Source organism: Schistocerca americana, chromosome 8 (assembly GCF_021461395.2).
Source record: "Schistocerca americana isolate TAMUIC-IGC-003095 chromosome 8, iqSchAmer2.1, whole genome shotgun sequence".
In the NCBI taxonomy this organism is placed as follows: domain Eukaryota; kingdom Metazoa; phylum Arthropoda; class Insecta; order Orthoptera; family Acrididae; genus Schistocerca; species Schistocerca americana.
The window spans coordinates 63,585,325-63,657,413 of NC_060126.1; positions in this window are offsets into that span (position 1 = coordinate 63,585,325).

Genomic DNA, 72,089 nt, shown 5'->3' on the forward strand with positions numbered 1-72,089 from the left:
TATTACAATCAGAATTTGTAAGAGCTTTGGAGGACTTAAGATCAAATAAGGCAGAGGGCATAGATAACATTCCATCAGAATTTCTAAAATCATTGGCGGAAGTGGCAACACAACGAATATTCACGTTGATGTGTAGAATGTGTGGGTCTGGCGACATACCATCTGACTTTCGGAAAAGCATCATCCACACAATTCCAGAGACAACAAGAACTGACAAGTGCAAGAATTACCGCACTATCAACAGCTCATACATCGAAGCTGCTTACAACAATAATATACAGAAGAATGGAAAAGAAAATTGAGGCTGCGGTAGATGACGATCAGTTTGGCTTTAGGAAGGGTAAAGGCACGAGAGAGGCAATTCGGACGTTGCGGTCAATAATGGAAGCAAGACTAAAAAATCAAGACACGTTCATAGGATTTGTCGACCTGGAAAAAGCGCTCGACAATGTAAAATGGTGCAAGATGTTCCAAATTCTGAAAAAAAGTAGGGGTGAGGTATAGGGAGATACGGGTCATATATAATATGTACAGCAGCCAAGAGGGAATAATGAAAGTGGACGACCAAGAACGAAGTGCTCCTTTTAAAAAGGGTGTAAGACAAGGATGTAGCCTTTCGTCCCTACTGCTCAACTGTACATCGAGGGAGCAATGATGGAAATAAATGAAGGTTCAGCAGCGGAATTAAAATTCAAGGTGAAAAGATGTCAAGATACGATTCGCTGATTACATTGCTATCCTGAGTGAAAGCAAAGAATTATTACATGATCTACTGAACTGAATGAACAGTTTAATGAGTACAGAGTATGGATTCAAAATAAATCGAAGAAAGACGTAGGCAATGAGAAGTAGTAGAAATGAGAACAGCGAGAAACTTAAGATCAGGATTGATGGTCACGAAGTATATGAATTTAAGGAATTCTGCTACCTAGGTAGTAAAACAACAAATGACGGACGGAGCAAGGAAGACATTAAAAGTAGACTAGCAATGGGAAAATGGGTATTCTACTAATATCAAACATCGACCTTCATCTGAGAAAGAAATTTCTGAAAATGTACCTCTGTAGTACAGCATTGTATGGTAGTGAAACACAGACTGTGGGAAAACCGCAACAGAAGAGAATCTAAGCATTTGAGATGCGGTGCTACAGACGAATGTTGAAATCTGGGTAGACTGATAAGGTAACCAATGAGGAGGTTGTGCGCAAATCGGAGAGGAAAGTAATATGTGGAAAACAGTGGTAAGGAGAAGGGACAGGATGATATTAAATCTGAGAAGACGTGAGGGAATGACTTCCATGGTACTAGAGGGAGCTGTAGAGAGCAAAACCTGTAGAGGAAGACAGAGATTGAAATACATCCAGCAAATAATTGAGGACGTAGGTTGCAAGTGCTACTCTGACATGAAAAGGTTACGACAGGAGAGCAATTCGTGGCGGGCCGCATCAAGCTAGTCAGAAGACTGATGAAAAGAAGAAAAAGAAACACTATGGTCCACGTTACTGTACGAGAGAACTGGTAAATGTGATGAACTGTCATCATTACAACATCGTGTGACATTTTCATGGAATTGCGCAGGTTCAGAAATCGGCTATATGGGCAAGGCATGTTCTAAGCCAAAAATCAGCGGGTGATCATCTACCTTCTCGTCATCAATTGGGTCGTGAACAGCATCGAGCGTTCTTTTATGTATCGTAACTGGTGACGAGAAAGGTTATCTTTATGCTGACATAGGAATAGAAGACAGTGGTTGAGCCGAGACAAAATAGCAACTTCCCGTTCAAAGACCTTCGCGCATCCACAAAAGATAATGCTTTGGATATGGTGGAACCGCGATGGTGTGGTGTACTACGAGTTGCTACGCCGAGTTGTAACCGTCACTGCTGACATTTGTTGTCAACAACTGAGGCGTCTTGCAGACGCAATCCAACAACAAAGACCAGGAAGACTGCGTGAGGTGATGCTACTCTATGACCCGAATCCTGCTAGTGTGGCAAAAAAAGAAAAAAACCTATACAAGATTTGGGTTGGGAAGTCATTCCGCACCCACCTCATTCACCTCATCGTGCGCTCTCAGATTTTCGCCTTCCCCCCCCCCCCCCCCCCCTCTGTCTAACAACCACTTCCCTTCCGGATGAAAATGTGCTCCGAAAATGGTTCGATGAGTTCTTTGCCTGAAAACCACGTGATTTTCTACAGTCGCGGAATCGAAAAGTTGTCCCAGCATTGGCAGACTGTGTAAATAATGGAGGAGAATGTATTATTGTTGACTCGATTCTCTGTTTTTTGTACCTGTTGTGTTTATTAAACTTACTTAAAAACTCTAAGAACTTACGCAACAACGTACTAATTTGGTCGGAGGAGTGTTGTTTCACACTGTATCCAACATCGCGCCCAGTATACGTCCCAAAGGTGAAACATGTCGAGGGTTCGATAATTTGGGTAATGATAGCGTGGCACTGCAGGGCCCCCACTGGCTGCTCTGCAGAGTCACATTACTACCATTTGTCTGAACAGGTCCATGCTAGGGTACAATCTTTCTTCCCCAGTGGTGGTGCAGTGTTCCAAGAGGACAGTGTCTGTCTCCACAGAAGTCGCATCGTCCAGGACTGGTTTTAAGGGCAAGAGAATGAACTGTCGCCTCTCCCCTGGCCACCACACTTGCCAGATCCCTATATCATTGAGCTTTTCTGGTCACTTTGGAGAGAAGAGTGCGAGATCGCTATTCACGTCCAACGTCGTTACCTCAATTTGCCACTACTTCGCAGAAAGAATGACACAATATTCCCTAGAAAACCATACAGGATCTGTATACAGTACGTCCATTCAGAGACGACTGGAAGCTGTTTTGAATTTCAGCGGTTTTCCTACGTCCTACTACGCATGGAGATGTGTTGAGTTTTGGAGTTCCGTATTTGTGACCACCTCTTCTAACTTGAACAGTCTCCTTTATAACTTGCATATTTTTAAATAATTTGGTACGTACTAATCGTTCTTTGTACTAGGAATAAAGGTAGTAAATACGAAGCAGAAATTTTTAATCTCCTGTGAGAATGATATTCTTGAAGAATTTGCATAACTGCGGGCGAACAAAAGCGTATTTTATTTTTCTTCGCCAAGAGATGCAAATTTCTTATGCATACACAAGTTGCTCAGTGTTATCCGCGACTTGTGCAGCGCAGTTTAATTAACTCTAGTTTTGCATGAAACCTCGGAAGGAAATTTTGCAAGATTTTGCAAGTGGCTCGTTAATTACATCGCGTGTCTCCCTGACTACCACGGGGCGGCAGTCAGCAACTGCGCTTCAGTGCGCCATCCGACACACCCACCGCTGGCAGCAAGCTGGACGCAGTCTGTGCTGCTGTATCGGTAGAAATCCATTGCAGGCGACGACGGTGCACCCGAGGAGTATCCAAGCGATTTGCTGGGGCAACTCCAGCAGACCGAGATTTTTTTCGTCATAAGGCTCCTGAGTGGGCCGATGCGGCCCGACACAAATTCCTTATTTATACTCCTGTGTCACCCCCCCCCACCACCCCCCTCACTCTCATTTGCACCCTACATCCTCAATCATTTGTTGTTTGTATACTTGTCTTTGTCTTCCTCTAGCATCTTAACCCCCTACAGCTCCCTCAATTACCATGGAAGTTATTTTTTCGTGTATTAACACAGGTCATAAAATCGTATCCTTCCTTTTTTTCAATGTTTGCCGCATGTCCTTAACCTCACCAGTTCTATAGAGAACCCGCTGATATGTCTTAACCAGCTACCCTATTTTGAACACTCCCAATAACAATACATCCCAAACTCTTTGATTCTCTTATTTTACGGTTTTCACACTCTCCAACGGGGTTCACCCTTAAAAAACGCAGTTCATCCAGCTTCGCACTGCCACCTTCTATCGCCGCAGTGTATCAGCGAGAAGTAAAAAAACAGAGTAGAAAATTTTAAGTTCTTATGTGTGAATACTGACGAAAACTTAAAGTGGAAACATCCTGCAATAGACGCAGTAGTACCTTAATGTTCGGCTACTTCTGCCACTACATTAATTGCCATCTTCGGTGACGTAGAAGTCATTAAGTTAACAGATTGTGTATATTTTCATTTATTGGTACTGTATCTCAGGGGATAATGTTCTGGGATAACTACTCACTTAGGCAAAAAGTATTTATCGTACAAAATAAAGTAATTAACATTATTTCAGTTCAAAAACAGTCTCGGCTGCGAAATTATTTAATGTCAATGACGCGATTTGCACTTTCGGACATCGTCAGATTGTGTAAAAGCATCTGGATACGTGACCCATCAGTCATACAACCACATAAATGTAAAGTAGTAAAAGTAGCTGGATTCGTGACCCATCAGTCGTAAAACCACATATTATGTAAAACAGACACCAATGTAACCGAGCACACAATCCTCCCGTATGAAACACCTCAACAACAAAGTGGACCTTGAACACAGCAGCCGGGTACGCCGTGGCAGTAATAGGGTCAGGCTTCATAACCGGGATGGCGCGCAAATAATCTGTTTTTGTTCTAAAACTTTTAAACAGGTTGCTGTAGCGCCCTGCCACGATAGAATGGGAAAAATTTTAATGAGTGTTATGCCTGCAGGTCGCACATGTACATCTTGAAGGTATAATTATCTTTAAGCATCTGGAAAAATGAATCCCTACCTCATAGTATTGTATTGTATTGTATGTTAACCGGGGATCTAGAAACCACGGAGAGGCCCCATCCCCGCCGCAGCCGCAGTGGTCCACAACCCCACGACGACTACCGCAGTCCACTTCACCCCTCCGCCGCCCCACACCGAACCCAGGGTCATTGTGCGGTTCGGCCCCCAGGGAACATCTCACACCAGACGAGTGAGCCTCGATGTTTGCGTGGTAGAGTTATGGTGGTGTACGCGTACGTGGAAAACTTGTTTGTGCAGCAATCACCGACATAGTGTAACTGAGGCGGAATAAGGGGAACGAGCCCGCATTCGCCGAGGCGGATGGAAAACCGCCTAAAAACCATACACAGACTGGCCGGTTCACCGGACCTCGACACAAATCCGCCGGGCGGATTCGTGCCGGGGACCAGGCGCTCCTTCCAAGTCAGGAAAGCCGTGCATTAGACTGCACGGCTAACCGGACGGGCACCTCATAGTACATTTACTCACCTATGTAATTTGTTACCAATAATGCACTTAAGAGCAAGAGAGGTATTCAGAAATCCAAGACCAGAAGGAAAAATGCTCTGTCTTACCCTTTAATTAATCTAGCTTCGGCACAGAAAAGGGATGACGTACGCATGCAGCTGTAAGGCTTTTTGACCATTTACATATAGAAACAAAATGTCTAATAGATGGGAAAAGTCCATCCATATGTATATTGGAGACGTTGTTCCTTAACAACTTCTAATCAGTGCGGAATTCTCGAGTAGAGATAATAAATGATTAAAAAGTAACCCTGTACATTGTCAGCACGTAGGCACTTTAATTTTATTTTCTATTATTTTTAGTCGCTGAAGAATGCCGGGGTCAGAGAGACAATTTTGTGCTTTTCCGATTCCTTCATTCTCCGCAGTGATCCGGTGGTTGAGGCATCCAGCTACCTGCCACGTGCGCGTGTGCGTGACGTCCAGCAATGGTGACGTCGCAGCGGTGACGTAGCGCCACTGCCTCGGCCAGCCATTTCCCCGGACTCGGCAGCTTAGGGCTCAAACAGCAGTATGGGGGCGCAGTCGGGCTTGCCGCACCCGGCGCCTCTCTGCTCTGCCCGCAGGGTCTGCCAGCCTGGCCGCAGTTCCCGCACCAGGGCGCCGAGCGACACCTGCCGCTCACCCCACCCAGTTTTAGGTGGGCATTACACGACGATTCGTCGCGAACGGTACTGGTCTACGGCGGCAGCCATCTAGCGGTAAAACGGGTGAAACTACGAAAATTAGCAGAATAGAGAGCAGTTCTAAACTGTCGTCAGTCCGCGCTAGCTGCTGATTTCGGGTTTTATGTTGGGGATTTTCCGAGTTCTTTTTCAGAAAGTAGGTTTCCATAAATGCAGAAAAAAAACTTTTTTCCCGTAGACTTTCTTTTATACCAGCTGTTTGTGAAAGCATTTTTTCTATTGATTACTTCGTATGAAAGGGACCAAAGAGGCGTTAAATGTCGTAATTCAGGCATCCAGCGAGGAAAGGTGTACGTGTGACTCGCCGTATGATAACACGATACATCGGCACCGTTTTTGTCTGAGTAATATGCGTATAACGCCACACGGTGATTTTACACTTGTATCGCAATGCCTTAGCTTAAGAAAGTTCACGTTTGTTTTGAATGCTTCTCTTGTTTATTTCAGCATGCCTGAAAAGAGAAACTGGCATGATAGGTGACAAAATCCGTGCAGTTTCGCCCAGTGCGATAGACGATGACTGAAAAACTCTCAGTAGCAATTATATATTCAAAACTTGGGAAAAATAACACAAGTACACCTTTAAGTATTGGTCCTTTCATTTGCTGCAGTACATACGTTCACAGCAAGTTTTGAAATGATGGGCTGTGCTATTCTGTGGCTAAAAGCCAGACTCTTAAAAGATTCTCCATTCGCCAGGAAACGTATTGTTACAACCAGCCAGCAACATAACAGAGCGTTTATCGGAATTTTATTAGTGATCTAGGCCGGTATGATAACAAAAAGTATAAACATATGATTTAATTCTTACTTTCGAGAATGTAAGATAGTCTCCTCATGACTGTGTCACACTTGCTGAATCCGTCTTCTGTCATAAACAGCAGCTTCTCTAAACAGGCCATGTCCATCCTCACGAAGATCCGAAACTCTTGCCGATCTTCGGGCCTCTGTTCTTTCATAACCAGTGAATATAATCCCCTACCTTCGTTCGTTCTTTTCAGCCAAGGTCGGACATAACGTCTGGCTTTTCGTCGTCGTTCTGCCCTAATAAGAATATTTACTGCCACTGCCAGGGCTACAGCCCCAAAAACAAGTGTGTCCTCCATGTGCAAACTAGAGTATAAATGTAAATTTATACATACATATAACTGTGTAACCAAGTGTCGTAATACAAAACGAACTGTTGAGTCTGTAATTCAGAACAGTATTAACTTACATAAGAAAATAACAATTACTTAATAAATAATGATAAAAAACAATTTCTTATTAAACGGGAGCCTTGAGGTCACATAAGTATTTTGAACGAATGACGTTTCATAGGTGCACGGTTAAGGGGCATCGTGTAATTGGGGCTTTATCCGCCAACGTGAGCGCTACGGATAGTTTTGACACCCAATCTTTAATCTACGAGATTTAGATAAGGTTAGCAACTTGGGACACTCCATCTCAGAAATATTCGAAACGGGAACTGGAAAAAAATGTGTTGGAAGTTACGAGGATCATAAATGAAGATCACGTCGAAGAATGAGCCACTCCACACTGCAATAACGTTGAGACTACTTACAATAACGCACTTTCTGGACTCTGGCTCGCTGGAGATCGTGAAAATTATCGATCCTCAATTTCCTCACAGCCTGTTTCTGATGCTACACTCCAACCACAAGAATTTTACAACACAGACAAGGCACATTTACTGTCCGCACTATGTAAGTTTACCTGCTTCCAGACCGAAATAGCACGGCTACATCTCCTGCTGCAGCAACTGATGCTCATGGGCCTGATACAGCAGACAAGCTACAATTATTTTAAGAAGAAAGACATTAAACAAAGGAGCCAGGTTTCAGACTTCACGCTTGGTGGTAGTGGCAAGTTCCTATGGGACGAAACCGGTGAGGTTAATCTAACTGAAACTAACTTACGCTAAGGACAACACAGACACCCAAACCTGAGGGAGGACTCGAACCATCGACGGGAAGAGCCGCGCGAACAGTGGCAAGACGCCTAAACCGAGCGGATACACCGCGCGACCGACTTCTCGTTTAAAGCATTTGTACACTTAATTTCAGTTTATTGTAACGTACTTTCCAAATAAAAACTGAAGAATACTTCCATGTATACTTTACAGTTACAAGTGGAACTGTAAATATCACTGCAGACAACAAATAATTAGCTACCGAATACGCAGGTGACGAAAATCTTTTCCTCCGGTGAGGTTATTTTGGTTAAAACAGTGACCTTTTTCGTCAAGTGAGGAGTATCACGCAACAAGGAGGCAGCTCCACTTTTTGGCTCTAGTGAGTTGTGTGGTGTCACCGCCAGACACCACACTTGCTAGGTGGTAGCCTTTAAATCGGCCGCTGTCCGTTAGTATACGTCGGACCCGCGTGTCACCACTATCAGTGATTGCAGACCGAGCGCCGCCACACGGCAGGTCTAGAGAGACTTCCTAGCACGCGCCCCAGTTGTACAGCCGACTTTGCTAGCGATGGTTCACTGACAAATTACGCTGTCATTTGCCGAGACGATAGTTAGCATAGCCTTCAGCTACGTCATTTGCTACGACCTAGCAAGGCGCCATTACCAGTTACTATTGATGCTGTAAAACATGTACCGTCAAGAGCGATGTTCACCATTTACGGATTAAAGTTAAGTATTCCAACAGCTACGTCCTTTTTTGCTAAAGTCTAACTTCCTTGTCCTGTTCCAGACCTCACGCAAGCCTGCGTGAGCTAAAACGCGTGCCTTTCGGCTTCCTCTCATAGTGGGTTGGCTCTCTTGCCAATCCACAACAAGTTGAACATTCTATCACGTACAAAAAAAAGCCTCTTCGTTTGGTGCAAGAAAGAGGCAGTTCCACCTACTAGTTTCAGAGAAAGCGAACAGTTGGAGCTGCCTGTACTCCGAGTTTGCATGAAAACAAAGGTAGCTGCGGGAGCTGCCTCGTCCTTCCCCCACACAATAGCAGGAAGAGGTTGTGTTACGTATTGTTCAGCAGACTGGTATAAAAATCGCTCGTTTCATGTCACTGAAGTGGACCAGAGATTTATTTTCCACTTTGTTGACACGCTGAAGAAATTTTTGTAAAGAACAAGAAAGAGGAAAATATTTAATCACTAAGTACAAAATATTCCTCTATGAACAGCCATACATCAATAAATGGATTATGAAATGCAGTGTGGCCGTAGGGATGACTGTCTGCGATAATGCGCAAATGTGCAACCAAGGACCTGCGAGTCTCATAACAATGGTCCACCTTCATCAAGCTTATGATTGCTCACGCTTAAAGGCCAAAAGTTTAAAGATGTCAAAGGGCTGGCCAGAAAGTATGTTGGGCCAAACGAAATGTGGTTTTACAACCAGTTGACGTCAGATGCTTCAAACGATCCTGAAGTGGCTGTAGGGGAGCTACAAGACTGAAGAAGAACTGAAGAATTAATGTATTACGCCAATAATGTTGTAATTTCTTTATTAATAAATGTTTTTTAAACTGAAATATGGTTAATTATGAAGAAATGGTCCTACAAAGAGTTTTTCATCCACTTTGGAGCAAAACGGAGGCAGCTCCAAAATTCAAAACTCTATTGCACGTACCTGACTGCATGCATTTCTATGTATTTCGTCAGTAGTATTGGATACCCCATAGCCTAAAAAAAAGTCTGACAACTTTTTCGTTTTGGTGAAAACTGAATTTTTAAAACCTTTTTTTTTAATTTGCCGCAGCTGGAAAAAGTGGAGCTGCCTCCTTCTTGCACCAAACCCCTGATTATTAATCTCGGGAGATCTCTACTGCCTCGTCAAATGAACAGAATGAGATTCTCAGGATACTGGAAAATTTAGCACTGTATATTCTTGTATCATTATAAAGCGAGTGAAATACCACGTTAACGTCGTGACCAGCAATGAAGGGATGCGCCTAGAACTCGTTTCTCTGCATTCCCTTTTTATTTCGAACTTGCACACAGGGCTTGTAGCTCTTCTACTGAGCGGAGCCTGAAGGCATTCCTCTGGCGTCTCGTACTGCCGGACCTTAGCGCTGCCAGCACGGTGGTGAGGTGGCGGCGGCCGAGTTGTGGTGGACGTATCCATCGCCGGTGGCGGTGGGTGACCCAGCGGCCGTGACCCGCCGCGGCGCCGCTGTGTCGCAACGGCTCAGCTCACCCCAGGGGGGGGGCGGCTGTGCTCCAAGTATCGTAGCCGTACGGTGGTACTGCTGGGATACTAACACGAGGTGATTCCAGTACAGAAGTACATTTACAGGATGTTTTTTTCCACCGTGTTCAAAGTCTAGGTACTGATCAATAAGAGGATGCGGAACAAAAAAGGTCTAATGAACTTATGTCCGCAAACACATGCTTCTCATGCTACAGACAATTTATTCAATCATACATTGTTACAGAGACTCCGGTCTACTTCGCGGTGTACCACACACTCACAGTTCCAGTATGCATGCTTTCTTTCTCATATTATTTACAGACGAATGGAAAAACTGATAGAAGCCGACCTCGGGGAAGATCAGTTTGGATTCCGTAGAAATGTTGGAACACGTGAGGCAATACTGACCCTACGACTTATCTTAGAAGCTAGATTAAGGAAAGGCAAACCTACGTTTCTAGCATTTGTAGACTTAGAGAAAGCTTTTGACAATGTTGACAGGAATACCCTCATTCAAATTCTGAAGGTGCCAGGGGTAAAATACACGGAGCGAAAGGCTATTTCCAATTTGTACAGAAAACAGATAGCAGTTATAACACTTGAGGGACATGGAAGCAATTTGTTGGGAAGGGAGTGAGACAGTGTTGCAGCCTCTCCACGATGTTATTCAATCTGTATATTGAGCAAGCAGTAAAGGAAACAAAAGAAAAATTCGCAGTAGGTATTAAAATCCATGGAGAAGAAATAAAAACCTTGAGGTTTGCCGATTCTGTCAGAGATAGCAAAGGACTTGAAAGAGGAGTTGAACGGAATGAACAGTGTCTTGAAAGGAGGATATAAGATGAACATCAACAAAAGCAAAACGATAATAATGGGATGTGGTCGAATTAAGTCGGGTGATGCTGACGGAAATAGATTAGGAAATGAGACACCTAAAGCAGTAAAGGAGTTTTGCTATTTGGGGAGCAAAATAACTGATGATGGTCGAAGTAGAGAGGATATAAAATGTGCCCTGGCAATGGCAAGGAAAGCGTTTCTGAAGAAGAGATATTTGCTAACATTGAGTATAGATTTAAATGTCAGGAAGTCGTTTCTCAAAGTATTTGTGTGGAGTGTAGTCATGTATGGAAGTGAAACATGGACGATAAATAGTTTGCACAATGAGAGAATAGTAGCTTTCGAAATGTGGTGCTACAGAAGAATGCTGAAGATTAGATGGGTAGATCACATAACTAATGAGGAGGTATTGAACAGAATTAGGGAGAAGAGGAATTTATGGCACAACTTGACTAGAAGAAGGGATCGGTTGGTAGGACATGTTCTGAGGCATCAAGCGATCACGAATTTAGTATTGGAGGGCAGCGTGGAGGGTAAAAATAGTAGAGGGAGACCAAGAAACGAATACACTAAGCAGATTCAGAAGGATGTAGGTTGCAGTAGGTACTGGAAGATGAAGAGGTTTGCACAGGATAGAGTAGCACGGAGAGCTGCATCAAACCAGTCTCTGGACTCAAGACCCCAACAACAGGATGTCATGCCCTAACTCCGCCATAGTCACTGGTAATGATGCGTCCGATCCACTTCTCTTGGTGACTCACCTTGTAGTGGATGTGATTTAGCGTTGTACGCAATGGTTTCGTATTCGAATCGAGAGCTTGCCGACATGGTGTTTGCTTACGGTAAGGGAAATGGAAACGGGCGGCAGGCAACGAGGTCGTATCAGGAGACCTACCCCGCGGACAACCGCAGCATTCAATGTTTGCAACAGCGTATCGCCGTTTGTCCGAACAGGGTCGTTTCAGGAAGCAGGAAATCACGAAAGACGTACCCGAAATATTCGGACAAGAGGCTTGGAGGAAACTGTGTTTAACACTGCGGAAGGCGACCGCCGTCTCACTAGCAGGTAGTTGCGCCCGCCAGTACAGGGTAAGCCGGACGACCGTGTGGAACATTCCCCGTGAAATCTGTTACTGCTCTCATCACTTCCGGCGCGTGCAGACTTTCGACATCGGGAGCAGTTCTGTCACTGGTTTATTCGCGTGGCAACCGCGATTCTGGGATTTGTGTCATCCACCCTACTGACAGGTGAGGCCACCTGCAACAGTTGTCTGTGGGAGAGTAAGCACAACCCGCATGGTGTGGCAACACCGAGGCATCAGCGTCGGTGCAGCCGCAATGTGTGGGCCGGGATAGTTGGCGACTGTGTTTTGGGACCAGTCTGCCTTCCACGTTGCCTAATAGGCGTTTCTGGCGGGTGACTTTGCTTCTCCTGCTGGAAGAAGTGGCATTGATGACTCGAAGGGTTATGTGGCTGCTACATGACAGTGCTCCAGCCCACTTCGCCGTTGTCGTCCGGACGCATCTCGATCCTGTCTTCGCTGATCGATGTATAGGATGAGCTGCATGATCTGCAAGTTCACCGGATCTCAACCCCTGCGGTTTCTGGTTATGGGCCGATCTCAAAAGTATCGTCTATGGAGAGCCGATTCCAGATGTGGAGACACTGAAGCAGCCAGCGTATTCATGCTGCCTTTCACACTGTTCGGATGCAACTTGACCGATGTGAATATGTGAGACAGATGCAACCTGGTTGATGTGAACGTGTGAGACAGAGCAGGCTACGACGCTTACACGTGTGCATTGAAGCACTTGGAAACCATTTTCAACACATACTGTAACTGTATCAGGATGGTAGGGCAGGTATTAGACCCGAGTCTCTGTAGCACTGCATCATTGAATGAATTGTCTGTAGCATCCATTTCCGGAGATAGGTTCACTGGAGCTTTTTTGTTCCGTATCCTCTCATCAATCAATCCCTAGAGTTTGTACACGGTGGAAAAAATCACCCTGTTTATGCTCACAGGTTGCGCTTGTTTGGGCTTCGATCTGCCTTGCGGCACGTATAATACAGTTGCTGGTGTGGGAAGACCTTCTGTTTGGATGCTGCTGTATCAACCATTTCCACATCTCACCTGGCCAGCTCACCAAGGGACTTGAGATGGCTGCGTCGTGTTTTGTAAGACACAACATCCGCGATCACCTGCAGCTGGCGCTGCTACAATTCAATTTGGACATTGCGCGTTTCTCACCGAATATAGTTGGTTCGCTACATTGTACATATAAAAGTGTCCTGAGCTGACACATTCCACATCGTAACATTTATCGTGAATTTCATCTATGGAACAAGTAACCGCCATGCAGTTCTCTACTCCAAATGTTCATTCTCACAAGCGAAACTTCCCACCGCGTCCCCCCCTCAGGTTTAGTGGTAAGATGGCCCGGTGGGTAGCCCGTCAAAAACTGAGCACAGATCAAGCATGAAAACAGGAAGGAGGTGTACTGAACTGTGAAGAAAAGCAAAATAGAAACAGTGTACGGTACAAGCTGAACAGGTGCAATGTCGATCGGATTTGACTAGCCAGGCCGTCGTGGTTCCGTGGTCACGGTGTTGGACCGAGAAGGGAAAGACCCGCGCTCACGTCCACCTCGTGTACAAATTTTTTTTCCCCGCAAAATTATGACCTGTCCATCCGTATTTGGCGTGTCTGTTCGCTGTATTCAGATTTTTGTCTGTGTCGTGGTGAAATGTCCGTTTGCATTAGCGAGCTGTAACGAAGGGAACTCCAGAACGTACGTACCCCTCCTATTTGTTCTACACTAGTACCACATGTTATGACTCTTGCTCGCTGTTTTGGAAGTTTTGACTCTTGAATTCCTTTGTTGTAATATAGTTTCAATCGTTATCGTTTATTTGTTGCTTTCATTTCTATCAGAGGTATATGCAGCATCTCACATGCTCTCACTATTTATCACATTTAATTGTGACAGTAATATATTCCTACCATATGACTCATATTTACATTCTATATCCAACGTATAGTACGACAATTGCCAAGACTACTGAATGAGAACAGGCACGTCAATGACCTGAGGAAAAGAATATTTGGAAAAAAAAAGTGGGTGCGGGGGAGCACGAGCGACATTTGAACACGGATCTCCCGCTTTACAGTCCAACACCTTCAACACCGTGACCACACAAACACGACACTGTGGTGTTTGAAATTCACTCTACATTGCGCATTCGAGCCTGGCCCATTCACTGTTTCTAGTTTGATTCGTTTTTTCACAGATCACCTATGTCTTTTTTTCGTACTTGATTTGTGTTCAGTTTTCCACGGGCTATCCACCAGGCCATTTTACCACTAAATCTGAAGGGGTTGTGATGGGGAGTTCCCTTGTCAGATACTTGTTCTTCAAACTGATGTTGATATTTGATGCTTTTGCCCAGGAACGACCTGTTTTCCTGTGCTAGATTGCTCTGTATGTCCTCCTTGCTTCCTCTTTCATAAGCGACTTTGTATCCTAGTTATCAGAACTTCTTCACTTCGTCTGTTTGGTGTCAGGGAACAATAAATTGAAGAAAACACAGCCTTTCTATGTAGTAAGGCGCTGTTTATGACCTAATAATCCCTAGACAAACCGTGGCGTGGACCCTGACAAGGTAAATTATGTGGTCATCAACTCGCAAAAATACCATTTTAGTGCAATTTTCGTATCAAAAGCGTTTAATGCTGGGTTTGTTTCTTTTTTATTTAGTTTGTGACCAACTAAGCATTCTGTCAAGGTAACTGTCTCTCTTTTCCTTCATCCTTCTCCACATCACTTCCATTTTCTCTAAAAGAGCTCTTTTCTTCTCATCTCACCTAATACCCGCTATTGTTTTTGTTTGGTTTATCTTCCAGACAAACTTTCAGTTTCGTAACTTCTTGTCTGAATTTTTCTCTGTTTGGTGGGGGTTTCCTGTTCAATTTGTATTTCCTCTATGTCTCTTTTTACTTGTCCCCCCCACCCATTTTCTTTGTCTATTTTCCTGTTTTTGGAAGAATATGTGAAGCTTCTTGGTTAATCTGCCTTCCATCCTTCTCTATAGTTCTCCATACATTTTTGCACGCCTTTTTGTAATCGTGTCTGTTGCTTCACAGCATAACGAGTATATTCCTCCCATGGCCTCAAACCACAATTCCTATATTTGTTCTAGACTGGACCTCATATTTTTTACTACAGTCCTTCTTTTCAAATTCTTCTAACGCAATTTGCATCAAGGTTGCCCATAGAGGACTTCTGGTTTTACGACTGCATTTAATGCCTTATTATAACAGCTTTCGAAATACGTTTTTGTTGCACAGATTTCTCTCTTTCATGTCAGCTCTTTTCAAGTTTTCGGCTCTGATTTTAATTCTTTCTCTCTCACTTTTTGTTTATACGAGGACGTGCTGAAAAGCAACGCCTACGAAATTTTTATGCAAGACTCCTAAACATTTAAAAAAAACGCTATTAGTTAACTTTTCATAAATGGGATTCACAGTCATGTAAAATTTTTTGAAAGACATAGTGTTTTCTTCAGTGACTGTTAAGCTTTTTATTTCCACTATTGCAATTTCGACCTCAGACTATTATCAGGTGCAACTGAAATACAAAATGTTTATAAAATATTTTACAAAATTCGTTGCGTATTTCGACATCCGGCCGATTACACAATTTGAAAAAATGCACCTATGTAACCATGTTTATTCACATGTTTTGGCATTAAACCATGTCAACTTTATACACGCTGACACATTTATATGTCGTTTTTTTTTTTTTTTTTTTCTTTAGTGTAATTTGGACACCCCATACAAGGTGGGCTGGCAGCGGAACAGTGTACTCCGCTCTTCAGCCATAGGCAGTACAAGAAAAAAGAAAGGGAGACAGACAAGTAACAGAATGGCGGTTAAAAAAACAGGAGATACAATAGTTAAAAAACATGAAGCCGTTCACACTTGACGAAACAAACAAGAAAAACCGTCGGCACTGGGCACAAGCACTGACGAGGTAGATGACACACGTGAACGAAGGAGCGTGGACGGCGAAAAACACTGAGGCACAGACACGACGGCACAGACACTAATCCGAGGGCGATGATCTCCGGCGCGCGAAAGTTCACGATGCGTGTGCGAGTCCGGGGACCTGCCAAGAGAGGAGGAGGAGGAGGAGGAGGAGGAGGAGGAGGGGGAGAGGGAAAGCGAGAGGGGTGAGCAGGGACGCCACGGGCATGGGAAAGAGGGGGGAGGGAGGAAGGGGGAGGGGAAGCCCGGAAGAAGAGGGGTGGAGGGAGGGGATGGGGGAAAAGGAGAGAGAAGGGAAGGGAAGAGAAGGGAGGGAGGGTGCCGCAGGGAAAGGACACCAGGAGGGACGGGGGGCAGGGTCAAAGTTGATAGGAAGGGTAGATGGAGGGGACGAGGACATCATCAGGGAGAGGGAGCTGGCGGAAACCACCTTGGGAGAGGGTAAGGAGGGTGGAGAGATGGAGACCGGGTGGGACATGGGAGTACAGGCGCGGCAGCGGGCGGGGGTGGGAGAGGATCGGGGAGACGAGCGGGTGAGGAGGATCGAGTTTACGGGAGGTGTATAGGATGCGTAGCCTTTCGAGGAAGAGGAGGAGGTGGGGGAAGGGGATAAGGTCATACAGGATCCGCGTGGGGGAAGGGAGACGGATGCGATAGGCAAGGCGGAGAGCATGGCGTTCAAGGATTTGGAGGGATTTATAAAAGGAAGGGGGGGCGGAGATCCAGGCGGGATGGGCGTAACAGAGGATAGGGCGGATGAGGGACTTATAGGTGTGGAGGATGGTGGAGGGGTCCAGACCCCACGTGCGGCCGGAATTTTATATGTCGTCGTCATTTGTTGTTATATACATTCGTAACGCTGGTAAGTAGTGCGAGCACACATGTCTATATATCGTAAAACAGCACAGTCTGTACATACACATGTTTGTTCCACCATCACTAGTATCTTTTGCACTAAACAACAGCAGCGAACGACTGTTTACAGGCTACTGGTAGCCGTTTTGGCGCGTGAACAGATTACATGCATTATTCTTGTTCCGAGTACAGCGCCATTGCAGTCCAGCGTCTGTACTAGCAAGCATGGAGCTATGCACTCGTTTTACAGTTATGGAACATACTGTAATTTCTTACATAACCTACTCTTAATTTTAGAAGGGTGTAGGAACAAGATATTTATTTCGTTATAGATTAAAAAAAAGTAGTTTAAACACCTGAACGTTTTGCATCGTTTTACATAACTGTAGCTTTACGTATTTCAGTTACATAACTCTAGGTTTACATATTTTCAGCGCTCTGCCGTTAGAGACCTCTGAATTGTAGAGTGTAACATGGCGGTGTGTAACATAACTACATCGGTGGGTGAGAAACAGTGTGCTGTAATCGAATTTCGAATTCGAAGAGTCCGTCCACACACGGAGCACCCTGTCCTTCAGCATTACAGTGCCAGTCCACAATCGAGCGCTGCGACATCTGCAACTTTCCGACGCCTGTGGTTCACTATCCTCGATCATCCTCCATGCAGTCCCGACTTGCCCACGTGAAATTTTCATCTGCTTCCATAATTCCAAGAATCTCTCGAAAAATCAACTTTGATAGTGATGGAGCGGTGCAAACAGAGGCTCCGTCATTGAAGTCAACTATTCTACAGTGATGACATCGAAAAACTGGTCTCTCGTTACGTGACTGCGTTGAGGAATACATAAGTGGGCATGAAGAATAAAGACGTAGAATGTTAATAACGTTTGTTTTATTTACTACTTCTTTAAAAATAGCATGCTACAACGATAAACAAATACGTCTGTCAGGTAAATGTAAGATAGCAAAAGAAATGTCAGCCAAGAAAAATTTACCTTTATTTAACTCAAAAATATTACTTCCTCAAATAACCAACGATATAATGGGAGTTTAAAAAAAAAATCTCATTGGCTAACTGGTTTGCGCCTACACTTCATACAAATGAAACTACTAATAATGTTTTCTTAGCTCAATTGTCTTAACATATCTTTCAGTACTGAGCGCACCCACAAAGTTGAGCTAAGCTTTATTCTGATCAACTATAATTTTGATCATATATGATGCATACATACCTGGAGAGCCTTTGATGTTAGGAAAATAATTTTTGTCATTTAATGGATCCCGGTTTTGCTGAAACTAGCTATGGAGGAATAGGGTTTCATAAAATTAAACTCATTTCAAACTTGCAAAGTTACGTTAGTCATCTTAAGTGACTCAGTGCTAGTGAGAACCTGACATAATGAAGCGCGAGGTTGGTTATGTGGATGGCAATCAATCAGGCAATAGTTATCAGCCACTGAATGGATCTACAATGTAATAGGCTTTCTACCTTACACATAATTACAGACATACATAGTCACCAATATGCTTAATTAGAAACAGGCATAATTACAGACATTCAGTCACCCATTCTGAATTTCAATATACGTTCACGAACTATGCGTCAAAAAATTCTGTTATTTTATAGAACGGGTTTTCAGCTAACCAGCTATTCAAATCTGTCTGCTGAGCGTGGTAAGTTATTAAGGACTTTCACAGAGTTAACTCAGAGTGAGTGGAATACCGAATTTCACTTTGGCTCTAATATTTTGCGGGTGATTATCTCATCTTAATGAAATTCTTTTACATTAAAAAAAAAAAAAAAGAAGCCTGCAGTGATATCTGGAGCCAATCCTATACATTTCTCGTATAGCCTTCAATGGTCCACAATATGTCTTTGATATTTACAGATAACCATGTCTGTCAGGTTACGCGTTGGATGTATTTTCTTCGATATTCTTTTGCAAATATGATTGATTTGCTGTCGATACGGGCGATCTGTATACAATATGAAACCCTAAAAGCTGGAATCGGCTATTTTCTGTACAGTTAGATTGCAGTGATAGAAGGTGATGAGTCTTACGTGGGTTATAAAAATGTTTGGAAGAGAATAATTTCATTGCAGCACTCCAGTGACATCTGTTTTAATACTGATGTCTACCGATGGTTGGTAATTATCGTTGTCATGTTAGTAACATAGCACAGGGGGGCAAGATGTAGCAAATAATTGACCGCATTTATGCAAAGAATGGTGCAAGAATTTATCCCTTTGGTACCTGTCTCCACCACTTTTAAACAGAAAATGTCTGTTTCTCACAAAAACGCGTATCGTATTCTGTTAGTTAAATATGACGCAATTACTTTTATTGATGCACTAATTGTTCCAAGCCACGCATGCGGCTCAGTCTGCTTAAATGAAAAAGAAAATACAGAGAAAGCACACTGACCTAATATTCATGGGAACTGGATACGTCCCAGTGTCTTTCTCTACCCCCTTCTCTCCCCCCTTCTCTCTCCACCTCCTTTTCTTTATTCATCACCTCCTCCCCGCTTCTTTTTATCTCCATCTTCACCTGCCCCCCCCCTTCTCTCTCTCTCTCTCTCTCTCTCTCTCTCTCTCTCTCTCTCCCCCTCCCTCCATCCCACCACCCCTCTCTCTCTCCTCCTGCCCAACCTCACAGTCGACCTCGTCCTTTACGCGTTCTATATCCATTTCCTCCCATCTCTCTGTCCATTTCCTATTCCCACTCCTCTCTGACATTGAGTCTTGTTTGTTGTTATTGCAAATTCAAATTTTGTACTAGTGCTCTAATCGTAAGCTAAATAAATAAATGTCGTCTGACTACTGCCTCCCGTCGGATAGACCGTTCGCAGGGTGCAAGTCTATCGATTTGACGCCACTTCGGCGACTTGCGCGTAGATGGGGATGAAATGATGATGATTAGAACAACACAACATCCAGTCCCTGAGCGGAGAAAATCTCCGACCCATCCGGGAATCGAACCCGGGCCTTTAGGACTAACAAATGGTTCAAATGGCACTATGGGAGTTGACATCTGAGGTCATCAGTCCCCTAGAACTTAGAACTACTTAAACCTAACTAATCTAAGGACATCACACACAGCCATGCCCGAGGCAGGATTCGAACCTGCGACCGTAGTGGTCTCGCGTTTCCAGGCTGAAGCACCTACAACCGCTCGGCCATGGCGGCCAATCCTTAGGACTAACATTCTGCCGCGCTGACTACTCAGCTACCGAGGACGGAATCTTAAGCTGATACGCCATAACTATAGTTTTCCTGTCTGCTAACAACGTGTAAATATTTGAAGTAAATCGATCGAATATTTTTTGGAGCTTTGGTCACAATTCCCCCATAATGTATTGCATATATATATATATATATATATATATATATATATATATATATATATATATATATATATATATATATATATATATATATATGTAACCTACGTCTTACCAAATATTTATCGGAGCATTTTGAAAAACTGGAAGTAATTGGGTCAAGAGCTTTTCGAGATTTTTGGTAATAACGCTTCCCCTTTATGCATTATTTATTTATTTATGCAGGGGAATATTAATGAAACCGACAAACTGCAGGGACCGATTCCTGACTGGAAATGAGCAGCAAAATGGTCTGATATTCACGTCCGGAACAGGTCGAGATGGTGTTTGCATACGGTCATGGAAACGGTCGAGAGGCAGCACGGCTATACCAAAACAAGTACCCTCACAGACACCAAACACGTCAGACAACATTTCAAGGCCTTTTTGGGCGTTTGTGTGATCATGAATCCTTTCAGTCAGACGAACGTGCAGGGAAGCGGTGGACTGCAAGAACACCAGATTTACAGGATCTGGTTCTATAGGACATTTAGACGAACCCTAGTACAATCTCCCGGCAGGTGGCCCGCCAGCATGGTGCAAGCCAGAGTACAATTACGTGTCTTCTACTACATGACAACCGCTACTATCTCTATCACTTGCAATCCCGTGGAGACCACTTTGAACATGTTTTGTGACGTGGATGCGATGAAGCTCTGTACTGCATTCCGGGACGATTTGACGTCGTTGCAGACACACAGTCTATTTCCAGACACATGTCCACAGGACCTTTTTTCCTCCATTTCCAATCAGGAGTCCGTCCCTGCAGCTTGTCGATTTCATTAATTTTTATCCTGTATAATACGTACATTAAAATTTTGGCACTAGTAGGCACATAAAAAACGTTGTGTCAAAATTTCAAGGGATCGGTGAACTTTAGGAGACACACGATTATGAACAAACGAATATTCACATTTCTACTCACGTAGATCGTGTATCCCATAAAATTCAAGCTTTTCATCCAATATTTCATGAGAAATTTAAGTTTGGTCGCTTATATCAAGTGGTGCCATATTCGTACTTCGAAAAGCTGTAGTTACCTGGGCTACAGTGTCAAGAACTGCCGAAGTGATGTTTTTCCTCCGCCTGTACCTAAACTGAGAAGTCAATCAGTGTAGGTACAGGCGGAGGAAAAACATCACTTCGGCAGTTCTTTACACTTAACTCAGCCGAATAAAGAGATAAATTCTTCTACGTGTTTGTGACTATAATGGGGCGCGGAGTACAGAATTAAAACAAATACTTCGTTTTTTAAACTTTTTTTGATGTTATCTTGTAAGATGCAGTCTATTTGCCTGCGGAGTAAAAGCGACTCTGCTTCGCAGGGAACGCCGAAGCGAAGAGGCGTGACGGCTTAATTAATTATGACGCCGAAACACGGCAGCCGATTTGCGTCAGCAATGAACGTAAGATTAAAATAAAAAAAAAAAAGCGATTCCCCGACATAAATCACCGCTGCTAGCCTTCGGGCTGCCCTGTGCGAAAAGAGCGCCGGATAGAAAGAAGGCCTGAATTGTGCCGATTGTGCTGCGTTGGGATGGGGGAAGTGGTTGCGGAGGGGAGGTGATGATTCCAGAAGATCCACGGCCGCTAATTGGCTTCCGTGTGTCCGGCAAACAACTGGGCGGGGGGGGGGGGGGGGGGAGGAGAGGGAGTCTGTCGCCGCCGCTGGAGCCAGCCGGGGCCGCCTGGAACCTGGCTGGGGCTGCGACTGGAGCGGCTATCGATTTCCCTTCTGTGGCGGAGCCCGGGGGAGCGCGGCTGGTAGGGGGTGGGGGAGGGGAGGGGGTCCGCGTTAATACCCTGGCCTCACCCCGCGGGCGGCATCTCAATGAAGGGCGCTGATTTACGCGAGTGGGCCTTAATGTGTGTCGCTACCCTCCTCGGCGGTGATTAGCGGCGGCGGCGCGCGATCTGGCGGCGAGACAGCAGGTGGAGACCGTTGCACGCCCCCCCCCCCCCCCCCCCGCAATGCACGACTCAGCTGCCACCCGTCTGCCAAGAAACCTCCTGAATGTGTGGTCGCAAATGGCCAGTGATGATGACTACGGTATTCGACGCCCCACATATTGTCTGTTATGCAACCACAATATTAACTGCCGTAACTCCTAACGGCAACAGCTGGCGGGACTGGAGGTACCCAATGGTGAGCACAGCACGAGGTGGCGGGGCGTAGCTGAACTGCTTAGTCGACGAGTGACTCACGACAGTGCTACAGTGCCATTGGTGTTGTTGATTCGGAGCAGAGCAATGGCAACGATAATTAAACCAAACATTGCATTATATCTACAGCAACAGTTGCCGAAGTGGACCTTTCTTTAGAAATGAACCCAAGGAATTTCGCAGAGCGAGAAAGAAGTGGCAGATGAAATATTAGCGCCGGCCGAAGTGGCCGTGCGGTTAAAGGCGCTGCAGTCTGGAACTGCAAGACCGCTACGGTCGCAGGTTCGAATCCTGCCTCGGGCATGGATGTTTGTGATGTCCTTAGGTTAGTTAGGTTTAACTAGTTCTAAGTTCTAGGGGACTGATGACCTCAGCAGTTGAGTCCCATAGTGCTCAGAGCCATTTGAACCGTTTTTGAAATATTAGCGTTTGTGCAAGATGAATCAGTGGAACGTGTGGTGTCGAATACGCTCGACTGTGCGGACAATGTACATGACGAGTACAATCATAACTGCACGTGTTTAGCGAGAGTGATACTGAAACAGGTGTCGAGCCATGACGTTGATCATCCCTGTCGGACAGAGAGCCACAAATCCCGTCCACAATGATACGCGGGAAAGGATAATCGTTATCCTGGTAGCGGGTACTAGACATAATTGCATACACGGAAGATCATTCGCAACATAGTAAAAAAACAATTACGAACAGATTTCGAATAAGTATGCAGCAATAAATACAAGAAAAAATACGGATATTCACGTGAGGGCGAGGCGCAGTTGTTACAAAAACTGGTGTTTGCGCGTTTCAAGATGTTCGATACAATTTACAGTTTGTGCATGATAGTAACCAACTACGTTATGCACATCAAACTGCGCGCGACAGAGGTTACTGCGATTTCAAGGCAAGCAACTTATAACTTCAAACAATTCTACAAGTTACGAAAACATATGATAACGAAATTTCAGACAAAGGGTCAACTTCACGATTCACAAAAAACTGCGAAATAAGTCCGAAAATTTGTAGATGAAATAAACATACTTATTCTATCGTTCAGTAAGGAGTTTCGTTTCAACTCCGACCAATTGGGATTTGAGGAGAAAAGGCATATGAAAGCAACCCTGGAAATTCGAAGTACGAAGAGAGTTGCAAGATGACCACACGTAAGAAAATCGTAAGGAACAGAGCACTTCCAACTTCTCGTAGCACAGTAAAAAACTCTTCAGCAAATTTACCATCCAGATTAACAGTATACGAATGCGTTAAGTAGATATTCATACAAGGGTGGTAGGGAATATCTACCCCACACCACGCAAATGTCAGAAAATGGGCGTAAGAGAGCTACAACTATGGTATGAGCACTGCTCTTGCCAATAGCTGCTCAAAATAACTTACTTTCGCTTGATTCCTGGCCTGCGTATAAAAATCATACAACTATCCCTGCAGAAAAGTGTGTGACATTGCAGTTAATTCTACTTGGAACCACTGAACAAATTCAGTCTCTATATGTCTGTTGTTTTCCGTGCCTATACAACATTTTACGGCATTATCTGCAGCTACACCTTAAGCGATAGCCAGTTTCGCGATAAGCTCGACAACGGGCTGTATCGCATTCGTTTGCATTCCACCACATCCCACCAGTTCTCGTCACTCGATTACACCAATATGATTCTACGTGCATTCTTTCAGAGGGGATACCTAGCTGAACGTCTTGCGCGGTTTGTAACTCCCAAGGAGTCCGATCTTCATGTTACGAACTTTTCTGATCACTAGGATGCGCCATTTTTCATTCAGTGTGCATGGCCCAAGTTAATGCTTTGTTTTGAACATCTCTTGAATGTGGATGATATCCACTTTGTGAAATGTAGCACATACAGGCCATAGAAGGATGCACCTCCCAGACACACGTTTTGTGTCATCCTCCTGGTGCACATGGTGAGTCATTAGCAGCTAATATTTTTCCTGTTATAATTGTTAACGCAACACTTCCAAATGAGTCTTACTAAAGAGTGAACTTGCGAACTCGCAGTCAAGGGACTCCTTGTCCGTGCCTGCCAGGATGAGCAGTCACAACGAAAGTGCCGATGCGACCCAGTTCCACTGCGTTCTGGCATGCTGGACGTCACTTATCATGCGGATGACGACTTTGATTAATAGAGGATAACGCAGCAGAACTGGTCCCCGACACATTTCGACATCATCTTGCTGAATCATACTCTTAATATACATTAATGACTCGCCGCTTTATATTCACGAAGATGTGAAGCTAGTCCTTTTTGCTGATGATAGAAGTATAGTAACCAAAAAACTGGAATTAGTGGAGGAAATTGTAAATGATGTCTTTCAGAACATTATTAAGTGGTTCTCTGTAAATGGATTCTCATTAAATTTTGATAAAGCACACTATATGTAGTTCTGTAAAGTACATGGCACAGCGCCATTAATAAAGGCAGATTTTGAATGGAAGTCTACAGCTAAGGCGGAATATTCCTAATTTTTGGGTGTATGCGTTGATGGGAGATCGAACTGGAAGAAACACATTGATGATCTATTGAAACGTTTGACTTCAGCTATTTATGCTATTAGTGTAATTGCAAATTTTGGTATAAACATATAAGTAAATTAACTTCCTATGCCTATTTCAGTCTCTAATTTCGTATGGCATCATATTTTGGGGTAATTCATCATTGCGAGAAAAAGTACACATTGTAAAAAAACGCGTAATCAGGATAATAGCTGGATCCCACCCAAGATCATTTGCAGACATTTATTTAAGGAACTCGGGATACAGTGAAATCTGTTGTTAGTAATCCATCCCAACTGAAAAGTAATAGCAATGTGCACAGCTACAACACTGTGAGAAAGGCAATTTTTCACTACTTCTGATTAAATCCAACTTTGGCACAGAAAGAAGTGAATTGTGCTGCCACAAAAATTTTGGTCACTTGCCAAATATCATCAAAAGTCTAACAGATACCCAATCAACATTTAAAAATAAATGTAAAGAATTTCTCAATGACAATACCTTCTCTTCTACTCAATAGATGAATTTTTAGACATAAATTTGGGGAGACCGGGTATGTTATTCACACGGGTTGGTTGTCCCATAGTCCCAACTCGGCCACCAGATGTGACCAGTACTGGAATGACTGTTAAGACGGTTCAAATGGCTCTGAGCACTATGGGACTTAACTTCTGATGTCATCAGTCCCCTAGAACTTAGAACTACTTAAACCTAACTAACCTAAGGACATCACACACACCCATGCCCGAAGGAGTATTCGAACCTGCGACCGTAGCTTTCGCGCGGTTCCAGACTGAAGCGCTTAGAAGCGTTCGGCCACACCGACCGGCGTCTGTTAAGAATAGCAGCACTGTCTGCATTTTTTTTTTGTGAATTTTTGTCGACTGAGTGACGATATGTCCATATTTTTCTCCTATTAGTGCTGCTGAATAAAATTCAGAGCATTGTGATGCGTCCGATTTACCTGTAGAACTTTTTGCTGTACCGATGATCGGATTCTAGAGTTATGTAGCGTACAGTTCAGCACACTACGTGTGGTCTTTCTAAATCGTTATGAAACACACAACACTGGACACCAGCTAAAAGTTTTCATAATGGCGTTTCGGTGGTGGTGGTTAGTGTTTAACGTCCCGTCGACAACGAGGTCATTAGAGACGGAGCGCAAGCTCGGGTTAGGGAAGGATTGGGAAGGAAATCGGCCGTGCCCTTTCAAAGGAACCATCTCGGCATTCGCCTGAAACGATTTAGGGAAATCACGGAAAACCTAAATCAGGATGGCCGGAGACGGGATTGAACCGTCGTCCTCCCGAATGCGAGTCCAGTGTGCTAACCACTGCGCCACCTCGCTCGGTATGGCGTTTCGGGTTTGCTTGCCACACAACCAAAGGAGATGTTTGTCACGTGGAACGTTTTCAAATTTTGATACCATCCTATTTTTTTTTGCTTTCATTATTAAGATGCGTAGAAATTTCGAAACAAAAACAGATAAATCTCTAACAACCGTAGACTCGAACTGTAGAACTGGAAACTAAATCCATAAGCGGTGTTGCCCGAGGTTACAATATAGAGTATCGGATAATGGCTAGTTAATGCAAAACGTTTACTGTTGAAGATGTACTCCGATCAGCCAGAACATGATCAGCAGCAACTTACTACGAATAGAAATCCCTGCAGGTGACAGCAGCCTCACCTGGCTCGGAATGGCCGCTAGTCAGGCGCGTGCGCGACGCGCGTCGCATCAGTGACCATGCTGTCCGCGTGTACAATGGGGAAGCGCATGGTCCGCCTGAGTTTGACAGAGGGCAGTTTGTGATGGCCTGGAGCCTTGGCACGCGCATTTCGGAAACTACGCGACTTGTCCGCTGTTCGAGGAGTGCTGTGGCGAGTGTCTTCAACACGTGGCGAAAGCGAGGTGAAACAACGTCCGGACGCCGTGGGGTTCAGCGGCCACCTCTCATTACGAATGACGAACGTCGTAGGCTGGGAAAACTAGTAAAACAAGACAGGCGCCGAACCGTGGTGGAACAAACATCACACTTTTATGCTGGACAGAGTACAAGTGTGCCCGAACACACAGCGCACCGTATATTCTTAACCATGGGCCTCCGCAGCCGATGACCCATGCATCTGCTAACCCACGACACTGGCGACTACGGTTGGAAGGGGCACCTGACCATCGCCACTGGACGTTGGCATAGTGTCAGAGCGTCGTGAGCCATGAATTTACTTTCAAAATCTTTTCTTAAAGAATTTACATTATTTACTAGCGATTCATCAAGAACATTAACACATTTAATCACACTAGGTAAGCGTGGAAGTAGTTGCTAGGAAGTAACAGATGGAAAATAAAATTACTTATAACAAATGTGAATTTTATTCGTAAAAGCTTTTTGAAAACAGATTTCAAAATTATAAGCAGAAAAGCATCCTCGAAATATCAAGTTACAATTTTATTTAGATGCAGAAAAAACAATATGAACAGTAGGAGCCTTCGGGCTGAGAAGCTTGCCTGCTCCCTTTCAACACGACCGTAGTCATGACCGCTCACAACAACCTCTGAAAGAGTACGCTGGTGCAAATCTGCAACACACCAGATTACTTTAAACTAAAAATTTTTTTAACAACTCACACAAACACGTAAACTATGCACACCTAAGAGGGATCGAAATCGTACAACAATCAAATTATTTGCCACCCGAAGTGCAGTTTTTTCTTTTTTTTTCCTTTGGAAGGGTGGCAACCTTATAACCTAAAATGACTATTTAAATAAAACCCATAAAATGCAGACTTACACATAAAATATACAACATGCTCCACATTACACCTATACCACCTCGCAAGATTATAGGCAAGATAAAAGCATATTTCAAGAATTCGGCCTTTAAGCAATAAATTCGTTAACACCGAATCCGACAAACATGACAGAGGCAGCTATTAACGTACGGCAAACCGACAGAGAGGCAGACACTATCTGCCTAACAAATGCGGACCGGAGACAGACGAGCAAGCTGGGGACGAGAGACTGACCAAGAAAACAAGAGGAATTTAACAAGTAAATGAAACAATATATCACAAATCACTTAACTTCTAATAAACTGCGATTTCTGGCGAAGACCTGACGCAGCACACCCAACGCTCTCACGAACCGTCCGCTGCCAGCCGCTTCAATGGACGCAGGAAGGCGCGCCGATCTCCCGTCTCACGGCGTCGCAGCTCGCCCCGGCCAGCCCGATGTCGTGGTTTCGCTCCTGTTGCTGTCGTGTGAACCGCGAAGCCAATAGCCCTTTCTATACGGCGCTGCCTACTCACGTGGGGACCTCACATGCGCCGACGCTCAAGGCGGACAAGTCATCTCGTGTCTCAGTGCGCGATCGACCAACCGACCGATCCAACCCCCAATGACCGTTGCCCGAGCAACTCGAGCAGACTGGCGGCCCAACGCGCAGACAGATGCAGGAACTCAGCCCCGACCGGGCGACCACTAGCTGAGTTCTGTTACTGGCGGAGTGGCAAGACTCTCATTTCCTGGCTTTAAAGTTTGACCCATACAACAGACATACTAGCACTCCGACGACAGACAGACACTAACTGCCGCACAAATGCGAACGAGAGACAGAACAGCAACTGGTGACGCGAGACTGACCTAGCCTCACTCCGACTGACCGACTAACCAGACTCGCCCCGACTGCCAGTCTGCCCTGGCTGACCAACTGACTCCCTGACGAGCTCATAGTGTCCCTTAAATGTACGTGAACAAGCAACTTCTCCCCTTTCCCACCAGAGGGAGACACCAAAGCTGCGATTGCCACAGCGGCGCCACCGCCAGAAACGGAGGGCGACTTCTTCACAATACGCGCTGCGGCGCGCTCTTCAAAACAGTAAACTTTACAACGGATCACGTTGCACGGTCTGATGAATACCGATACCGTCTTCATTATGGCGATGGGAGGGCGCGAAGCAGTCGTCCTCCCGGGGAACAGCTCCTTGATACTTTTACTGGGGGACGGAATCAAACTGACGGCGGATCCAGTATACTCTGGGGAACATTCACGTGGCCGTCCACGGGACCAATGGAGCTCGTGCAAGGCACCGGAGTACCGTACACTGGCTGCAGACCAGGCACAACCCTTCATGACGTTCTTGTTTCTCAGTGGCAGTGGCATTTTTTGACAAGATAATGTGCCACGTAACAAGACTAGGGGGATGAGGGAGCGGTTCTAGCAACACAGTGAAGTGTTCCAAGTGATGTGCTGGTCCCCACAACCGGCCAGTCTGAATCCCACTGAACATATCTGGGATATGACTGTACGTGGTGCCAGAGCCCTTCGCCTTCCTCCTCTGAATTTACGGGAATTAGGAGAGCTGTGTGTGCAGATGTGGTGCCAACTCCCTCCAGCGACCTACCAAGGCCCCATTGCCTCCATGCCACGATGGGTCGCCGCTGCTATCCGTGTGAAAGGTTGACATACCGGCTACTAGGTAGGTGGTCTTAATGTTCTGGCTGGTTGATGTATTCTAATCCTGAATGCTCCTTTGGCTCGAAGTAATTTATATAAATACAGATAGGATTCTTTTTCTTGAAACAACTACTTTTTACGTAATATTGACACGTGACAAGCAATCCTGATCCTTGTGACAACGATCCCAGCACGGGGACGGTAGACACAGACATCGCATAACAGAGAAGGCAATGCTAATTTTATCATAATAATTACGAATTCATTAATTACTTTTATAAACATTCTTAAAAATATAGACTACAAGTTAGTAAATTAAAGGGCGAATATCTATAATGTCACAATTTTTTGTCTTCTCAAACGCACTCTTCAAAACGTATAGGGTGTACATCGTGCATTTAAGCCGGGGACCTAGAAACGACGGAGAGGCTTCGTCCCGCCGTAGCCCTCAGTGGTTCACAAACCCACGACAGGCCACAGCAGTCCAACCAGCCCACCGCCGCCCCACACCGAACCCAGGGTTACTGTGCGGTTCGGCCCCCAGTGGACCCCCTCCCGGGAACGTCTCATTCCGTCCACATCTACATCTACATACATACTCCGCAATCCACCATACGGTGCGTGGCGGAGGATACCTCGTACCGCAACTAGCATCTTCTCTCCCTGTTCCATTCCCAAACAGAACGAGGGAAAAATGACTGCCTATATGCCTCTGTACAAGCCCTAATCTCTCTTATCTTATCTTGGTGGTATTTCCGCAGAATATAAGTTGGCGGTAGTACAATTGTACTGCAGTCAGCCTCAAATGCTGGTTCTCTAAATTTCCTCAGTAGCGATTCACGAAAAGAACGCCTCCTTTCCTCCCGAGACTCCCACCCGAGTTCCTGAAGCATTTCCGTAACACTCGCGTGATGATCAAAACTATCAGTAACAAATCTAGCAGCCCGCCTCTGAATTGCTTTTATGTCCTCCCTCAATCCGACCTGATAGGGATCCAAAACGCTCGAGCAGTACTCAAGAATAGGTCGTATTAATGTTTTATAAGCGGGCTCCTTATCTTCCCAAAATTCTACCAATCAACCGAAGACGACTATCTGCCTTCCCCACAACTGCCATTACATGCTTGTCCCACTTCATATCGCTCTGCAAAGTTACGCCCAAATATTTAATCGACGTGACCATGTCAAGCGCTACACTACTAATGGAGTATTCAAGCATTACAGGATTCTTTTTCCTATTCATCTGCATTAATTTACATTTATCTATATTTAGAGTTAGCTGCCATTCTTTACACTAATTACAAATCCTGTGCAAGTCATCTTGTATCCTCCTACAGTCGCTCAACGACGACACCTTCACGTACACCACGCATCATCAGCAAACAACCGCACATTGCTATCCACCCTACCCAAAAGATCATTTATGTAGATAGAAAACAACAGCGGGCCTACCACACTTCCCTGGGGCACTCCAGATGATACCCTCACCTCCGATGAACACTCACCATCGAGGACAACGTACTGGGTGTAGCCCCAAATGTTCGCGTGGTAGAGTAATTATGGTGTACGCCTACGTGGAGACTGTTTGTGCAGCAATCGCTGCCATAGTGTAACAGGCGGATTAAGGGGAACCAGCCCGCATTCGCCGAGATAGATGGAAAAAGCGCCTTAAAAACCATCCACAGGCTGGCTGGCACACCGCATCTCGACACTAATCCGCCGGGCGGATTTGTGCCGGGGACCCGCACGCCTTCCCGCTCGAGAAGCAACGCGTTAGACTGCGCGGCTAGCGGGGTACGTTTGGGATACTTGCTGTTCAACTGGAATTGTGAAATTTGGCAACAAGCAACGTTTCACAATACAACTGAAGGAAAAAGTCGGAAAACTGTTTATTTGTAACTATAACACGAAAAAACTGTCATCTGTTAACAGACTATGTCAGTTCGTCAATTAAGACCCATCTTACTTCGGAGCGCCTAGACACATCAGAATTAAATTTTTCACATGCTAAGGTCTGTGGTCCCACGATGCTGCGAAAAAATTAAGTTTCTAAACGAATGCAATCAAAACATTCGGCCATTTATATCAGATACTTCGATAGTCGCTGACGCATTTATCAAAACGTATTGGGTACTTCCGGCTGACCTAGAATCATGAAAATCGGCAAGAAAAAAGGTCTCACAGTAAAATTAAAGAACGAAAGAAAAAGGTTAATTTTTAATTATATCTCATAAGAAAGTATTTATGTGACATTTGTTCAGACTTAATGTTACACCTTTTTTGAGAGCTTCGATATTCTCCGGACCATTATATTGCCAGTATCAGTAACACGCAAAAATTTTAAGAAATTCTCAGTTCCCAGGATTGATAAACTGTCTATTCTTTGTACATAATTAAGTTTGTACGAAACTCTCGGAGCCCGAGTCCTAGTCGCCCCTGCCCATGCTTTTTCTTCCGATCCACCGATCACTAGCGAAAACATATTGTACCAGTTATGATATAATTCTGTCCAACTCGTAGCACATGAAAATCTATGATCAATTCCAACCAGTCGATCTGTTGCTAATCGACTGCTGCAGATGAAAACTTCCTAAAGTATAAGCTAAAATTTTAAGTAGTTAAAGTAATTTCTGCTGCAGCACAACGAACACTTTCGGCCATTGCATAAAACGCTTTAAATTAACATTCCGTCTCCATATCGATCTTTTTGCTGGTATTTCCTTTACCAGCTTTCTGCGTGTCGTTCAGGTTTTCGTATATAATTTTAGAAATATTCCTCAGCTTGATTAATATGCATGTATTGGAAGTCATGATCACGAGTTACTCCCAGTGACGTCACAGGTTTCATGGCGAATAGCTTCCACGGACTAATCCAGCGAGGCCTGATATGAGAACGCTGCTCATTTCAATGTTGAAACTTTTTTAGAAAAGCCTTTTCAGCCAGCTGAGTCATTCCAATCGAAGCACCTTGATTCCGACAACTAGTTTAAATTAAAAGACGACGTTTTAATTAATAAATTTACACCGGTAATTCCCGTAATGTATCGACTACACAATATCCAGTTCCAGTTTCGTATTTCTTTGAAGAAACAGAATCGTTTGATAAACATCACAGTTACGTTCTCTTTGATTTTCATTCGGACATTTCCCAAGTGATTTTTGCGTTTGTATATTTTTAGCAATTCCAGCGTTCTTTCATCCTCGTTCAGTCAAATTTTTATAAACACGACCTGCATGCAAACAGTTTTTGAACGGCTCTGAATGTCATTTACATACACTGAATTACCCATCTAACTCGCCGTCAGAATAACTTAAAAGTATGTAAGAAATAATTTGATTCACTGGAAACGTAATTCTGACGTATGGCTTGTTTATCGCTAGCAACTAATGTATGCAACAAGAAATGTATTATGGAACGTGAACGCCGTCTGAAGATGAAATTGTCGGTTCGAAAAAAGTAATGGTAATATTTACGCGAATCAGTATCGTTATTAACACTGCCTGGTTGCTGATTGCTTTTGTGCGAGAAACAAGTTGTACAAACTTTAATATTGGCACTTAAAACCATTCAGTTTCCTGGTGAGTCACTTAGAACGCTCTTCACAAGGTATTTGTTTTCTAAGTGGTCTCATTTAACAGAGATGTTGTCAGGAGTATAGTTCAGTAGCCTTCTCAGGTTTTTGGGTACAAGTCAGTTATGTACAATCAAACATACACTGCTTATTCGTTGTCTTGGCAAATCTCATACTTGACACTTCGAACGCTAGCGACTTCCACTCTCCAAATGTTATTTCCACAAAAGGCGCCTTACTTATGTTGTTCTTTGTTGTTGGTATCTTTGGTTCGAACTACGAAAAAACTTGAAATCAAAAGCACTTTTTATCGGTGACACTGAGATGTAATATATTCTATGCAATATGACGTAGCTTTGGGTAATGTCAGGCAGATTTTCTGAACCTTCAGTTTAGTACATTTTAATCCGAATTTGACACAAAATAACGAAAGAAAATCAGAATTCGGCCTTACAAATAATTTTAATTAAAAAATCTTTGTAATCTATTTTACCTAAGCCACTCAATCAGAATGCCAGGATTTTGAAAAGAACATATGTTCTCACTGCAGCAGTGACGGCAAACTCTGAAGTTGAATCGAGCGAGATTCGTGCTCTGAACACATCATTAAAAGAAACTGAGGATAGGACACGACTACTAGAACAGAAACTGATCTAGAAGTTTCACAAGCCTGAAAGAGTGGGACTTGGGCTGCCACGACCTTTAAACCCTAGAGCCATAATAGTGAAGCCTGTGTAGTAAATCAAAAGTTCTGAAATCTTCAGAACGATAAAGAAACTCGCGAAGTCAGGTCTAAGAACACGCGAAGATGTCACCTCTGGAATATACTTTGAACAGTGTGATTGCGATTTCGAGATTTCGGCTGCAGAAGTATGGACAAAAGACGGAAGGATACTGCTGAAGAGCGAAAATGAACAAAAATCGGTTTTCAATGAAACTGAACGCGAAAGGCTGTGGTTTAGGAGCTAAGGGCACTTCAATAGGAAGCTTTTGACAGTGTTAATTGCAACTTTTACAGTAACGAAACTGTAGCTATAATAGTCGAAGCACACTTAAGGGAAGCAACAACTGAGAAGGGAAAGTGCTAGTTACCGACCTGTCACTAATGTTATTCAATATGTACATTACGGGAGCAGTAAAAGAAACCAAGGGGAAATTTGTAAAGGGAGTTCAAATGAAAAAAAGGAAATAATAAAAACTTCGAGGTTTGCCGATGACACAATAATTCTTTCCGAGACGGAAACGACTTCGCAGAGCAGTTAAGTGGAATGGGTAGCGTTTTGGAAAGAGGTTTCAGTTGAACATCAACAAAATAGAACAAGGGTAAAAGAATGTATTCGAATTAAATGTACGCCTACGAGGACATGCTGAAAAGTAATGCCTCCGAATTTTGTACGTGAAATCTCTCAAAGCTTCTTAAGCAAAACAAACGTTACTAACGGTTTACATATTTATTGTTCATGACAATATATTTATTTCTCACCTTGGCGACCAACACTTTCTCCTAACGAGAGACCAGTTTATTGATACCGTTATTGTAACTATAGAGTGTTTGACTTTGTTGTCGGAGCCACAACCACATATATGCTTGCACTAGCATCACTAGCAAAGTGAAGTGTTCGAACGTCTTCTTCAAGTTCTGGAAACAGATGAAAATCGGATCGCGGCTAAGTCGGGACTGTATGGTGGATGATCAATGACACAAAACCCAAGGTGTTGGGTTGTTGCAGATGTCGCAGCGCGCGTGTGTGGCCTGGTCCTGAAGGGGAGAGTGCTCCATCTGAGGACGAACTCTTCGAATTAGAGGTTTCAGTTTTCTGACGGTCTCGCAGTACTTTGCAGAATTTTTGGTGGTCTGCAATCCAGAGACTGGTTTGATGCAGCTCTCCATGCTACTCTATCCTGTACAAGCCTCTTCATCTCCGAGTAACTACTGCAATCTACATCCTTCTGAATCTGCTTAGTGTACTCATCTCTTGGTCTCCACGATTTTTACCCAATACTAGATTGGTGATCCCTTGATGCCTCAGATCATGTCCTACCAACCGATCCCTTCTTTTAGTCAAGTTGTGCCACAAATTCCTCTTCTCCCCAGTTCTATTCAGTGCCTACTCACTAGTTACGTCATCTACCTATCTAATCATAAGCGTTCTTCTGTAGTACCATATTTCGAAAGCTTCTATTGTCTAAACTGTTGATCGTCCATGTTTCACTTTCATACATGGCTACACTCCAAACAAATATTTTCAGAAAAGACTTCCTGACGCTTAAAACTGTACTCAATGTTAACAAATTTCTCTTCTTCAGAAACGTTTTCCTTGCCGTCGACAGTCTACATTTTATATTCCCTCTACTTCGACCATCATCAGTTATTTTGCTGCCCAAATAGCGCAACGTATCTATTACTTTAAATATCTCATTTCCTAATCGAATTCCCTCAGCATCATCTGATTTAATTGTTTACGTATGAATTTCAAATAGACCACACCTTGAACATCCCAGAACACTGTACCATGACTGTGTCTGCTGGTGCTACGATCTTCAACCTTCCTGGCGTCGGCGATCCTTCGTGACAGGACTCCATTGATGCTCTCTTGTTTTCGGGCTCAAAATGGTGAACCTAGTCTCCACCACCTGTCACAATGTTTTTAAGAAATTCGTCACCCTCACACTCACACCACGAAATAAATTTTTGGAATTTTTGGCAGATATCCAGTTTCCTCTGTTTCGTTTAAAGAACGAGAATTTGAGGCTCCCGACGGGTACACAGTTTTTTGTACCCTAGTTCTGCAATGATGGCCTGTACACGCTTTCGTGGTAAGTCACACTTAAGAGCTGCGTCTGTGTTATCCAACTATTTTCTCAGGTAAGTTCATCAACAGATTCCCATTAGTGTAGTCGGTTGCCGTAAGCTGTTGTCCACTCCGATGAGGTTAGCAGCACTGCTTCCTACGTTAAAATCACGAACCACCCAACGTCGCACATTACTGATGTCACAATCACCACCATACATAACGTTAATTCTGCTGTGGATTTCAATTGAAGATACGTGTCCTGCAGTTGGAAATTCGATCACAGCATGCTGTTTCGCACGCCTGAGATTGTTACGTTACACACCGCCGTGTCACAGACTACAATTCAGTGCTTTCTGGGGGCAGAGGGTTGCAGCTTGCGGCAACGAAGTGGGAAGGGCGACCGGGTAACATGTATGACATGTAATTCCTCAGCTGATACTGAAAACAGAATAAATAACTCTGAGGCATTGCTTTTCAGCGTGCCCTGTACATACTCAGCACCATACGGCGAATGGCGGAGTGTACCATTGCTAGTATTTCCTTTTCCGATTCTATACGCAAATGAGATTGTTGCAGGTGAGTTGTGGATGACTTCTGATATTTGGAAGGTAAAATAATTGATGGCAGCCATTGTAGAGAGGATATAAAATGCAGAATGGCAATAGGAAGAAAAGCGCAAATGAGATTGTTGCAGGTGAGTTGTGGATGACTTCTGATATTTGGAAGGTAAAATAATTGATGGCAGCCATTGTAGAGAGGATATAAAATGCAGAATGGCAATAGGAAGAAAAGCGTTTCCGATAGAGAGAAATTTCTTAACATCTAATATAAAAAGTAAGATAGTATCTTGTGGCTGTATTTGTTTCGAGCCTGTTCTTGTAAGGAACTGATAAGTGGATAACAAGGATTTCAGAGAAGAAGACAATACAAGCTCTCGAAACTTGGAGCTGCAGGAGAATACAGAGGATGAGCTACAGGAGAATGCTGAGAATTAGATGGGTAGATCGAATAATTAATGAGGAGTTACTCGACGCGAATTGGGGACGAAAGAAATTTAATGGCACGACTTGATTAAAAGCATCAAGGAATTAAGAATTTGGTAATCGGGGGACGTGGGAGTATAGGATGTAAAACTTGTAGAGTGATATGAAAGCTCCAAAATGGTAGCCCGGTCCAAATGGACGTTGAGCGTAATAGTTATGCAGCAATGAAGACGCTTATTTTTTATGTATTAGTATGGAGAGCAGCAGAGAAGGACAACGATGACGATGACTACGACGACGACGACTACGTACGCAAGTGAGCGTTGTGAGTGCGCTCGCGCCAGGGCTGGGAGATTCGATCTGTGAGAGCTGCCGGCCTGTTCTAAGCGCGCCGGACTTGCGTGTGTGAGGCGGCAGTTTCTACCTGCCGCGCCTGGCACGCAGACTTGCCCGCAAAGCTAAGTGCCCCTGCACGGCAGTTCAGCGGCTTCGCCCGAGCTGACGGCCGCAACTGCTCCACAACTCGCAAGTCGCCTTCGCACCTCTTGAGGGGAGACGCCGGCCACACACGCACCTCACCCACCCATGCGCCCACCCACCTACCCATACCCACATACATTTCAGTAACATCTTTCAGTTTTATACGGTATCAACGTTCGCAACGTATCGTGGAATCTTAGAAAACACAGGGTGAATGCCGTAAAACTAGCGCCACTTTCATCTCTATAACAGTTCAAGATGCCGAAACGAGGTTTCTGGGAAATGATAGTAGGCACAGCAGCGCTTAATTTTGTTGCATGTTGGTAATACTGTTGATGCTGCTTTAGAACTTGACACAGACCTCAAAATCATGGTGGAAAAACAAAATGTATGGCGCTGTACAAAGCTGCAGTCGAAGACTGCTTGGGTTCATTACTGCAGAAAAGCAATGTATTAAACTGCTTGTGAAAGAACAATACAGGGAACCACCCTTGTGACTGATAATCTGTGAGAAATGGTGCTCCCATAGAATGGGCAACAAAACTTTACACAGGTCTGTGCAAGCGACTTCGATCACTAGCCACCTGTTCCAATGGACGAATACGTGTACATTTAATAGGATCACCACATATGCTCAATGACAATGCATGGACGGTCTTTGTTTTCGAAACATCGGAAGAGGGGAATGCAGTAATACCTTATCGAGTCCTCTTCCAGGTGACGTTAGTGAAGTGCTATTACAGTTTGGATGCATACAGCTCATAGTTTTCTCTGTTGGATGGCACAAAATTATGAGAGAGTGAGCTACGTTTGGGCGACAGACATTAATACAGCCTCAGAGATGCAGATTTTCTTTGGACTGTAGTATCTGTATGTAGTTTCGAAACGCACTGCAGTGCAGTAGCAAAATCCTCATCCTCTTCCAGTTCCCGTATGATGTGAAGTTCTTCCCAATTTTCCCAAAAAATGGTTCAAACGGCTCTAAGCACTATTGGACTTAACATAAGAGGTCATCAGTCCCCTTGACTTAGAACTACGTAAACTAACTAACTAACTAACCTAAGGACATCACATACATCCATGCCCGAGGCAGGATTCGAACCTGCGACCGTAGCAGTTGCGTGGTTCCGGACTGAAGCGCCTAGAACCGCTCGACCACAGCGGCCACCTCCAATTTTCCCGACACCGAACACTACTGTAACTGCTTGCACTGTCTTTTCTACTAATATAGCTCTTGTTGTTAGAGAAAGCTTCGTTTTGCGCTGGCCTTAGATACTGACATGGTTGGCGGATCTTTGACAGCATGTTACCATTTCCACTGAGCGGTCAAAATATGATCCCGACCCATTAACTCACCCTGCTTCTTCACTGGATGTAGAAGCTGACACATACAGTGTTCGCAATTGATAACATGGCGTAAATTATACTTAATGTTCCAAATGATTCATTTTTCCTCTTTCTTGACCTACAGTGTGTGAAATAATACCAAATCCGGGTAGAATCAGAATGTAAACTTCTGGGTGCCCAAAGAACTTCCATTCAGTCCTGACTTAAATTGGAATGACTACATGGACAAACGTGCACAGAATATGATTCACTAGTGGCTGTAATCATTAAAAGATATCACGTTAGGTTCTAACGTAGGTGTGTGGTTGAATGAAGAGACTTGATTTCATATTGCAGACAGCATTTCTACCAGAAGGACTAACCCTATAGATCTGAAAAACCAGGGTATTGATCATAGGATTTTGTACACTTCTTACAACTTCAATCTAGAACTGCATTTTTAAGTGATTCCTCACGTAGCACACCCCCTACTGTTTGTGATCATTCTCAATCAACCATCATGCATCTCGCCTATAACCCCATGGATCTGTTACACTATCTACATGGCATCGAGATAGAATGCATTACAAATCCTGTTTGCTAGTGAGCGAAATATCTAGCAGCGGCATAACAGAGTTGCAAATATCGTCTTAATACCAGCCAAATCGCTTTGTAAATTATGTTGAGAAGGCTGATTTTATTACGAGCTTACGCTGCTGGTGACGTGCATCTGCACTTTCGGTCTGTTAATACAAACCCCAGCGACCACCGTCTATATTCTGTGTCGCGAAATTTGTGTGGAAGACCACTCCATTTGGAAGCAATACCATACCTCTATTTATAGTGCATGTATAGTCTTTAACATGGATATCTTTAGCGATTCTTATGCGTGTCTGTAGAACCTTTTTTATGCAGGGTGACAGTAACATAGTGTTTTTAATGGCCGGTAGCTTATAAGAAGATTATGTATCTCTTCCTACGACACAGAGGTGCCACTCGCAATGGACATGTCCATCCATCCAGGAATTTTCACTCAGTATTGTTCTGTGCCACTAAACCACCAACATTCAGTTAGTGGCGAAGTGTTATACTTAGTAGGGAATGTGTGATGGATTCACTGTGATCAGCAGGCTTGTAAAGTATGTTTTGGGGCGTAAAGTTACTCTGGCTCATGTTCTATATGGGCAAAGAAAATGACTACGTCTGGTCGTAAGAGAGGTATCGATTTCACTTGAGATGTTGTTAGACATAAGAGTATGAGAGCTTTTACGCAGGAAATTATGACCATTCACAAGCAGAGTGTAGATACTGACATTTCAGTGTGAGATTCGTCCCAGAGCCGCAGGCGTCAGTAGAAGTTATTTCCAGTACTTCGCTCATTGTCAAATGTCATCAAATGGTGCTGCTATCGTAATAACTAATTATAATTACACTGGTAAATATGTGGCCAGTTTCCTAGGACAACTCTTCCTGCCAACCACGTGCATGAAGCAGGCAGCCAGTGACTGGAGCAGATGGGCATTTGAGCCTTAATGCTGTCGCGATGGGGGTACAAAGAAAACTTATGGCTGGCTTGCTCTTGTCGCAGCAGCAGGGACAAGTCCTGGTGGATAGCCCTCTGGATAGCGAAATAGTTAACTAGCCAGTATGCTGGTAGAGAGACAACAGAAGTGGATGTGTGTGTTACATGATAAGATTCAATATGACTGATGTTCGCGCCAAACGATTACACCATCCATTAAATCGATCAGTAGACTGTTTGGTGACAGTCTCTCCGAGTTCTGAGCATTTGGTATGGTGGGTGTGTGGATGCTGGGGGATAGGCATGATGCTGCTGGCATGGCCAGTGGGGGTCCAGTCTCTAACGGCCCACGCAGGCATGGCTAACTGGCGTGCACTTCACACACACGTGTGTGTGTGTGTGTGTGTGTGTGTGTGTGTGTGTGTGTGTGTGTGTGTGTGTGTGTGTGTGTGTGTGTCATCGGAAGGAATACACCACCGTTTGGCCTCGGGCGCTGCGTGTGGACATCATGGACGTGAGCGGGCTGTATGTATGAATGTTTCTAGCGATCTCAGGCACCTAGCTGTCACAAGTACTAGAATCGTGGTTTAGTGCTTCTCAATATATTCAATGCACTGTGTCTTGCAGTGGTATTTGTTGTTGTTACTATCCGAGGACATGGAAGACCCTTTCCTCCTTCTTCTTCTTCGTCCTAGTCTAGCGGAGAAAACAAACTTGGGACTTCTGTAGAGCTTTATAAAGTACACATAGGAGACCTGTAGTGGTAGTGAATTCCACACGCTTGACAGTATACATTCACGTCCAAATTTTAAATTCCAACTATCACTTCATGCAGCACCCCTTCCAATCGAGACGTTAAATTCCCGATTGATCAAGTTATTGTTTCCACCCCCTCTGTAATTGTTTAAGTAGATAACGTGTAATCGAGCTGAAATTTGACATTCTCAGATACCTCCAGCCTACCAAATGATGTAACTCTGCCAGTATTCAGCAATAGGAGGACAAGCAAAGGAAAAAAATATGCCAGATAGGTTTGGACACCGCGTGGTTCCAGGATAGAGTCCTGTAAATGTACCAGTCCTAGTATTGAAACACGTGAGGCAATACAGACCTTACGCCTTATATTAGAAGAAAGATTAAGGAAATGCAAACCTACGTTCATAGCATTTGTAGACTTAGAGAAAGCTTTTGACAATGTTGACTGGAATACGCTCTTTCAAATTCTGAAGGTGGCACAGGTAAAATACAGGGAGCGAAAGGCTATTTACATTTTGTACAGAAACCAGATGGAAGTTATAAGAGTCGAGGGCTATGAAAGGGAAGCAGTGGTTGGGAAGGGAGTGAGACAGGGTCGTAGCCTCTCCCCGATGTTATTCAATCTGTGTATTGAGAAAGTAGTAAAGGAAACAAAAGAAAAATTCGGAGTATGTATTAAAATCCATGGAGAAGAAATAAAAAATTTGAGGTTCGCCGATGACATTGTAATTCTGTCAGAGACAGCAAAGGATTTGGAAGAGCAGTTGAACTGAATGGACAGTGTCTTGAAAGGATGATATAAGATGATCATCAACAAAAGCAAAACGAGGATAATGGAATGTAGTCGAATTAAGTCGGGTGATGCTGACGGAATTAGATTAGGAAATGAGGCACTTAAAGTAGTAAAGGAGTTTTGCTATTTGGGGAACAAAATAACTGATGATGGTCGAAGTAGAGAAGATATAAAATGTAGACTGGCAATGGCAAGGAAAGCGTTTCTGAAGAAGAGGAATTTGTTAACATCGAGTATAGATTTAAGTGTCAGGAAGTCGTTTCTGAAAGTATTTGTATGGAGTGTAGCCATGTATGGAAGTGATATATGGACGATAAATAGTTTGGACAAGAAGAGACTAGAAGCTTTCGAAATGTGGTGCTACAGGAGAATGCTGAAGATTAGATGGGCAGATCACGTAACTAATGAGAGCTATTGAATAGAATAGGAGAGGAGTTTGTGGCACAACTTGACAAGAAGAAGGGACCGGTTGGTAGGGCATGTTCTCAGGCATCAAGGGATCACAAATTTAGCATTGGAGGGCAGCGTGGAGGGTAAAAATCTTAGAGGGAGACCAAGAGATGAATACACTAAGCAGATTCAGAAGGATGTAGGTCGCAGTAGGTACTGGGAGATGAAGAAGCTTGCACAGGATAGAGTAGCATGGAGAGCTGCATCAAACCAGTCTCAGGACTGAAGACCACAACAACAACATAGTATTCACCAATAGGATGCAAGGTGAATCTGCTCACACACAAAGGATATAGATTTAATTAACTGGTCAATAAATCTGATAGAGTGACGGAATATTTCCAAGGCAACCACAGTTGTGGATTTAGCAGGTATCCATTACTTTATTCATGACAAAAGAGGGGGTTAGTGCGGTACACGACAGATGCTAACATCTTCACGAATGTCTTTCTTCCATCCACTACAGGTTTCCATAACAGTGGAAGTGTGGGAATAAAGGGCTATATCGACTACCAGCACCAGGTCTCATGAGTGGTGAGGGGGTAGGGGAGGGGGATGGAAGGGATGGAGGGATGCGTGGACATCTTGGTTTGGGTATGCTGTTTAACAGAAACAGGAAATAAGCACTTAGAGAGAGACAGAGAGAGAGTGTGAGGGAGAGAGAGAGTGACAGAGAGTGGCAGGAAGTGACTCTGATATCAATTTTGAAAGGGATGTCGCCACTTGATGTTTTGTTTGGAGCCATGAGATCAAAGGTGGCCAACACTCGGTCCATGGTCTGTGGTCTGTGGTCTTTAGTATCATGATATGTAATTATGGATTGCGCGATTTTTTACCTCAGTGGCGGGGCCCAGACGATAGACGCACGCAAGGGAGACCCCAAATATTAGCTACAATACCGCACTTCATTCCATTCCTCAGTGTTTACAGTTATTCTCTGAAGGTAAGTTGGAATGGGAGGACGGGTGCAGACAGGAGCTCCACCCAAGTGGGAGAGCCCTGTCTTCCGCAAACTGGTTGAATGAAGTATATGCATCAATATACACTCCTGGAAATGGAAAAAAGAACACATTGACACCGGTGTGTCAGACCCACCATACTTGCTCCGGACACTGCGAGAGGGCTGTACAAGCAATGATCACACGCACGGCACAGCGGACACACCAGGAACCGCGGTGTTGGCCGTCGAATGGCGCTAGCTGCGCAGCATTTGTGCACCGCCGCCGTCAGCGTCAGCCAGTTTGCCGTGGCATACGGAGCTCCATCGCAGTCTTTAACACTGGTAGCATGCCGCGACAGCGTGGACGTGAACCGTATGTGCAGTTGACGGACTTTGAGCGAGGACGTATAGTGGGCATGCGGGAGGCCGGGTGGACGTACCGCCGAATTGCTCAACACGTGGGGCGTGTGGTCTCCACAGTACATCGACGTTGTCGCCAGTGGTCGGCGGAAGGTGCACGTGCCCGTCGACCTGGGACCGGACCGCAGCGACGCACGGATGCACGCCAAGACCGTAGGATCCTACGCAGTGCCGTAGGGGACCGCACCGTCACTTCCCAGCAAATTAGGGACACTGTTGCTCCTGGAGTATCGGCGAGGACCATTCGCAACCGTCTCCATGAAGCTGGGCTACGGTCCCGCACACCGTTAGGCCGTCTTCCGCTCACGCCCCAACATCGTGCAGCCCGCCTCCAGTGGTGTCGCGACAGGCGTGAATAGAGGGACGAATGGAGACGTGTCGTCTTCAGCGATGAGAGTCGCTTCTGCCTTGGTGCCAATGATGGTCGTATCCGTGTTTGGCGCCGTGCAGGTGAGCGCCACAATCAGGACTGCATACGACCGAGGCACACAGGGCCAACACCCGGCATCATGGTGTGGGGGAGCGATCTCCTACACTGGCCGTACACCACTGGTGATCGTCGAGGGGACACTGAATAGTGCGCGGTACATCCAAACCGTCATCGAACCCATCGTTCTACCATTCCTAGACCGGCAAGGGAACTTGCTGTTCCAACAGGACAATGCACGTCCGCATGTATCCCGTGCCACCCAACGTGCTCTAGAAGGTGTACGTCAACTACCCTGGCCAGCAAGATCTCCGGATCTGTCCCCCATTGAGCATGTTTGGGACTGGATGAAGCGTCGTCTCACGCGGTCTGCACGTCCAGCACGAACGCTGGTCCAACTGAGGCGCCAGGTGGAAATGACATGGCAAGCCGTTCCACAGGACTACATCCAGCATCTCTACGATCGTCTCCATGGGAGAATAGCAGCCTGCATTGCTGCGAAAGGTGGATATACACTGTACTAGTGCCGACATTGTGCATGCTCTGTTGCCTGTGTCTATGTGCCTGTGGTTCTGTCAGTGTGATCATGTGGTGTATCTGACCCCAGGAATGTGTCAATAAAGTTTCCCCTTCCTGGGACAATGAATTCACGGTGTTCTTATTTCAATTTCCAGGAGTGTATTATTGACCTTAACTTTGAGTTTCGTGTCTTGAGATCTTACCTCTCCAGCACAGCGTAAATCTTTCTCCCGCCAATTTTTTCTGGGAGATATGGGAAGGGAGGGAACGAGGGGTATGGGTGGGATGTCCTCTGATGGTGATACTGTGCACTAGCTCAGTCGATCTCTGCATGTCAAGGGGAGCACACGCACGAAAATCTTCCAACAGGACAACAACTTCAATGTATAGTGGTGTAACGACATAATTATGACAAGATAATACTTGCATCTTCCATTCCAACAGCTCCAATCCAACAGAGCATTTTTTGGTTTAATTACTTCCTTTTCACAAGAAGTGCATTTACCAAATAAAAGAGATATCGAACCCTGAAAATTGAGTTTTACAAACAAACAATATATTCTCTGCTATGTAATTGACATTGGCTTCAATATCATATCGTGAGATCCCTCTTCTTCAGCACAGACTGAGTCGTTTTGCTACCTACTTCCAGGTGGGGAGTCACGGAGAGGACAGGAGGACTGGAGGATTTCCCAGAGGGGGAGCGATAATTAATTCATCCATGTAATTAAACAGTTGATATCAAAGGTGTGTTTTTGTCGGTGAGGGGATTTTCCAATGCGCAGGAGTGGGGAGGGGGAAAGATTGTTTCCCAAGAGAATCGATTATCCCCAGGGAATCAGAAATCAACCCCTGATGGTCATAAATCAGTTAACAGAACAATAGGTTAAGGGGTGGGAGGGGGTTACCACTTAAAAGAGAAATAGGTTAAGCTCATAAATCCATTAATTTGCATATCAATTTGACATAAAAATGCGCCTACACGAAGGTTTCCCCACTACTATTAATAGGTAGTATATCTATGCCAAATATAGCTGAATCCATGATGGTTGCATTAGCGAAATTATTTCGCATTACATGTGAAGAAAGCAGATTATGCAACAACAACAAGAATATCGATAGGGAAAGAAAGGGATTGGTAATTTAACGCATTTTATGTAGTAACTGAGGCTGTCTGTTATGTTACAGCAGAGCGAACATTTCTTATGTAAAATTTTAGGGTACACACTACAAAGGAGTTTTTATTAAAAAAAGAAAGTCCAGTGGTCACAATGAATCTCGAATTTGTTAACGGAGCGGCGAGTTCAACAGAATTACATCACACTGTGATATGTTTGTGAATGCTGGCGTTGAAACTTTTCGCAAAAGTGGCCTAAAGTTGAAAGGCAAGGCGGCCGGTGGAAACCCACCAGTCGGTCTCTTATGCCACATTCCATCGTTATATCTAGGGAGAAGATAGGCCTACACAGCTAAGTTAAAATGTGCTTCCTCACAGCCCTATTTTAGAAGATGTATGCGTCAGCTACAATTGTTGGAAACTGTGCTATAACTGCTAGCTTATCCGAAGTGACTTGTAAAAGGTATTTCAAATGTCTACACGCAGGAACGTTTGATTTAAAAGCGTTCTGGAAATAATGAACGAATCGAAAGGTTTCAAAAATAGCTGACGCTAACCCAAGAGCTTTCGAATGCTGTCAAAAAAGCACTCCGTGCTCCAGAGCCGATGGAGTCACCATAGGACAGATTTCATACCAAATTTGCAGCTGAGTTAGCCTGTGTTTCAATCGTAATAAATCCCGTGAAAAAAAGCCGTGCACAGTGGTCGGAAGAAAGCACCTCATTACTAAAAGGGTAGAAGAACAGATTCACAAGACTACTGACCAGTTTCCTAGACATCCTTTTTTGTAGAATCTTAGAATATATTCTGAGCTAAAACGCAGTAAGGTATCTCGAACGGAGTAGTCCCCGCCACGATTACAAGCATGGATTCAGAAAACATCAATCATGTGGAACCAAACTCGCACTTTCCTTACATGACATCCTGAAGGTCACATATCAAGGCAGGCAGAAGCAGTGTTTTGTGACTCTCGAAAACCATTTGACTGATAAATGCACTCAGCATAGCATCGTCACATAGATCTACGTCACGATGCTATGCTGAGTGTATTTATATATTTTGACGATGCCATTACGGTTCTATCACATTAGGACATGGTGCAGAACAGATCTGAAGATGGTCGTTACTGTCTGAAACCGGTCATCGTCAAAGGAATTTATATTGTCATCAAAGACTGGAATAAAAAATGATTTGACTGTATTGGATCACTGTTCATATTCGCGAAAATGTCGTAGCTGGTGCTAAAATTGAATGATCACATAAGCTCAGTCGTAAGTAAAGCAGGTGTCAGATTTCGGTTCATTGCTAGAATACTAGGTAATTACAATCAGTGTACAAATGAGTCTGCTTATAAAACTCTCTTGTGACACATTCTCGAATACTGCTGAAACGCGTGGGACCCCTCACAAATAGAACTAACAGGGGATATTATACGTATAGCGAAAAAGGTGGCACGAATGTTCGCAAATGTGTCTGACTCGGTGAAAAGTGGCACAAAAATGTTGTAATAAAGCTGTAGCGTTAGCTGCTCGAAGATAGGCGTCTACTATTTCGTGAAATGGAACAGAGAGACGCCCTAATAACTGGTACAATCGGAATTATCTTCCGCCTTGCATTTACATGGTTTTGCAGAGTGTGTAGGATACACTTACCCACGTAACAAAACATAGTTTCGATATCTTGAACTGTTTGCGAAATAGACGGGGTGGAAGGTTTAGGTGTTTCAGCCTGTGCACGCAGTCTTGCTGCTATATGAATGAACAAAATACTCACCGGCCTCCAGCCTCTCCAGAAAATCTGAGAAGAAAGACAGTAGTTTACATATGAGCAGACCAAGGAACCCAACCATCGTGAGGCTAAAGCAGTTACGGCATTTGCAGAAGGCAAACGTGGCCCACTCTGGGCACCAGTGACGTCACAGTCAGTACAGGTTTTTTGTAGTTTTTTGTATGGACGATGGTAGTCATAGTAAGATACCACTTGACAATGGACAAGGAGCTGTCAGCTGGAAGTTTGTGAGTGTGTAATTGCTGTATCCTCCAGCATAGTTATGACCACAAGGCAAGTCTTCATGAAACATGAATGGTTCCGAAGGGGACAACAGAGTGCTCCACTCTGTGGTTGGTTAGACACTACCTCAGGACACAGCCTCATTACATTACTCATCTAGGCTGCCGCCATGTAGGATCACAATGGGCCCAAGCGACTGGCGCACAAGACGATAGATGTTGTTCACTTGATCATGCACGGTCAAACACCCACGTCACGAACATATAGTCCGAAAACGAGCTGGTTTTCAGCAAGACAAATATCCAAACCGACATTCTGACGTCGTAAGTCCTCGAAATTTACAAACTTCTCTGTAGTACACAACAACACTCTTGTAGCGTCTCTCATTGGATTTTCTAGAGCATCTCCGCAACGCATCTCCATTCCTACTTCGTACGGTCTGCAGACTTGATAATCAATATTCAAGGATGCATCAAATACAATTATTTCGTGGCTGTATTACTTTACCTTACTTTTTCAAACGTATCTTAGCCTGGCATCTGCTTTTTCTACAATCTATTTTATGCGGTCATTCCACTTTAGATGTCTTCTGACGGTTACTCCTAGAGTTTCCACCTATAGTGTAGTCGAACAGTAATAGATCTCTTCACTGTTTACGTGCAACAAGTTACGTTCATTTACATTCTAACATTCATTTATGTTCGAAGTTACGCCGATCATCCATCTCCAGCTCGACACCAGAGTTCGCTACAGTCTTGTGTCGTTGCGAATTTCCCAAAGGTGACTGCATCGACTGCAAAAAGTATCATGGAGCTTCCGACGTTACCCACTATTGTTTTACTCACTGCTGTTGCTTTTTAGCAACTGTAATATATATTTCGGAATAAAATTCAGTCTTCAGTTGCCAATATATTTTTGTTTCTCTTTAGCAGTTTCGCCAAATTAATTTATCATCTTCAGAAGCCTACAAGATTAGAGATACAAAAACCCATACATTAGCCATACATTTATCTATAGTATAAGAAATGTATTACAGAAACCTACTTAGTATTGGTTTAGCAGATGTCGACACATTCTTCATAGAAGCATAACACAATGATATGTTCAAAAATGTGCATATTGTAGGTGACTATTGTAAACACAGGTCGACATTTACAGTAAATGAATCACATATGTGTATATGCAATCTGATATGCCATCAGCGAGTAACGTATATGAAAGCACATTAAAAGTAGAACTAAGGTATGTACACAAGTTACATATAACATATTTAAAAAGCATGACACGTCGTTCTAACATATAAAAGGAATGGGCCAATTTCCACAGTTCATAAAAGATCCTATACAGTCAAAATAGTGTCTATTTTTTAATGTAAGTTAATCATTCAACACGGCTTTACAATTTAGGTGGGAATGTTTATATGTTTCAAAGTCCTCTAAAAGGTACAATCATCAATCCTTGTCAACTATACGCAAAATTGCCATGTTAAATAAGTATGGAGGAGAAAGATTGTTTTTATCAATCTTGAAATGTTCTGTAGAAGTTAATCTATATGAATTCGCTCAACGTCTTTGTTGAGCAAAGTGCTCAAGAAAGCGCATGTTAAATGGCTTTCCTGTCTGTCTTATATAAAAACTCAGACATATTTCATATACCCCACATTCGGTACATTTGTCTCACTGTGTATAAAGATCAACTCGTTGAGATTATTGGTGGTAAAGGACACATTGTTGTCACATTTTTTTTAACAAATTAGTTATAAGATGCGAAATGTCACCTAGAAATGGGGTTGTTGTGTATTTCTTAACAGGCCATTTTTATTGAGCATAGAGGAATTTATATTATTTATGGTTTTATTTTTATAAAGGTTTTGAACAGTGTTTGCGTGAGGCCGACCGGGGTGGCGGAGCGGTTCTAGGCGCTACAGTCTGGAACCGCGTGACCGCTACGGTCGCAGGTTCGAATCCTGCCTCTTAAGTAGTTCTAAGTTCTAGGGGACTGATGACATCAGAAGTTAAGTCCCATAGTGCTCAGAGCCATTTGAACCATTTTTTTGCTTGATATCCGTTTTTGACCGCTATACAGGGTGAGGCAGCTAAGTCGTAACACCCCTTGTATCTCTCCAACCGTAATACATACAAAGACGCCGTTTGGACAATGAATAGCAAGGACAGAGCCTACTTGAATACATCACATTTCATGTTTGTGCTACGTTTTTACTACAGAGATACGAGGCCATCTTTGTTTTTTTTTAAATGGAACCCTATGTTAAATTTTAGCGTAACATGATGGGCTTAAGAAGACGGTTTCAAATATGTGTATATCATAATATTTAGGCGAACAGTTTTTGAGACACAGGTATGTTCTCGTATCGTGTTCGTCCTTCGAAGCGGCGTTGTCCAATGCGACCTTCCCTGTTGTTTACAGTACATGGTAAACGTCACGAGTCCGTCATTTTTACCCGACAATAGTAACTGCGATATTTTGTGCAAAAATTAACTGATGGTGTCGCACAAATATTATTCAGTTATTTGACAACTGTGATACCAATATAGTAGACGACATACGGTATTAATATACTACAAGATGTTAATACATTTTAAGTAACAGAAATACAAATATAAATGAGGGGGCCCTTATTGGTCACAATTATTTCGTACGTATTTGTTTCTTATTTGAAAATATTTACTGTTGATCTCAATACGAAGCAGATACACACAAAGATGCAAAATACATACTGTACATGATACAAGGCTTTACTGAATCATGTGCTCAAAATGCTTCCCCTCTGCTGCAATGCACATTTGTAGTCGCCGTTTGAATGATTTGTGAACGGCTGCGAGGGTGTCACGTGAGGTATCAGCGCGCGCTTCGATGATGCGTTGCTTCATATCATCTGGCGTAGGTGGTATTTCAGCATACACTTTATGTTTGATTGCTCCCACAGAAAAAAAAATCAAGAGGGGTCAAATCAGGAGACCGGGCTAGCCACTTCACTTCAGCACGTCGTCCTATCCAAAAATCCGGGAACTTTTCATTTAACAGCTCTGTAGCCCCACGGAAAGAGTGAGCAGGACAGCCGTCGTGTTGGAACCACATGCACTGACGCGTAGTTAGTGGCGCCCCTTCCAGCAAAATGGGCAGAACGTTTCACAGGAACTGTGCATTGTTATTGCCATTTAGTATACCCGGAATGACGTACGGCCCCACAATGACATTTCCGACGATGCCGCACCACACGTTAACACTCCACAGTTGCTGGTGCTATACCTGTCGAAGCCAATGACGAAGGGTATAAATGTGCTCCTGGGGTATTGAGACATAGAGCTCCATTTTAAAAAAAAGGAAAGATGGCCTCATATCCCTGTAATAAAAAATAGCACAAACATGAAATGTTATGTATTCAAGTAGCCCCTGTCCCTGGAATTCAATGTACAAAACGGCATCCTTGTATCTATTACGGTTGGAGAGATACAAGGGGTGACATTCTCTGGGGGAAGGGGGGGGGGGGTGTTGGTCCACCGGGGGCGCAACCGCACAATAACCCTGAAGGAGTGGTCCGGTGTGGGGCGGCGGAGGAGTGAAGTGGACTGCGGTAGTCGTTGTCGGGTTGTGGACCACTGCGGCTCCAGCGGGGATGGAGCCTCTCTGTCGTGTCTAGGCCGCCGATGAACGTACAATACATACAAGAGGGTTACGTTGATTTTCTACTTGATTTCAGGGTGGTAGCAGTTCAGTCACTCACTAAGTGATTTGAGGTCCTTCACGTCTATTTTTAATATAGCGATGGTACCATCAACATACGTCTGTAGAAAGAAATGCTGTCGACTAGATCAATACAAATTTGTTTGATCGCAAGGAATGGCCACGAGATTTGAGGCGCCATGTCACGGATTGCGCGGTCCTTCCCACAGGTGGTTCGAGTCCTCCCTCGGGTCTGATGTATGTGTTCTTAGCGTAAGTTAGTTTAAATAGCGTGTAAGTCTAGGGACCGATGACCTTAGCAGTTTGGTTGCTTAGGAATCACACACATTTGAACATCTTTTTGAAATTAAGTTTCTGTAATACTCTTCTTATTAAAAAAAAAAAAGAAAAAAAAACATCTCGTCTACAGGCCACAAGTCGTCCATCGGGTCCATCCGACCGCCGTGTCATCCTCAGAGGACGATGCGGATAGGATGGGTGTGGGGTCAGTAAATCGCTCTCCCGGTCGTTATGTTGGTATTCTTGACCGAAGCTGCTACTATTCGGTCGAATAGCTCCTCAGTTGGCATCACGAGGCTGAGTGCACCCCGAAAAATGGCAACAGCGCATGGCGGCCTGGATGGTCACCCACCCAAGTGCCCACCACGTCCGATAGCGCTTAACTTCGGTGATCTCACGGGAACCGGAATACACTTCTTATACTTTAAATAAATGTATGGCATAATCTAAAGACTTATAATATCCTCAATTTTTTAGGCTTCTAAAAGTAAATGGTTTCGCCAAAACAGGTAAAGAGAAGTAAAAATATATTGTAAGTAACGTGTTTGCATGTTGGCAGCGCTATAGACAGTGTTCATATCGCTGACAGTGCTCTGCGCCCTCGGCAAGAGATTCTGTGGTTGGACGGACTAGCAGTTAGCGAGTGGATAGGGAAGTGTATGGACATGATATTCTTAGTGGAGACTCTGTGTTGGTAAGACATACACTGTAAAATGAGATGAAATGATGTGTTTACAAGAAAATATGTAAGGAAATGTATGATGATGCATGTTGTTGATAATGTGTGGGTAGTGTAATTATTGACAACTACATACTTTTTGGAACTGGATGTCACTGAGTAAGGTAAAATTTTCTGAATACGTTCTTTTCTCTTCAACAAAATCTTTCTTTTGCTAAACATATGCCTCCTGGTAGTTGGAGCCTATAGTAATGAGAATCTTTTTATTTAGTTGGCTGTTGTTGCTCAAATGGTTCAGATGGCTCTGAGCACTATGGGACTTAACATCTATGGTCATCAGTCCCCTAGAACTTAGAACTACTTAAACCTAACTAACCTAAGGGTATCACTCAACACCCAGTCATCACGAGGCAGAGAAAATCCCTTACCCCGCCGGGAATCGAACCCGGAAACCCGGGCGTGGGAAGCGAGAACGCTACCGCACGACCACAAGCTGCGGACGCTGTTGTTGCTATTTACTGTAACTGTTGTAGTTCGTTTATGATTTTCTGTGAGGTAAGTTACTTATGAAAAAGAATGAGGTTTCTACTATCGGGATTCGTGATTAAAATGAGATTAGGCAATTAACAAGAGCTGAAGGTAGTTTCATATTTCTTTAGTTTCATATTTTTTGGATTTGTCTTATTTTTAGGATTTCTTGCAATTCAGAGCAGTTCTTTTTATTGGTAGTCGTGTTGTCAATGTATAGCAGTCAGATTGCGTTGGGCTTGTATATTGTGGGTAATAAATGAATAGGTTAAGTTTGAATTGTCTTTGTCAGGGAAAATTCTGTAGATCAGTGTTTAATAATAATAAAAAAAACACTGAAGAGATAAATAAATGGCTCTGAGCACTATGCGACTTAACTTCTGAGGTCATCAGTCGCCTAGAACTTAGAACTAATTAAGCCTAACTAACTTAAGGACATCACATACATCCATGCCCGAGGCAGGATTCGAACCTGCGACCGTAGCGGTCGCTCGGCTCCAGACTCTAGCGCCTAGAACCGCACGGCCACTCCGGCCGGCAACTGAAGAGGTAGTTTCGATATTTCGAAGTGACGGCCGAATTTTATTCTGAAATTATTCTCTATCGTTGGAAAAGAAACTGTTCCTTGTACACTGGAAGTGGTAACTCACTCAGAATCTCTACTGCCTCGAAACACACACACACACACACACACACACACACACACACACACACACAAATGTGCTCGCAGACCGCTACCGTACGCAGTATGTCCGCAGCGCCACCGAACGCGGATACTGCGGTAATGGCAGTCTGGGACTTTTACGAGCGCCATTCGAGTTCCGTATCTAGCGGTTTATGTCTCACCGAGCGAGGAAACCTCTGCTGCAGAACCAGCACCGGATTGCGCGTCTCCATGTCCCGAACAGAGCTCCGAAAAATAAGCGCACCAGATGCGATACTTTGTTGTCGAATACGGAATCTGCGGCTACACATGTATGTTTCGCAAGCGCCTTAAGCCACCCTCAGACCGGGCGACTCAGCTAACGTTGACGTGCAGCTGTATGCATTTCGTGACGTCACCTGTTTTTTCACGCTGAGAAGCCATTTTGTCACCTGAAAAGCGAAATAAGTTCTGCGATCTTTCGGCAATGCGCCACGTAAAGTAGATCCAATTAGAATCAAGAAAGCTCTCTACGTCACGAGCAGAACTTGCAAGACGCCATTCTGTATCTGTTGTTTTCCGATGAAGACCATATTCGGTGGTTTTAAAAACTCGCATCGTTGTGCTGTTTCTATGCAGCAGCGTGTGAGGATGTCTCAACAATGGGTCGGTACTGGTATGCTTTGTTGCAAAAAATGAAACAGAACGTCATATTCTTGGTTAAAGAATTTTCGTATTTAGTTACCTTCGTGTTATAACTCGCGTTTTAGGCAACGGCACATTGGAGATTCATCAAGATCACGTCATTCTTGGTAAGATTTGTGGCAACTAAATACTAATTAGTAACACATCTCATCATAGCGTGAAATACAAGATCATTTACTGCTGGTTTTCAGCGCAGCGTAGATCGTAGAGGCGCCTTGTTACGAAACAATTTGTAGCGGGCTATCCTCCCACTGTATCCGTTTGTTTTCTTTTTTTTTCACCTTCACGATTTCTAAAGCGCACAATTTTATATTTCAGAACATTTAAATTACGTTGCCAATATCTGCACCACTTTGAGATCTTTCCATGATATGACTGAAATGCATCACGTGTGAAAAATCCGTGGGTAGTATTAATGTTATCCGTTATGTCGTTAACATAAAAACATGATTAGCATGGGTTCCAACACATGTTCCTGGGCTACAGCCAAAGTTTCTGTTACATCTGTCGACCACTCTCCATCCAAAATCATCATATGGGAAGAGTGCGAGTTTGGTTTCAGATGATATTTTTTTCCTCGAATCCATGCTGCCTGGCATGGAGGTTGTCATTTTGTTCGAAACACTGGGTAACATTTGACTACAAAATCTGTTCTAAAATTCTACAACAAATAGCTTCCAAGGATACTGAAGGCAGTTTTGTGGATCGCAAGGACACTGAAAGACAGTTCTGTGAATCAGTTCTGCTACCCTTGTCTTGCATACGGATGCGATGTGTGCTTTCTTCCATCCACTGGCCTGGTTTCCGTTCGAGTGGTCCTCGGTCTGCGGCAGATTACTGTTAAACGAGGGGCTAACTCAGCAGCAAATCTGCTACGGATGCCGTCAGATCCTGCAGCTTTGTTCAGTTTCAATGGCTGTAACTGTTAAGCAATGCCACTGACAACAACGTGCATTTCAGCGACATTTGCTGTGGTCGAAGATTACATTGGTACAGTTCTCCTGGGTTTTCCTCTGTAAAGGAACGCTCAGAACGGAGTTCAGCATTTTTGCTTTAGCTTTGCTACCGTCAGTTTCACTTCCTGTGCGGTGGTACAACCCATGAGTGTCTGGACACTAACTTCGGTATCACTGACAGCCTTTAAAAATTACCCGAATTTTTGCTGGTTTTTGAGAGATATTTTGATAGTATTCTGCTGCGGTAGTCGCTAAAGTTGTCTCAAATTGCCCGCTCAAAAGCCAAACGCGTTTCATTTTACTATTCAGTTGTCTCTGTTGTTTGGAAGTTTCTATATAATGACTGTATACCATGGAGGTTCCTCCCATCATGAACTGTTCTACTATATACATATCTTTTCGTTGCATGATCAACTATTCTTTTAAACATGAGACATAACTCTTGAACATGCTCCTGTCAAGAGCTAAATGTTTCGAGTACAAATATGGCAGTATTGTCTCTCTATCTAGTTTGACGAGCATACAATCCTTTCTATTTGTTGCAGTTGCATTCTGTAGTTTGGCAATCATTGTTGTTACTATTGCCGTATGGTCGTGGTCATTGATCCCAGATTCATACAGACATCCTCAGAGAAATCAGGTCACTCTCTTCCTATTAGATGCAGTGTATGTATGTCCATCATCAACGGCCTTGCCGCGGTGGATTCACCGGTTCCCGTGAGATCACCGAAGTTAAGCGCTGTCGGGCGTGGTCGGCACTTGGATGGGTGACCATCCAGGCCGCCATGCGCTATTGCCATTTTTCGGGGTGCACTGAGCCTCGTGATACCAATTGAGGAGCTACTCGACCGAATAGTAGCGGCTTCTGTCAAGAATACCATCATAACGACCGGGAGAGCAGTGTGCTGAGCCCATGCCCCTCCTATCCGCATGCTCCTCTGAGGATGACACGGCGGTCGGATGGTCCCGATGGGCCACTTTTGGCCTGTAGACGGAGTGATGGTATGTCCATCATGGGGGGGGGGGGGGCTGGGGGAGGGAGAGGGTAGACAGGTAGGTTTTAGAGAAGACATTTAGTAATTTTTCGTAGGATGTCTTCTCATGCCTGCCACTAACAAAACTGCAATCATCCACACTGGTTCTAAGATGATTAAAGTCTCTTCCGACAATTACAATATGGTCAGGGAACTTACAAGTGAACTGAGCTTTTCTCTATAGCTTTTGCTTGTCGATACAAGTACCCAGTTATGAGGTTATGCCCATCCCAGTACTGAGTTTTGGACAAACCGTCTAGTATGCAGCTTTAGGTTCCATCTCGGCGGATTTTAGTTTACCTACTGAGAGAAATTCGCCACTTTCATTTCACATTGGTCTAGTCTTTCGATATACGCTTATATTTTCCACAAAAAACTTTACTGTTGCCTGAACCAGTTTTATGCACCTAGTATTACGCGAGCTGCATTTCTGTTTAGGGGTTCTTCAAACTCTGGCACTTCGGTGTGAAAATTTTGGCAATCACCACAAAGATTTAGTACTTGAATACTCTCGCGCTTGAAGGGTATTTCTATGGCCGTTACATTGATACTTGAGAGTCTGATCACAGGAAAAACTTGAATCTTTGTATCGGCAGTAGGATACTGGGAAAATGCACTCAGTTTACAATAGAGACCGCTTACGAAACTGGTGCGACCCCTCCTGGAGTATTGCTCGAGTTTATGGGACCCGTACAATGTAGAAGTAACAGGGCGCGCGTTTTCTTTCTCTCTCTCTATCTTTTCTCTCTCTATCTTTATCTATGTCTCTCTCCCTTGAATAAGCGAAAAGGAATGGCAGTTAGCACTTTCCGAACAAAACACTGGACAGCCGCGCTGCCGGGTGCAGAAGTAGCAGCTGGCAGGTGAGTTCCCAGGGGATGGGGGGGGGGGGGGTGAAGGGGAGAGGGCGACCTGTTGCTCGTGGGGGACGTAGCGGCGGGAGCTCACCCACCTTGGCTCTCATCCGTCCACCCGTGTGCTCCCGCCTTCTAGGCTCTTCGAAGCACACATATAGAGATTGTGGCGATACATAGGAAAAGTCGATATTCTGTACAGGAGAACATCGACATGTACACTTTAAAACAAAACAAAAAGAAACAATTATCCTAACGGGACGGAAATGGGTAAGTGTGACGTGCATGTATGGAAAAACAACTGATCACAATTTCATGAAAAAATGGATGGTGTTTCAAGAGAAAGCCCACGTCAACAACGCGTTGGTTCATCTCGGGCCCTTGCTGTTGTTGTTGTTGTGGTCTTCTGTCCTGAGATTGGTTTGATGCAGCTCTCTATGGGACTATCCTGTGCAAGCTTCTTCATCTCCCAGTACCTACTGCAACCTACATCCTTCTGAATTTGTTTAGTGTATTCATCTCTTCGTCTCCGTCTACGATTTTTACCCTCCACGCTGCCCTCCAATACTAAATTGGTGATCCCTTGATGCCTCAGAACATGTCCTGCCAACCGATTCCTTCTTCTAGTCAAGTTGTGCCACAAACTCCTCTTCTTCCCAATTCTATTCAATACCTCCTCATTAGTTATGTGATCTACCCATCTAACCTTCAGCATTCTTCTGTAGCACCACATTTCGAAAGCTTCTATTCTTTTCTTGTCCAAACTATTTACCGTCCACGTTTCACCTCAATACATGGCTACACTCCATACAAATACTTTCAGAAACGACTTCCTGACGCTTAAATCTATACTCGATGTTAACAAATTTTTCTTCAGAAACGCTTTCCTTGCCATTGCCAATCCGCATTTTATATCATCTCTACTTCGGTCATGATCAGTTATTTTCCCCCCAAATAGGAAAACTCATTTACTGTTTTAAGTCTCTCATTTCCTAATCTAATTCCCTCAGCATCACCCGACTTAATTCGACTACATTCCATTATTCTCGTTTTGCTTTTGTTGATGTACATCCTATATCCTCCATTCAAGACACTGTCCATTCCGTGTAACTGCTCTTCCAAGTCCTTTGCTGTCTCTGACAGAATTACAGTGTCATCGGCGAACCTCAAAGTTTTTATTTCTTCTCCATTGATTTTAATACCTAATCCAAATTTTTCTTTTGTTTCCTTTACTGATTGCTCAGTATACAGATTGAATAACATCGGGGACAGGCTACAACCCTGTCTCACTCCCTTCCCAACGACTGCTTCCCTTCAGTGCCCCTCAACTCTTATAACTGCCATCTGGTTTCTGTACAAATTGTAAATAGCTTTTCGCTCCCTGTATTTTACCCCTGCCACCTTCAGAATTTGAAAGAGAGTATTCCAGTCAACATTGTCAAAAGCTTTTTCTAAGTCTACATATGCTACAAACGTAGGTTTGCCTTTCCTTAATCTAGCTTCTAAGATAAGTCGTAGGGTCAGTATTGTCTCACGTGTTCCAACATTTCTACGGAATCCAAACTGATCTTCCCCGAGGTCAGCTTCTACCAGTTTTTCCATTTGTCTGTAAAGAATTCGCGTTAGTAATTTGCAGCTGTGACTTATTAAACTGATAGTTCGGTAATTTTCACATCTGTCAACACCTGATTTCTTTGGGATTGGAATTATTATATTCTTCTTGAAGTCTGAGGGTATTTCGCTTGTCTCATACATCATGCTCACCAGATGGTAGAGTTTTGCCATGACTGGCTCTCCCAAGGCTGTTAGAAGTTCTAATGGAATATTGTCTACTCCCGGGGTCTTGTTCCGACTCAGGCTACAACCCTATGCGAGCCGTTATTCGTCTTGTCGCTGATTGATAGAATAGTTGGATGTCCTCCTGACGGATATCGTGCCACATTCTGCCCAATTGGTGCTTTAGATCGTCAAAATATCGAGCTTATCGTGGGCGTTGGGGGGAGGGGGGGGGGGGGGGGGAGGGAGCTGCTCATAATGCTCTAAACATTCTCCAGTGGAGAATGATCCGGCGACCTTGCTGGCCAAGGTGGGGTTCGGCTACCCCTTATGTAGGCAGGCATTCAAATGTTCAAATGTGTTTGAATTCCTAAGGGACCAAACTGCTGACGTCATCGGTTTATAGACTTACACACTACTTAAACTAACTTTAGTGAACGTATGCTAAGGACAACACACGCACCCATGCCCGAGGGAGGACTCTAACCTCAGGCGGGAGGGCCGCGCAATCCGTCACATGGCCCCTTAAACCGCGCGGCCACTCCGCGCGGCTGGACAGCCATTACCTTGCTGAAATGTAAGCCCTGGATGATTTGGCATCAAGGGAGCAAAACTGAGCGTAGAATACTGTCGAAGTAGCGCTGCGCTGTGAAGCTGACAACGGAAGGTCCTGCTACGAAACGGAATGGTATCGCAGACCATCACTCCTGATTGTTGGGCCGTGTGTCGGGCGACAGTCAGGTTGCGATGTCGAGGGCCTTTCCAGACACGTCTTCGCTCGCTATCGGGGCTCAGTTCGACGAGAGACTCATCACCGAAGACAATTGTTGTCAAGCCAATGAGACTGCACATCGAAGCCATGCCTGGAGATGTCCCAGACGGTGTTGGGATACAAACCTGACGTCGCCCGCCATACGGCCCGACAGCCAAGAATGATGGTGCAGGGTGCCACTTCATTTCGTAGCAGGACCCCTTTGGTTTTCATCCACGGAATCCGTAAGGCACATCAGTAGGTCGCCGATATTCTTCTGCCCGTTTTGTTGCCCTTCATGGCACGCCATCCTGGGCTTACATTTCAGCAAGATAATGCCCGCCCACATGCTGTGACAGTTTCTGCTGCTTCTCTTTATTCTTGTCAAACCCTATCTTGACCAGCAAGGTCGCCGGATCTCCTCCCAATTGAGAACGTTTTCAGCATTACGGGCAAGGCTCTCGAAACAGCTGGGGATTTTGACCATCTAACGTGCTAATTGGACAGAATTTGGCACAATATCCCTCCAGAGGAAATACAACAATTCTATCAGTGAACACCAAGCCGAATAATGGATTGCATAAGGATCAGATATGGACCAATGAGACTTGCTGAATCATTGAAGGTCTGTCCCGAATAAATCTCCAATTTTTCTGAAATTGTATGACTTTTTCTGAAAGTGTACTTCGGACCTACGGATATCTGTGCCATTCGCATAACTCCTTCGTTGTGCATTGTTTCTTGTTATTCTTTCCTCTTTTGTCTTGCGTGTATATACAGAGTGTTAGGAGTAATAGATACATATACTGTAATCATTCGTACCTCGCTATGTACCCGCTTAAATTTTCTATTCTCTGTGTCTAACATTCTTGTCGCAAATATGATACAGCACATAATTTCCAACTTCGTGGTTTCTGATTGATCGTAAATGCTCAAGAAGTGGATTACAACCGTCAGAATAGACTATCCGTTTTGCGGCGATATGTCGACACCAACTCCTGTCTGTTTCCCAGGGGACAATAAGCATTCAAGGTGTACTTGTGCCTTGCGTACAGTATCGATGTCATTCATACGTCCATTGAAACTTCTAAACTATTCACTGACGTTTCGATAACTGCCGATTTATACTTGGAGATCTTTTCCGCGGATGGGGACGGAACATCCGTAAATGGTTTACGTCCTCTCAACCGGGAATTTTTTTGTACTGAAGTAAACGCCGTCCATGAAAACACTACATATCGATACCTCAGAACATCTGGCCATCTGTACACGTACCACTTTCTTAATATTTCACATGCATTCACTGACCATCTGAGCGTACACGTCCGAATTACGATAGCGACTGTTGTTGGTGCCTAATATTCGTGATGAACAGTAGCGCACAGTGACGAGGTCTACTAGCCACTCAGAGTGTAAGGACTGCAATGGATGGACAGAGGCACTGGGCACACACATCCCTCACATGGCTCTGTTTAGGGGATCTCTGAAGGTTCCCCCAGTTACTCCCATAATGCGGGAACGTACCGGTACCTCGAGCCAGACGGGAGGTGTGATCACGTCTCGAGCTCTACGCATTGCCAGCAAGGCGGACATCGTAGAAACCTCCACTGGCGTGGTGACACAGGTAGCCGCCATGAGTGTGGCGCACCCAGTGTGCACGCTGGACCCAAGAGTGGCACCCCATCATCTTTCCAGACGACTCCCGGTTCTGCGTACCGTACCACAGTGGATGAGTTCACAAACTGAACGAGCGTCGCCAGGCTGCATTCATGAAATGGTCCCAGCACCTTGTGCGATTGTATGCGGTGCCACTGGGTACACAACGCAATCCCCCCTGACTCACACACCTGGTATTTTGGACTGCAGCCGCTACATTTCTGATGTGTTAAGGCCGGTGGCTGTGTCCTGCCTTTGAAGTATCAATAATGTTACATTTCAACAAAATAACGCAAGCCCGCATGTTTCCCGGGGTTGTCCTACCGTATCTCGATACACGCGGGCACATTCTCAACATCTCTCAGCCACTGGACACATCCGGCCACGGGTTGTCGCCACTCGCCACACCTGGAGCTGCCATCAGTTATCTAACCGTGCCTCAGTTCCAATCAGTGCCCATAATCAATATCTCTATGAGAGGTGGCACATCTGTGTACTTCGTTTCACACCCTATACCTCCAAATCAACTACAAACCTGACCATCAGCTCTTGCTATTATACTGAGTGTATGCAAACACGGTCCAGTCACATTAACGCGATCACTGCCTACGTTTGACACCAACGTGCAGTAACCACTCACACATGGCAAGTGGCAGTACTAAAGGCGAGTCAAATGAAAACCTTAAATTTGTAATAACAAATCGAAATTTCGCGCCGTTATCCTGTAAGTTGGTAAGCGTGCTGCAAACAGCGTGCAGAATGTCCTGTAGATGGCAGCATAGTGCAGATGCACACATACCGGAGCAGTATTAGTATAAAGATGGCCGCCCCACTTGCGACTTGCACCATGCAAGAACAGCGTTTTTGCCTGGTGAAGGTGTGAAACCTACTGAAATTCATCGACGAATGAAGTTTCAGTACGGTGATGCGTGTTTGTCGCAGCAGCTAGTCTACGACTGGAGTAGGAAGTTCGCAAATGGTGTGATTTCAGTGGAAGATGCTCCTCGTCCAGGTCAGGCACAACGAGTTGTGACTCCACAGAACATTGCAGCAGTTGAAGCCATAGTGAAGGAAAACCGCCGAGTGACACTGAATGACATTGCAGCATGTTTACAGATTAGTCGTAGGTCATCACACCACATTGTGCATGATGTGCTCCAGTTTCACAAAGTGTCTGCAAGATGGGTGCCATGGCAGCTGACTCCTGAAATGAATGACGTGTTGATGCTTGTGAAGCACTTCGGCGCTTTGAACGAGAAGGTGATGGCTTCCTTGCAAGAATCGTTGCAGGGGACGAAACCTAGGTTCACTTCCACCAACCGGAAACGAAGAGAGCGAGCAAGGAATGGCTCCATTCCTCATCACCAAAACCAAAGAAGTTTCGAACAGAACCATCAGCCGGGAAGGTTATGCTGATTCTCTTTTCGGACAGAAAAAGGCGTCATTTTGAAGCATTACATGCCTAGAGCGACCACTGTCACCAGTGCATCATACACAGATCTCCTAAAAAATCATTTGCAGCCTGCAATCAAATCAAAGCGACGTGGATTGCTGTCAGCAGGTGTCCTTTTGCAACATGACAATGCAAGGCCCCACACTACCCGTACAACAGTTGCAACAATCACATACCTGCATTTTGAGTGTCTTTCTTATCCACCATACTCACCAGACCTTGCCCCAAGTGATTTCCATACGTCTGGACCACTCAAAGACGCAATGGGAGGAAAGAAGTTCCGTTCTGATGAAGAGGTACGCCACGCGGTGCATGAGTGGTTGCGCCGACTACCAAAAGAATTTTTTTCTAAAGGAATTTATGCACTTTGTAAGCGCTGGAGGACTTGCATTGAGCGTGGGGGAGATTATGTTTGTGGTGTCACCGCCAGACACCACACTTGCTAGGTGGTAGCCTTTAAATCGGCCGCGGTCCGTTAGTATACGTCGGACCCGCGTGTCGCCACTATCAGTGATTGCAGAGCGAGCCCCGCCACACGGCAGGTCTAGAGAGACTTCCTAGCACTCGCCCCAGTTCTACAGCCGACTTTGCTAGCGATGGTTCACTGACAAATTACGCTCTCATTTGCCGAGACGATAGTTAGCATAGCCTTCAGCTACGTCATTTGCTACGACCTAGCAAGGCGCCATTACCAGTTACTATCGATGCTGTAAAACATGTACCGTCAAGAGCGATGTTCACCAATTATGGATTAAAGTTAAGTATTCTATCAGCTACGTACTTTTTTGCTAGTCTCATTTCCTTGACCTGTTCCAGTTTCACGCCAGCCTGCGTGAGCTAAAACGCGTGCCTTTCGGCTTCCTCTCATAGTGGGTTGGCTGTCTTGCCAATCCACAACAATGTTGAAACGTGATACACCTTTGTACCACTTCTGCACAATAAATAATATTTAAAAAGATATTCAAGGTTTTGATTTGACTCACCCCCGTGTAAAACCTGTTGGGGTAATGAAGAACACAGTGCAGTCGTTGTATTGTGAAAATGGAGCGATGCACTTTACGCTCAAAAGCGTGTGATAATTGGCTTACAGGCTAAGAAAGGAAGCGTTCCCGAAATGGCTATGTTCGTAAACTGCTCGCGAGCTGCCGGTGCGCCATGGCCCATAGGTGACAGGGGTGAACAACAGTTGCCGAGGAGAGTACGGGCGAATACACGTGCAACTATTGAGCAACTATGAGCCAAGAGTCTACCATCACCGTCTACTGAACGACCGTTCAGCGAACTTAGCTGCGTATGGGCATCCGTAGCAGCCGCTCGGTTCACGCACCCATGCTGACTGCTGTTCTTCGGCAATAAAGGTTTGAATTTGCCCTCCAATACCTCAAATGGACGTCCGCTGGGTTGTGACAAGTGGCCTTTCCAGATGAATCACGTTTTATGTTCCATCGAACGAATAGCCGTTGGCGTGTAAGTCCCTGTAACAATAGTCGGAAGGGTCCAGGCAAGAGGAAGGAACTTTATGGCCTGAGGAATGTGTTCGTCGTATTCCGTGGGCGATCTCGTCATTCTGAAAGTCAAAACGGTTCAACACAAGTATCCGCCTATACTTGGGGACGACGTCGTCCCCATACATGCAGTCTGCTTTTCCTCGGCACAGTGGCATCTTCCAACAGGACAATGCAACGTGTTACAAAGTATGCACTGTACTTGCGTGGTTCAAAGAGCACCAGGGTGAGTGGCCACCAAACTCCACGCATTCAAAACGAGAAGATGTGCGACCATCTCAATGGGGCTGTTGGCGTCACGGATCGTAAACCTACAAACCTACCGCAGCCGGCCGTGGTATTGGATCCGGCATGGGTCCGCAATCCATTTCGGTTCCTTCCAGAATCTGACTGCCTCTCGTACTGCGCGTCTTGCAGCAGTAAGCGCTGCAAAAGGTGCTTATTCAGGCTTTTGACAGATTGTCACATTAGTGTGACTGGACAGCACACGTTTCGGTGCCTTGTTTCAGTTCCTGGGGTTCCAAATTTGATGGCTAGAAGAGTATTTTAAAATTAGCGACGTAACAGCGATAACTGGTCATCTCCATCTCAGCTTAGAGTAATACGAGAGCGTTGATCTGATAAATAAACATTCCGTCCTTCCTTTAGAGAAGTACACTACAGGCCATTAAAATTGCTGCACCAAGAAGAAATGCAGACGATAAACGCGTATTCATTGGACAAATATATTATACTAGAACTGACATATGATTACATTTTCACGCAATTTGGGTGCATAGATCCTGAGAAATCAGTACCCAGAACAACCAGCTCTGGCCGTAATAACGGCCTTGATACGCCTGGGCATTTAATCAAACAGATCTTGGATGGCGTGTACAGGTACAGCTGCCCATGCAGCTTCAACACGATACCACAGTTCATCAAGAGTAGTGCTTGGCGTATTGTGGCGAGCCAGTTGCTCGGCCAGTGACCAGACGTTTTCAATTGGGGAGAGATCTGGAGAACGTGCTGGCCAGGGCAGCATTCGAGCATTTTCTGTATCCATAAAGGCCCGTACAGGACCTGCAACATGCGGTCGTGCATTATCCTGCTGAAATGTAGTGTTTCGCTGGGATCGAATGAAGGGTAGAGCCACGGGTCGAAACACAACTGAAATGTAACGTCCACTGTTCAAAGTGCCGTCAATGCGAATAAGAGGTGGCCGAGACGTGTAACCAACGGCACCCCATACAATAACGCCGGGTGATACGCCAGTATGGCGATGACGAATACACGCATCCAATGAGCATTCACCGCGATGTCGCCAAACACGGATGCGGTCATCATGATGCTGCAAACAGAACCTGGATTCATCCAAAAAAATGACGTTTTGCCATTCGGACACCCAGGTTCGACGTTGAGTACACCACCGCAGGCGCTCCTCTCTGTGATATAACGTCAAGGGTAACCGCAGCCATGGTCTCCGAGCTGATAGTCCATGCTGCTGAAAACGTCGTCGAACTGTTCGTGCAGATGGTTGTTGTCTTGCAAACGTCCCCATCTGTTGACTCAGGGATCGAGACGTGGCTGCACGATCCATTACAGCCATGCGGATAAGATGCCTGTCATCTCGACTGCTAGTGATACGAGGCCGTTGGGACCCAGCACGGCGTTCCGTATTACCCTCCTGAACCCACCGATTCCATATTCTGCTAACAGTCATTGGTTCTCGACCGACGCGAGCAGCAATGTCGCCATACGATAAACCGCAATCGCGATAAGCTACAATCCGACCTTTATCAAAGTCGGAAACGTGATGGTACGGATTTCTCCTCCTTACACGAGGCATCACAACAACGTTTCACCAGGCAACCCCGGTCAACTGCTGTTTGTGTATGAGAAATCGGTTAGAAACTTTCCTCATTTCAGCACGTTGTAGGTGTCACCACCGGCGTCAACCTTGTGTGAATGCTCTGAAAAGCTAATCATTTGCATATCACAGCATCTTCTTCCTGTCGGTTAAATTTTGCGTCTGTAGCACATCACCTTCGTGGTATAGCAAATTTAATGGCTAGTAGTGTAACATTACATTTTCTAGTAGGTTGAATGGCTAAGGTAACAAAAAAGAAAGAACAGAATTTCCGTATTTGCTTTTCTGTGCGTTTATCGGTGATTGTATTCACGAAAAGGGCATAAAAATTGGCAGTGAGGGCTCAATATTGACTGGCCGTCAGTGCCGCAAAGTGGGCCGGATGCCGCTGACAAGGCTGCTGAGTTATTGATGGAGCGCGCCGCCCGAAGTTTCATAGTTTTTAGGCCATTCTGCCTCTTCTGCTGCCTGAATTTGCAACTCACGAGGGGAAGCCCCCACACACGGCTAACAGATTCGGCTCATATTTGGCAGGTCGTTTGTATACAACATATAATGAAAGGCGCCAAGATATTCTGGCGCAACAACCTCACGTTTTTGTGAAAAGTACCCCTAAACTTCACGACGCACAGTCGTCTCAGAACTGACGGGACCCCACAGGTAATGAAAAACTATTTTTAATTAACACCTGTGGGAGCGGCAAACTCCTATTTTCCTAAAAATCGAGAGAGGAAACTTTTTCGACTGTCGCTTGTATGCCATCAACGTAAGAGCTATTCAACGAAAACACCGCCGGTGTAGCGACCAAGGCATCTGGCTGAGGAGCGCAGAAGTTGTTTTCAATTCCCAGTTGCATTTTGCGTATTTCCTTATTTGCATTTCGTTCCGTTTCGAAACTGGTAGACACGGGAGGCCTAATAAAGTAAGTAAACCAATAGCGAATAATAATAGGGTACGCAAACGAATTTCTCGAACTATTTGGGTTGGTAAATAATTAAGCATTCAAAGGCTCTTTCACTCACACTGTTACACGTCTTCAGTTTCCTTCGATCAACTAGGCGGATGTTATTTGTCATATAAACATTCCAAAGAAATATACTGACAGCACCAAGTACATCTAACGAATGCAATCTTTAATTATGTTGAGCCTTCTGAAGATTTGGAGGGACTTGATTTACATCCAAAAATATCTCTTTTTCTGGGACCAGTTTTGATGCACAGGATGCATACGATAACATTGTCTGAAAAATGGGTGCTGAATGTAAATAATGAATAATGCTTGTGAACGTTTATTGCATCCACTTGGTTGTGCAATAGCTGTTGTGTTTCGAGAAGCAGCCAAATCTGAAACCTCGAAATAAAGTTTTTAGTTCAGCTCCAAAAATAAACATCACATGGCTGGCACACAGGTGTGCAGTTTGCCGGTATTTTTTCTACAGTGTACGTGCGCTGACATTCGTCACCTGTAAACATCCTATCATACGTGATGCTGTTAGTTTGTCTGCCCATCAAGCCAGTATCAGACAAAATTTGTGATCAACTATATATGGTTTAAAAATGTTCCCAGGATATGTTTTGTGAACTGAAGTCTTCCACTTCCCAGATTTGGAGCAAGTGAAGTAAACATTTTTTAATGAGTCAGTTAAAAAACTGACCTCTTCTGTATCACAGGGAACTAACACGCACGGGAAAATTTTAGCAACAAGTTTCCAGATGCTGTGATGGAATATTATACCATGTAGGAATGCAATACTTTACCTGTAATGTTGTGTGTCCATTTATCCCAAACCTGTCATGCAATATATTTTATAATGTATTATGCGGAACCGAATAGTCATTCTCTTATGCTGCACGCAATATTCACTACTGTGAATAACTGCACACCTAATTAGTTCTTCAGCTTCTTTTATTACAGTGAGGGTGGCCTGTTATTTTCTGCAGCCTTGTGAACTCTTTCTAGCTGGCTCGAAACATGGAAGTCATGTAGTGACAGGTTAACATTGAAAAACTCGATGACAGTAGGATTTCGTTAAATTTATTTATGGACAAGGGAGTCATGCACTTGTTCAGTGCTGAAAGGAGCCCTGGCAAGCAAGTACAAAACAGAGAGTTGGTTATGTGTAGTCTCCACATAATAAGTTTTTTTTTTTGCTGGAAAGGGGGAGGAGGGGGGTGGGGGTACTGTACTTCACAAAACTGCTTTGTGCAAGACTAAGAGAAATCCACTTTGGAAAGATAAAATCTGAAAGCCAGGTCTAGCCCTCAGAGTGGGAGAGCGTGGGATTGACCAGTCATTACCTGTGGCCACACCATGGAAGACTGTTCGTTTCAAATCCGAGTATCGGTGTCTCTCACTGGTTCATCATGCCTGTTATTGTAGACTATGTGCAACCCTTTTGGTTGGCTACGGTTACAAATGTGTCATGTAGTGACAGGTTAACACTGAAAAACTCGATGACAGCAGTATTTCGCTAAATTTATTTATTAAATTACATTTGGTCAGATGTCGCAAGGTCTACAGCAACTGGCCAGCCAGGTTCCCACACTGAAAGAACCAGCCAAGTTTTGGAAAGTAACATCAGAACACACTGGCTGACAAAGCATCGAAGAGAAAATGCTTCCTGTCGAGAAATCTATGAGTTGTCAACACCGGAGAGAACAATGGCTCCAGCTCATAGATTTTCCAGCTCTTACTGCCGTCACCTTCCACAAGCACACTGTTTAAGTGTGGTAAGCATGGGTCATTGCTACAGAGGAATGTTGAAAATTAGGTGGACTGAGAAGGTAAGGGATGAAGAGGTTCTGTGCAGTAAGGAATATGTGGAAAACACTGATAAGAAGAAGGGACAAGATGATACGACATCTGTTAAGACGAGGGAATGACTTCCATGGTGCTAGAAGGAGCTGTAGAAGGAAAAACCTGTAGAGGAAGACAGAGATTGGATTACATCCAGCAAATAATTGAGCACGTAGGTTGCAAGTGCTACTCTGAGATGAAGAGGTTGGCACAGGAGAGGAATCCGTGGCGGGCCGCATCAAACCAGTCAGAAGACTGATGACAAAAAAAAGCATGGGTCAGAGACGCAGCCACCGACTCGAGCGGGACGCGAGCCTGTTTACCTTACATAAAGGTTTAATTTTACAATTCTAACGTTGAAGCCAGCTAGTTACTGCAGTCACACACTTTAGCGAATCTATTGGTGTTCGTATTTGTTTTTCTGGGATCTTTCTTCAAATCACTAACCATTTTCACAGTCATTGGCCATATCTGTGATATAGTTTCACGTTATGCTTTCATGTGTCCACCCAGCTGTGCCAAAGATATATTTCATAATTACAACCTTTTTTCCACTTATGTTTACATGGTTGTTTATTGTTTTATGACAATATACAAAATTATTATAGTGACCGTTAGTTTCCTTTGTACTTAAACTCTTTTGTGCATATATCCACATCAGGTGTGGTACCAGTACTTTCATACTTAATTCGGGCACTCTTAACAGCTTTCCTGCTACGTGACACTGTTTCTCCTAAATCTGCGTGATCTTACGGGGAGCTTTCCTTCCCAGTGTTCACCGGGAATCGAACTTGTAGCATCTTAGGGGTGTGCTAAATAACTCAACAGATATCTCACAGCATTACCAACCGAGAGAAGCGTTTCTCTTCCTCCCTTACGTGATAACACGTGATGATTGCTCGTCTTCACAGAAATCTTGTTCTGAAAAGATTTCACTCCATGAGGCTTAAAATTAGTATTCAAGTTGTTTGAGAAATTTATTTGTCTATTTTATTATTATTCCTCATTGATTTACTTACCTTGTTAAACCTATTACTTCTACCTGTCACGATGCAGAAGGAAAAATACAAATGAAAGAAAAACGCGGAATGCAACTGGGACACGAACAAATGTTCCCTGCTTTTGCACCAGATGTTTTGATCGACACGCCAGCCGCGTTTTTGTTTAATAGGGAGAAAAAATTAAATCTCTGAGGTTTAACGATGACACTGCAATTCTGTCAGGGGCGGCGAAGGTCTTGGAAAAGCAGCTGAACGGGTTGGATCGTAACTTGAAAAGATTCATTAAGATGAATATCAACAAGAATAATTCAAATGGAATGTAGTCGAGTTAAATCAGGCAGTGCCTAGTGGTTTAGATTAAAAAATAAGACATTAAAGGTGGTAGATTAGTTTTGCGCAGAAAAATAGCTGACGGTGGCCGCAATCGTAAGAAAAGCGTTATCGGAAATGGGGAATTTATTAAAATTGTACATAAATTTAAATATTAGGTAATCTTTTCTGAAGATATTTCACTGATGTATGCCTTTGTCCGCACTTCAATTGCGGACAATCACGAACGACTTAAACTGGAAGGTTCAAAATGGCTCTGAGCACTATGGGACTCAACGTCTGAGGTCATTAGTCCCCTAGAACGTAGAACTACTTAAACCTAAGGACATCACACACATGCATGCCCGAGGCAGGATTCCTCCTGCGACCGTAGCAGTCTCGCGGTTCCAGACTGCAGCGCCTAGAACCGCACGGCCACTTCGGCCGGCTAAACTGGAAGGAGAACATAGAAACTGTTATGGGGAAGGCAAACCAAAGACTGTATTTTATTGACAGAACACTTAGAAGATGCAATGGATCTACTAAAGAGACTGCCCACACTACGCTTGTCCGTTCTGCTTAGGAGTACTGCTGCGTAGTGTGGGATCCTTACCACATGGGATTAACGGAGTCCATCGAGAAAGTTCAAAGACGGGCAACTCGTTCTGTATTATCGAGCAATAAGGGAGAGGGTGTCTCTGACATGAGACACGATTTGGGGTGGACGCCATTAAAACGAAGTCGTTTTTCTCTGTGGCGGAACCTTCTCACGAAATTGCAATCGTCAATTCTCTCCTACGAATGCGAAAATATTTTGTTGACGCCGACCTACGAAGGAAGAAACGATCATTATAATACAATAAAGAAAAAATACATGTGTTCGCGTTTTCCGCGCGCTGTTAGAGATTGTATTAATAGAGAATTAGTGCGAAGATGGTTCGATGAACCCTCTGCCAGGAACTTAAGTGTTATCCATGTAGATGGAGATGTAGATGTAGAAGAAACTGTTAAAGACAAGAAGGGAATAGAAGCATTAAAAATGTGGTGCTACAGGAGAATTCTGATGAATACATGGTTAGACTAAATGAAGCTAATGAAGAGATACTGATCTGAGTCGGGGTGAAGAGAAATTTAGCACACAACATGACTAAAACAAGAGATCGGTTGACGAGACATATCCTGCGGTATCAAGAAACAGTCAAGTTGTAATGGATAGAAGTTTTGGCGGTAGAAATGTAGAAGGCAGACCGCGGCTCGAATGCAGTAAGGCAGTTCGAATGGATGTCGGTTGCAGTAGTCATTCATACATGAAGAGAGTATACAAGGTAGACCAGCGTGTAGTACTGCATCGAAACAGTCTTCGGGATTTGAGACAACCACAATAACAATGCCAAAGCTCTCACTATAGTATGACTTAATTTTCAGGACCTTGTCAACATCATGGGGTGTTTTAGCAGTTACGTTTGTGTTGGGACTACCGTTGCATTACTGAAGGCCCCCCCCCCCCCCTCCTTTCCACCCAAACTCGATGTTTCATATTGTGTTATAGGAATCTTCATAATTGTATACCGTCTTAGAATTACTTTGGTTATGCGTACCAAAACATTCAAATATCCCCCTCTCCGTTCATTAAAAAGTGAAAAATCCAATATAGCGTAAATACAATATTACGAAAACGAGAGATTGCTACTCATCACGTACAGGAGACATTGAGTTACAGGCAGGTACAAGATAAAGACTGCTAGACATTTGCAGTCGGAGACAATGGTTCAAATGGTTCTAAGCACTATGGGACTTAACATCTGAGGTCATCAGTCCCCTAGACTTAGAACTACGTAAACTGAACTAACCAAAGGACGTCACACACATCCATGCCCGAGGCAGGATTTGAAACTGCGACCGTAGGAGCCGCGTGGTTCCGGACTGAAGCGCCTAGAACCGCTCGACCAGAGCGGCTGGCCTCGGAGACAATGGTCGTGTGTGTGTGTGTGTGTGTGTGTGTGTGTGTGTGTGTGTGAGAGAGAGAGAGAGAGAGAGAGAGAGAGAGAGAGAGAGAGAGAGAGAGAGAGAGTCTTTTTTACTGGCGAGTAACAGTCTGTGCTTTTCATAACACTGTCTCAGCAGTCATCCTAATACAGTGGTGTTACTTTCTTTGCCGGTCGGATTGGCCGAGCGGCTACAGGCACTACA